The sequence below is a fragment of the Adiantum capillus-veneris genome, chromosome 17 (genome assembly GCF_014529385.1).
Source record: "Adiantum capillus-veneris isolate H3 chromosome 17, ASM1452938v2, whole genome shotgun sequence".
NCBI classification, from domain to species: Eukaryota; Viridiplantae; Streptophyta; class Polypodiopsida; order Polypodiales; family Pteridaceae; genus Adiantum; species Adiantum capillus-veneris.
Window position 1 is genome coordinate 94074813 of NC_140947.1, and position 72089 is coordinate 94146901.

Genomic DNA, 72089 nt, shown 5'->3' on the forward strand with positions numbered 1-72089 from the left:
GGAAGCTTGAAAAGAGAGGAATTCATCTTAGAAAGAGCTATTCAAGACGAGGATTATATTCCAGAACCTTTTCCCGAAGATACATTAGAACCTTTGGAATGGGAACACATACTAGCAACATTGGACGTTTGTACCATTTCAGATAGCCCTTTTTATCGATGGCTATGATGTGCTACCATATTACATGGTAGCACTTATACCAGTAGGAGATGAAAATGTAGACTCACCAGAACAAGAAGAGTTTTATAACTCCTCTGAGTATCTGGAAGTAAGTAACGATGCAGATAATGAGTATTTAGACAGCTCAAGCGAGTGTGGGGAGACAATCGCCGCAGATATCAAGTTTTATGATTTTGCAAATCGACACCCTAGACGCCAGGAGCGCTACATGAAAAAAAGAGCAAAAAACAAGATTAGAGAAAACGTGATGCCCAGCATAAAAGATAAAACTCACTATCTAATGCTAGTCAAGGCAGAGGATTGTGTAAAAGACAAAATATCAAGGAGATTCTCAAGAGTTCGAAGAGAAATGACACATGAGGACATAAGACAAGCATGGTAAACTAAAATGGAAACAAAATCAAGAAAATCTCAACAATTGAAACGAGAAAAGACCAAAGATCCATAGTGGAGCAAAAGGGAGCGTAAAAATAAATACCAAAAACTTAAACGGACGTTACGAGAGGTATGGACTACTAAGGTAGAAAGTGAAGGTAAGGAGGATTCAGAAAAAGAAAATATGAATGTACCACTCCACTATCGAAAATTCACCATCCAAGACATCAAAATCAGAATGACACCACCAATAAGGGAAAGAATAAACCAGGAATCTTAGGATGGGCTGGAAAATGCAAAACAAATTGACCTCGATGCGCGCCAGGCGATGAGCCTCAGCTTGTCTATATAGCAAGTGATTTAGGTCCTGAGGAAGAAGAAATGCTAACGCAGCTTCTCCGAAAGTATAAAGATGTATTTGCATGGTCTTACAAAGACCTCAAGGGAGTTGATCCATCGATATGCCAACATACAATCCAGTTAAAATCACTTGCCAAACCAAGAAAACAACATCCTTACACATAAATATATATGTATGATCTCTGTGTCCACTCTCTTATTTCGGAAGAACACATTGACCATTTACAAAAGGTATTTGAGAAGTGCAAAACATATCGAATCTGTCTCAACCCGGAAAAGTGTATTTTTAAGGTAAAGCAAGGCCGCATCTTAGGACATATTGTCTCAAGAAATGGCATAACCACTCACTTAGACAAAATTAGAGTCATAGCAAACTTGCCCAGGCCTACTAATGCCAAACAAGTACAATCTTTCATGGGACATTGCGGATATTATCGAAGATTCATATATATGTATGTGGTCATTGCACAACCACTATATCACTTATTAGTCAATTTCGACTGGACTGAGGAGTGTGAAACTTCATTCTAAAAGCTTAAGGAAAACCTTGTATCAGCACCTGTACTTAAAGCACCATATTGGAAAAAGATATTCCATGTTCACATTGATGCCTCTGCATACGTAATTGGGAGTATTCTGGCTCAACCTGGAGACGGAACAATGGATTTCCTAGTTTTTTATGCGAGCTGACAGCTAAATAGTGAGGAAAAGAACTACACCACCACTCAAAGAGAGGGATTAGGAATGATATATGTTGTAAAGAAATTTTGGCATTATCTTCTTGCAAACAAATTTGTATTCTTCACAGATCATCAAGCTCTTGTTTAACTTTACAGTGGCAGTAAAAAAAGGTAAAACTCATCTTCGAGCGGATCATCTTTCAAGGCTACAAAACGAGGAAGCTCCCGAAGGAGTAGATGATGACATACCTAATGCTTATCTTTTCAATATTGAAATGATACCCAAATGGTCTCAGGAAATTGTTACCATTCTTTCCTCTGGAGTTAGATTTGATAAAGAGAATGAGGGATCCAAACAACAAACATTTTGACAAACAAAAAACTTTTAGTTGATTGTGGGACGAATGTACCATCTAGGCTCGGACCAAATTCTACAATTATGTATAAATCTAGAAGAATCCGAGTGTTATCTTGAGGAAGCACATATCCAAGACTGCGCATTTCATTGTTCAACAATGAAAACACACCAAAGATTGAAACACTTAGGAGTTTATTGGCCAACTATGTATGCTGACACACATGCTTATGTTAACAATTGTACTATATGTAGTGCCAAACGATCGGTGGATCACGCGACATTGTTTCAGGTAACCATTGTACCTGCACGGAGTCAATATATCATTGATTTCTTAACATCAAGAACATTTCCTAAAAACATAACAAAAGCGCAACAAAAGGCTGTAGAGTTGGAAGCTTGAGACTTTAATTTAATTGAAAATCAACTCTACAAGCGAGGAAAGGACAATCAACTTAGAATCTGTGCAAGTGAAAGTCAATACCTGCTGATTCTAGAACACACACGTGTAGGAATAAGTGGAGGCCATTTTTCAAACGATAAGACAACAAAAATTGTCTTAACCGCAGGGATATGGTGGCCTACATTGCACATGGATGCTGAAGAATTTGTAAAGCGTTGTGACGCATGTCAGCGCACTAAAGTGCCGATAAAAAGAGATGAGATGCCATTACGGCCAATGATGGGAGCACGAGCATTTGCAAAATGGGGAATTGATTTTGTGGGGCCTATTTCACCCCTTGCGTATCGCAACCATATCCAATATATCAGTGGCTACGGACTATCTCACAAAATGGGTTGAAGCCAAAGCGACACAAAAAGAAGATGCAAGGACCACTGCACAATTTTTGTATGAGAATATATTTGTATGGTACCGACTACCAATAGAAATTTTCAGTGATCAAGGAACACATTTTCTTAATGAAGTCATTGAATATTTGCTAGAGGAATTCATGGTCATCCATAAAAAATCTGCTCCATATCATCCACAAGCAAATGGACAAGCCGAGGCCACAAATAAAACCCTATGCACTGTTTTGACTAAAATTGTATCAGAATCAAGGGCAGAGTGGGATCAACAATCACACTCAACACTATGGGCATACAGGGTAGCTTATAAAACATCGATTGGAACAACACCGTATAACATGGTGTTTGGTCTAAAGGCTATATTACCCATAGAGTTTTTAATTCTAACTCTACGAGTGACGAAATGCTTAGAATGGACAGGCCATGAACTCTCTTCAAGAATAGATGATCTTGAAAAGCTAGATGAACTTTGACTGAGAGCTGTAGGTTCGATATATGCTCAGAAGAGAAGACAAAAGGATTTTTTTGACAAGCATGTGTGCACAAAAGATTTTAAAATAGGTGATTATATAATTGTTTACACTTTGAAGCAACATGCCAAAAATTTTAAAAAGCGAGGGATGGGACCCTTTGTGATTAGTGACTTATCACAAAGCGGAGCCGTCAAACTTGCGGTGAAGAAATGCCAAATTGGATTAGTGGGTGCCGGTTAAAAAAGTATCATTTACCACTAACACAGGATATGCTTCAACAAATCCGTCAAGAAAAACAACGAACAAAGGAGAGAGAAGAAGCACAAGTAGAAGAAAAAGAACGCATTGCAAAAATAATACTTCTACGACACCAACAACAAATTGGATCACCGTTGCGAATAAATACTATTCAATTAACAAATTTTAAAGAAGACACACACAGTGGATCCAATAATTGCAGTCAAAGTGGGTAGCAATCAAGTTGAATCGATGGCATTGCTTGATTCAGAAGCTCAAGCAAATCTGATTTCTTGCAAATTATATAAACAGCTCAAGCTTGAAGAACAACTACATCCTACTCAACAAGCGCTAGAAAGTAGTACATCACATTCATTAAACACATTGGGCTGGATGATATTGCATGTAAGAATACATCAATATGTTTATCCCCACAAGTTTTATGTGGTTGAGGATTCAAGCACACTACATCCAATAATGTTGGGACAACCATGGCAGAAGGAGTCTAATGTGTAGATAGATTGGAGTTCGAATACGATCAAAATTCAACAAGCACAAGAACACTAGGTGGTAGCATTTTCTCAGAAAACCCAGAAGAACCAAATAATGGTGCCACGATCACTTGATAAAGAGCAAAAAAGATGGGTGAAACTTAACCAGCAAAAGATACCTACGAAGGATAACCAGGAAACCGCCCCCCGTACTCAATCAAAAAATGAGACACCATAGGCGATAATGAATAGATCAAGGTCAACGATACACAACCAACAGGTATGGGTATGAAAGGATGGAAGTGAATGAGCCTACAAACCACAGTGCAATAGCAGACGACCTCCGATTAACAATGTTAAACAAACACCGAACAGGGTCATAAAATAGATATGGATACCGAAAAACATGTTCAATTTCCAACTACATGAGACACGCATTTGAATCCCCAAAGCGATGCTACAGGAACTCCCTTTAGTACAAGCAACAAAAGCAGCCAAACAATCACTAAATCGGACATCGGAAAATCAATCTATGTGGGCACCAATCAAAAGAACCGTAAACAAAGAAGAGGCCATAAACCTACAAACACCTCCAAATCAAAGCTACAAAGCAAAAGAGAAACAAATTATGGCCACATTGGACAATACACTCCCATCCAAGGAGACCTTAACGGCCATATCTACAGTAGCGGCCAATCAAGCCACTTTCCCAAAGAAGACGATCAAACAATGAGCGGTAGAATTACAACTTTTAATTGCAAAGAAAATCTGCCAACCAAACCAACAAAAAACAGGAAACCTCAACGTCGAATGCCAATAAGCATCTTTCTTATATCCTCCTCTCGCACCGCATTAATTTTAACATGCACTGACCAAGTATGCATCAGGTAGGGCCACATTACAAGGCCGCGCATTAGCATGATTTTTAACCCATGCACTGTCCATACACCGAGGTGATACCTTGTCGTTTGGGAGGACTCCGATTAGGAGGGGGGGAGGCATTCTCAATGCGAACTCGATGATCGTAAAAAGCAGCAAAAAGGGCATGTTTTGACTACTTTTTTAGGGGTTTATGTTTGATTGCAAATTTTTTTGGACTGACCTAAGTACATATGACCTTATACAGCATTAATCTATAGATATATAAGGCCAAATGCCACAGTGAGGTCTATAGGTGTGTGTATATATGTAAAAATAGCCATTTTTCAGACCAAATATTGATAAAACCGAGAAATCCGGCCATAAAAATTACCTATGAGTGTACATAGTGTGTTGGGGTGAAGTTTTTGATTTATTTTGATCTTTGGGTTTTTTTCAGGTTGATTTTGCTATTTTTCTTTTAATTTTACTAACTATTGATAGAAAAACTTCAAAAATACAAAAAGCAGGTGAAATGCGAATGTAATGAAAAACAAAAAAGATGGGGATGATCAGTGACTATAAGACAACCCAGGGTACAGTGGGGGTGCAATTATGAGAACGAAGCGGGAGGCGTGTTGTGGCCAGATTTTGACCGAATCGTCAAAATTCTCAGAAACTGGGCAAAAGGAGTCCAAATGGGGAACTTTTTTAGTCTAAACCGCGTTTCACAAAAAGTTAGGAGCACATGTCAAATTTCATGCAAAGTGGTTCTGGGACCCCCATTATAAGATTTTTGCACTCCACTTAGAGCTCATTTCTACTATTCGCTTATGAGAGAGAGCTCTAGCCACCTAGAGCGCGCAGGACTTCCAGCAGAGCTGATACGCCACGCACAGTCATCCGATGGACACCAGATATGAGAGGTAGGCTCAGCACCTTATGCTCTTCGTGTATATGTGATGTTTTGTCGCCAAGACTAGCATAGAACTCCAACGGGGTTTGCAGGGTAGAGACCTGTGAGCATAGGTAACCACCTAACGGCTAACCCAATACCAACAAGACTTCATAGGAGGTTTACGCTAGCCTAGGAGACCAATCTTGGATGCCCAAAGGAGACAAGATAGCAACAGAAAAAACCCTGACATCTCAAGCCCTGCAAGAGGCCACAAAGAGGGAAATCCGGCTAAAGTGACCCGAATGATACCAAAACTCATTGGTAGGAGCTTCTCGGCAAGCTCTACAAGGCTACATGGGCCACATGGCCAAAATGCGACCCAAAGTAGGCCTAAGCTTCAGAAACGGCATTGGAAACACAAAGCATCACTTGGCTCTCACAGCCAAGCGGGACGTCCGTTTGCCACCAAACTTCACGAGCGGCTTACCAAGGCCTTCAACAACCAAGTCCTATGGTGGTAGACCACTACAAATCATTGGAGGCATGCAAACGAAATCATGGGTGCTTTCAGAGAGACAAATCGCCAAACGAAGCTCAAGTGAAGCCAAAGCCAACAAGAATCACATGGCAAAGTTCCCCAAGGGTTTATGAAGCTATGCTAGTCATCATCTAGAAATTTCATCGCGGAAAAGCGCTCCAAGAGTCAGAAATCACCTCTAAGGCTCCAAAAGCCAAGAAGGGAGTTTCTAACTAACCATTTGATTTTTTAAATTGAAATAAAGCACAAAGGGACTTAGGGAGGTCATATGCACATGGTAGTAGGACTTGTTCCAAAAAAAAACACAGGAGACATCCTACATGTAGGATGTCTCAAGGCCACTTTTGGGCACCCAACTCATCATTCAGCCATACACACAGCCTCAACCTGTCAATTACATCTAATCCCTCAAGTTTCACTCCATTTGGACCAAGTTTGACCTCTTATGCATCAAAAACACAAAGTCAGAGCATAGAGGCGATAAATGGCCATAGACCTATCAAAAATGATCCAAATCAAGTGAAACTTGAACCACACACTCTTCCCACCATGTCAAAGCTAACTGTGAGGTCACATCTTCAAAATCATGAAAAATACATCCTACACGTAGTATGTCTCTAAGCTTGGAATGGCCTCCAGATGGATTTTTTTATCTTCATACTTCTTTATCACATTCATACAAGCCCACCCACCAAGTTTCCAGCCAATCAAATCACTTTTTGGCCTCAGAGCTCCATAGATGGACTTTTCAGATTCCCAAACACCAGAAGTGGTCTTCCTACCCTCAAAACTTATCCAAATTCAAATCTAAGACCATGGTGATGATCCATAGGCTATGCCCTATCATACTGACAAGTTTCATGCAATTCTGAGCAACAATACATCCTACGTGTAGTATGTCTCCAGAGTCATATTGACCTACTGAGCAAAGTTTGACATCAATGGGATCAACATGCTGCAAGAAGCCTACCTACCAATTTTCAAGTCATTTGGATATCATTTTCTCATTACTACAGGACATCCTACTCATTTGTGCCCCAAAAGCCTAAAACAGTACAAAAATTTCACTTTTTTGTGTCTAAATCAAAATCCAAGCACATAGCTGTGATGCACAGGTCATAGGCTATCATCATGACAAGTTTCAAGTCATTCTAAGGAAAAAGACATCCTATGTGTAGGATGTCTTTAGGATTATTTTGAAGCACAATTCCCACTGTTTTCATTTGCAGGGCATCCTTAGTCCCTCTTGAGCTCATGTTTCAACTTTCAATTCAATTGGATAGTTAAAACTCAGTTTATCACAGCTAATCTGTAAAGAATGCTAACTTTGGACTACTGAGTGCAACAGGATCCATGGCAGCCGCTAAGTCTCCAGAAAAGAAGAAAAGAATGACCAAGAAGGATTACCTGGATGAGGTGGAGCCATTTATAATACCAACAGGAACCATAAAGCACACTACCACTTGGTTACAAATCAACTTACTGGAAGCAAACGACCTCAGGATATACCAAGGCCTATTCAAGGACCCAGAAGGCAATGCCATAGAGCTGCCAATGATACCACAGGAACTCAATGAGTTCACGAGAAAGCCAGAAATAGTGTCTATCTTGGAAAAGTTGGACTTACACAAATATTTTAAGGCTTTTCCAACAGGAATTGACACTCAAAGAGTCTAGGAATTCGTCACCACAATCAAGGAAAATGGCATAGCCAAAGTGAAAGATCTGCAAGGAAAGAACAGAGTGATTTTCATCAGCCAGAGGTGGTCGCAAATGGCTCAAACCTCTCTAATGTAGGAGACAGTGTCAACAAGAGGCGAGAAGAGGTGAAGGTATACAAAGAAACTAAAAAGAGCTACACCTTCGAGCATATTGCAGATCCAATGGTGGCAACCATGTGCCAACTTTACAAACAATATTTCCATATTTGCACCAAGAGGCCTCAAAAGTACATTGTGTCACCTGCAGCAATTGGAACAACATTCACATTGGCAATGAAGACAAGCAGCCCAGGAGAGATAGATTATGCGGCATACCTGCAGTACAACATTGTGAGGATGGGAACATAGAACCCTACATATATTGTAGCAGGGGAGATGCTCACAAAGGTGATATATGAAGCTCTACATGCTAAAGGCCAGTGGCCTCTTCCTCCATCATAGAATGAGTGGTTGAAGCTGACAGAGGACAAGGAAGAGGAGCAACCTATAGCTCTCAGGGTAACCACCGTACTGAAGAGAAGGCTAGAGATAGTAGAAGAAGAGCCAACTCAGCCAAAGAAAGGAAAGAAAGCTTCTATTCAGATACCAGCAAAAGAGAGCCAGATCAATGGCCAAAGAAATGGAGTATGAAGGGCTGAGGTTGAGTGAAGAAAATGTGAAAGTTGAAGTGGAAACACTTCATAAGCAAAACCAGGAGCAGATGCATGGCCAAGCACAGATGCAAGCTAAATTAGAAGCAGCACTGCAGAAATGCCAAGAGTTAGAAAATCAAAGCCGGGAAATCAATCAGAAGCTGCTAAACTCTGAAGAAGAATATCAAAAAGTCAGCATTGCTCTTTCTGAAGCCGAGTAGCAAAGTGATGAGCTAACCCTATAGTTGGTAGAAGAGTCAACACAAGTGGAGAGCTTGAAAGAGGCTAAGGACAAGGCTGAAATATCATATGAAGCTATCCAAGATGAGGTAATTGAACTCAAGGATCAAATCAAAGTAAAAGAGCAAACAATTCAGAGGTTGAGAGCATCTCCAGGCAGACCAAGGGCTGCAACTGCAACTAGCACTAGCCAAGATAGAGATGTGTTTGAAGAACAAATGATAGAACTTCAAAAAGAGCTGACTCTTGAAAAGAGGAAAAGAGTGATGTTGGCAAAGGGATCAATGGTAATACAAAGAAAATTGGAAGATGAGAACAAATCGTTGAAAGCAGAATTGATGAAGCTTCAGAAAAGACTAGAAGATAATACACAGACACTACAAACAGAGAAGGATGAGGTAAAACAGAAGCTTGAAGAAGCTGATAGAGTCAATGCAGAACTCAATGACCTATTAGTATCCATGATAGAACAAGCTCAAATAGCAAAAGACAATTTACAGAAGCAGTTGGACGAACTTCAAAACCAAACAAGTGAACAACATCAACCAAGTCATGGGCCGGCTACTATGGAAGGAATTGATATAGAGAATGTGTCAAATCCGGTGGACACGACAATACAAGAGGACATTCTTGAGGGATCATTACAAGAGCCCCGGGATCTGACACAAGAAGAAGAAGACAACCTACAAAAAGCAATAGAAGCAGCCGTAAAGGACACCGCAAAGGAAGTAATGCAGTGGGAGAAAGAGGATATTGAAGTCAAAGACCATTCACAAATTAGATGCAAATGCCGTTCGACATGAATCGCTACAACCCTCTCTCCCCTATCCTCTTCTAAAATACGAGGCTTCTACAATCAACAAGAGGGTTAAAGAGGAGCCCATAGTGCCGCTATACAATGAAGATGTCACCAAACCAGAAGGGGTTAAACTCTCAACCAAGATGGAGGAAGGCATGGCTCACTAAGTACCCACAGTATTTAGTACATTTGGTAGAGGCACCTAAAATGATCAGAGACGACCTTAGATTTTGCCCTCTACCAAGGATGCATACATGGAAGGAGCATGAATTGCTAAAGAGAAGCCACCCTACGTGGCTCAACTACCCGAAGCTGCTAGGCTTGAAGGCAGGCAAGAGAATGAGAGAGCAATACATGGTGAAAACCCTAATGGGCACCATTAAATTGTTCACCCGCTGGCTTGACTGACCTCTCTTGCATTATGCTCAAGAAGATATGTAAAACATTTATGGAAGTCTTTGAGGTCTTCAAAACTAGACAAGCCACAAACAACATATTCATCTTCCAAGATACTTACAGATGTGCTTATGAACTGTCTGCTCAACCTTCCCATGAGGTGATACATGCCCTCTACCAAAGAATAATGTTCTTGCCCTCATATCACCTCCAGGCCTTTGAAGAAGCCTTCTACACCGGCTTCTTTACCATCAACACAGATATATTTGTCCCTACATTAGTGGCCCAGCATGCACGGTATGAGTCTGTTTTGAAGATGCATGGCAGCCTCCACTGAAGCAACAGCTATACTGTCGTGTCAGGGACAACATGAACTAGGAGGGGGGGAGTGTTAGCTGAAGACTGGCGGCTACACTCAACTGAAGACTGACGAAATGAGAAAAGAAAGAAATCCTATGTAGTCATTCTCTGATTAGAAAAACCTGTAATTTCATTTGTAAATACTTGGGGCTTGCAGAAGTTTCCAATTTTGTATATTATTTTTGCCATTAGACTGAGTAGGATTTTATTTTGGAACATGAGGTTTTGTATTTGGAAGGTATATATACCAAATTTTGACCTTAATAGAAAAACCCTTTGTTCATTGTTATGAAGTGTTTGTGAGAAGCATATTCTATGTACGAGAGAGTGAGAGTTTATCTTGACACTACGAGCACATTGGTGGTCAGAATCAAGTGCCGAGAAGTGCAGCATGTTGCCCTTGGAGAGAGTTACGCGCCAACACCTACATTGCACGTGTACAGCCCGGCATCGCGAGATTGACCTGCAAGCTATTTCTAGTGATTCGATAAGCATACGGTGTCTGTTTTCGCATTTCAACATATCCACGCGTTCGTATTGAGTAGAGCTACACATTAGGCATCTTAGTTTTCAGAAATGTCGACCTGCAAAAACCTGCCAGACATCCTACGTGATTCTGCACTAGGTGTTTTTGGGTAGGGTTTTGGGTCGTGGACCTTAGGGAGAGTGGCCTATTGGTGTTAATAGGATATCCCTCGACTTTCATAGCGTTTCGAGAACGTCTGATGGGTATTTGGCTCATGGAAGCGTTGTAGGAAATCTTCTCCTGTGCCTGTTGTAGGCTGTAACTTAGACATTGGGTAGAGACCTCTGTAGGAAGTAGTCAATAGTCGGTCGAGTGTAGGTTGACACCCTATGCTTGCTTCCACGCGCCTGCGGGTCAAGCTTCATCCTTAGCTAACAATTCTTCTTAGTTGAGTTCTCGCTGTGCTGACGTTCATCGCGGCGTATCCGCCGACTCTCTCTCTCTCTCTCTCTCTCTCTCTCACACACACACACACACACACACACACACACACACACACACACACACACACACACACATACAACACAATTTTTTGTATGATTGATATTGGTAGCCCTTTCACCTTTCACTGTGGGTACCACTTTAGACGGTACTACATGCAAACTCAAGTCCATGTGAGCAATATTAGAAAACCACGATCATCAAGTGCTTTCTGTGTGTGTGTGTGTGTGTGTGTGTGTGTGTGTGTGTGTGTGTGTGTGTGTGTGTGTGTGTGTGTGTGTGTGTGTGTGTGTGTGTGTGTGTGTGTGTGTGTGTGTTCCAATAACAATATAACATATACACCAAAGAATCCTTTCAAATTACAAAAGACACTAGAAACTATGTCAGTGAAAAGGTGGTATAATTCCCATTCATAGTACAAAACAGTCTTTATACACAAGTGTTGAAATCAAGAGCCAGAAGATATAATAGTCCCCCATCTTCAAGCCAAGGAACTTTGAAAACCATAGTGAAGGTAGCCCTCACCTGCACCCACGGAAACAACACAACTTTTAGTTAGCATTGGCACTGTATGCAGGTGATGCATGGGTATCCCACATGTCATAGATGCCACCCAACTTAATTTCTTTCAAAGATAAATAATAAGAAAAGTAAATCTAATCATATATCCAGAGATGGTTTCATTTACAAGGGAAAAAAACCATCTAGAGCCCCTTGTGCTTTACAAGCTCTCATTAGATAAGGTCGGAGACAAGTTTTATGAGGCAATGTAGTCTCAAAGTGGGCCACATATACCTGTTTCTTGCATTAATTGCCTTTTTTTTTAATGGGTCATTGATAATACTCATTCTTGTAGTCAATCTATACTTTGGAATGCCATGTAACCTAAACAGACATTAGTACATAAGTCCTACACCCCTTTAGTCAGAGTCGAAGACCAAATGTGAGGTAGTAAGTATAAGTGTTAATCCCCAAAAACATAATACATATAGATGGGATATACCATACTTCCTCATTTCTTCAAAAAGCCATAACATTGATGCAATAAGCAACCACTTATGGCCTCATGAGCAGCCCATCTACACCATATTTACCATATTCCACAACCCATCATAACCATATTCAGTCATAATCCATCATAACCTTGTTCACAACCAGCCATTTAATCGGCCCATAGCAGTATTGCCTAAGATCCATATACACAAAAACATGGACCGTAACTGAACAAGAATGGCAAGCTCGCTAGCCAACCCAGAGGTACATCAACCGTAGTATAACTGCCACGATAGCCATACCAGAATATGCAGACCTCTTGTCTTACACCCCACCAATAGGGCAATCCCGCTATGTAGGATCATTCACCAAAAAATTAAGAAGAACTTATATCATTACATTTAAAATCAATCCCTAACTCGCAAGGTCAATAAAAAAACCAATGCCAAAAATACAGAATGGTGTTGCAGAAGTTTCCCTTCATGCACCTTTATTGGCATATGCATGATGAATATTACCATATCAACAAGTGAATTTCAACCCATCCAATAGTTCGGTCAACAGTCCATTTCAAAATCATAAGCACCTAAGATTGAGTCGGAGCCGCCAGCTCCACAATAGCCTGCTTATCCTTACCCTTTGCCATAGATCCGACACTTACACTGCCCCTTTGCAGGTAAACCCCTCACAGTTCTAATGTATAGACAACTACTCACAAGTACTTGCACATACCCATGAATGCTAATTGAGCATGTAAAGCTCACCTATTTATGGGGTTTGAAGCAGGTAGCCATATTCCTTCATAGTCATATGGCGGTCCCAGCTTCAAGAGGGGGATGGTGCAACAGCGCCACCTTGTACAGAGAGATATGTGAGGGGGAGAGAGAGAGAGAGAGAGAGAGAGAGAGAGAGAGAGAGAGAGAGAGAGAGAGAGAGAGAGAGAGAGAGAGAGAGAGAGATTGGACTATACATGCAAAGAGAAATAGGAGAAAAAGAGAGAGAGAGAGAGAGAGAGAGAGAGAGAGAGAGAGAGAGATAATCTACTTTGATTCTCTAGTCATTTTTCTAAAACAAAATTATTGATAATTGACCATGTTCTTGACAATTTTCTAGCATGATCTTGTGTGTGAAACAAACAAGACCTTCCCCTTCATTTCAAACAATGCACGGAAAGCAAAGTGCTCTCTTCTTCTCATCAACCTTTCTCTGTAGCTGTTCCTGAAAGGAAATCCCTCTCTCTCTCTCTCTCTCTCTCTCTCTCTCTCTCTCTCTCTCTCTCTCTCTCTCTCTCTCTCTCTCTCTCTCTCTCTCTCTCTCTCTCTCTCTCTCTCTCTATCTTTCCCTTGCCACATCTCTCCTAGGATCAAATCAAAGTTCTAGTCGTGGTGGGAGCGTAGACACCTCTTTGCCTTGTAGGAGGAAAGACATTTGCTATGGCAATATTGCAGCAACATCAAATGAAGCATTCTCAAGTATGGGAGCAAGAATAGGTCATGCAAATATTGGAGCACTCTTAGGTATTCAATGAGTGGGACAAGGTAATGTGCAATTAATGTAGACCCCTCAAGTATTGGAGTAGCACTGTTAGGTTTTGGAGTAGCATCATTTGGGGATCCCTCAAGTTTTGGAGTAGGGCTAGGATATCCAAGTATTCAAGCAGGATGTAGACATGTAGGTGTTGGAGTTAGAACAAGTGGAGCACCATGTATTGCCGCACGAGGAATTTATGTGACAAGTCAATGTGTGCAAATGTATAAGCCTTTGCTGGCTAGGGGACCAATGCATTCTTCAAGCTCAAAGGAATCCATCTTCAAGTAGACAGACTAAAAACTGCAAGCAAGGGGCCAAGAAACAACATCCCCAAGCTCAAAAATTCTCCTTTAAACAGCCCACCTATCATCAAATCTAGGTATGAAAGAGGTTATTTAAAGCACAAGAAGGACAAGGGAATATGTGGATTCCAAAATCAAGTCAAGCACCACAAAACAAGCTCATAATCCACCACCAAAGGTTTCTCCCAGCACCACAAAGCCGGTAGCCAAGTACCCACAGTTGAAGCAAGTTTTCCAACCCAAACAAACTGCCAAAAGAGCTCTGATCTTGATTCAAGAATGAGTATCCAATCCACTACCCATCCAAGCTCCAAATGCATCTAAAGAAGCAACTCCAAAGATCACTTTCACCCCACACTGTTCTAAATTCCAAAGGTGTGCATCAAGCCAATCACATCTCAACCACTGGACCCCAACCAAGCTTACCTCTAAAGCTATCTTGGAAACCAAAGAGTCAAACCATTGAGATAGGCTATGAAGCTATAGTCATAACCAAGGAGGATGAATGAACCAACTCTTACAAATCCCACATCAAAGATACACAACTCTTCCTCTTCCTTGAACCACTTGAATATATTCCTTGACATCCAAATCATAAAGCACTCATAAAACCCCTAGCTCGCACATCATGCTATTTTCCATGCATAAGATCTATGAATCATGTTGTATGGCCACACTATACGGCCATGCATAGGCACATTGCTCTAGCCCCATGCACATGCACTTAACTTCTCATTCACTAGTTGCCTGTGAAGGCTCATACTAGGTAGGGGGGAGGCATACATATACGAACCCATTAAAATTTGGGGGTATAAGGCTCATATCATATTAAGGGCATAATTATTTTTCTAGGATTACATTTTAATGCCCTTATGTATCACCTGGATAGAGGCAACACCAAATCTCGACCTTAATATGCTTAATATGTATATATACTCATTGTTTTGGTGGAAAGTGTCAATGTACTTCTAGACATCTCACATGCACACTTCAAAAAAAGGCCAATACCATACGAGATGACACCGGGAAAACCGACTCTATATCAGGATGAAATGGCATGCAAAGCAAGCTGTACTAAGTATGTGGTCACCCAAAGCTTAGCTATCACTTATTTGAATTGATAACTAAGCTTGTCTTTTTTTCACCATCAGTGCAGGGAAGGTTGTAGGGATAAACTATACACATATCATGTATTTACAAATGTACATTCTTGCGTTGGTCACACACAAAAAGATCATTAATTGAATAGTTATGCCTACCCTTTTTAGCTATGCTTGTTTTTAAGTTCAAGGCGTAGTTGGGAGGTTGAATAAATAACTAAGCCTTGCGTGACCATGCAACATGCTTACTTATTCATTTAGAGCTTTGTTTGGGCATAGTTGGCATAGTTATCTTTAAGTGGTAAGGGCATGGCCATGTGGGCTTAGTTCTATGTTAGAATTAACCAAAATCTATGACACGCTATAGTTTTTCACTGGCATTGTTTTGTAGCTATGCCTTTTTAGGCCTAGTTACAAAACTATGCGGTTCCATTATCGATCACCTCCCTGTTTCACTCTCTTGTCACGCCCGATTCTTCCATGCTCTGCCTATTCCTCGCGATTCTCGCTTTGAGCTCCTGGTAGAAGTTTTTGATAACTAAGCTTTGTGTGACCATAGCCTAACTAAACTTGGCATAACTATAGCCTAACTCACAAGTCACACAAGTCACGAGCACTTGAATATTTAGGCTATGGTCACGCGAGGCTTAGTTAGTAGTTATAGTTCACTAAGACAGGTAGAGCATTAAATGCATAACTAAGCCTCTTGAATGGTCACATGAGGCTTGGTTATTCATTCATCCTCCCAACAACTAATCCTTGAGCTTCACAACTATCCCAAAATCGGCATAGTTATAGATGGTGGGCATAGTTATTCATTTAATGCTCCCTTTTACGTGTAACCAAAAATGAGGCTTAATGATTTTTTCAATTAACTGACAACTAATCCTTGAATGACAATAGCCTTAAACATGTCTTGTGTATTGTCTCTTATAGGATGGCCACCTCCTCTCATAAGAGAAAAGAACCAGCATTAAAGCACGGTTTAGACAGTGTGACGGGACAATCTCCTTGTTGCAGACCCATTTCCACCTTCTAATATTCACATTGCATGGAGGCAACACAAAGTAGATTCTCCAACAAAGCCTACTAGATGAGAGCAAAAGTTACAACCCAGTCAGAATCCCACACAATGGAGTGTCTCTCCAAAATAGGCAAGCCCATGATAACCAAGAGCATGCTCAGTAGGGAACGCAAGCCACAAGCATCAACCGACCAAGAGGACTTAAATTTTTCCGCCATCTACAAGAAATTGGCATAGAAAGAGAGAGGAAGACTAAATTAGGTGTGTGGGAAGGTTTTCTCACTACAGGAAAATTAGTTTTTTGTGGAGGCCTCACACATGTACTAATAAATTTTCTCTTGTGGTTAGCACATTGCAACAAAAATTTCAGTCAAGAGGATGTAGAGTCGAGTAATCCTCCCCACCATTCATCATCCACCACTTCCATGCAGGTTGCTCTTTTGCCATCGATTGGAAAAATTCATTCCCAAAAGGTCCTACATTTATTCTGAATGCAATTATCCCTTTAATGCAATTAATCACATCTTGAATATTGGAGTAGAACATATTGACTGACTAATAGAAATCATTAACCACCTCTGTATTTGACATCAATTCTAAATTCCAATACTCAAGTTCCAGCATGTAAGCCACACTATAGAGTGGACTATGAACACTCTTCCACCTTATATGAAAGTACTTAGACAAAACTTTTTGCACCACTGGTCCATAAAGGGGCTGAAGTTGGTGTTGGAAGATGAACATATTAAAAAAATGAGTCCTTAGTCAAGGGTTGGATGCCCTGTATTAGTGTAATAAGTATGTAAAGATCCTTGAACTTTTGCATTTCACACCATCATAGGTTTTAATTGATGTACACTGTTTGTTGTCACTACACAATATGATAGTTACAATCCTTAATTGGGTGAAAATAGTTTTTATATATTCAATTGAATGTATAAGGGGACTAAAATCCTTGATTGGATAGCACTAGTCCTCAAGTGTATAATTGTATTCAAAATTTTATAGTTTTGTTTGATGCATAATGTTAGATAGAGAGTGCATTGTGTGTTGCAGAAGATATTCGTGCATGGGGATGAAATTATATATATTGTTACTTTTTTTGGTGTTTTTCAAATGATTATCATTGTTTCAATGTCTAGGTTGATTATTCTATTTTGTATGTAACAAATTACGGTAAGTGAGGAAAAAAACCCTAAACCACTTCATATAGACAATGTGATGTTTTAAATGTGTTTTTATTGTCTACAAATCATAGAGTGCATAAAAGTAGTCCTCAAGTGTGTGATTGCATTGAAAAATTCATAGGTTTCTTTTATGCATAATGTCATTGTTGACCGCTGGGTCAACACAACATAACTCAAGTTTTGTACCAAAGTCTTATCTTTTGCAAGTTATGAAATGCTGCGGATTATGGCTATAAACGTCATTTGTAATGAGTAGTTATTTTAGTTTCAAAAGCCGGGGTGCAATGGCACTTCCAGATTGTAAATACAAAGCCATTTGACCCTTTCAACCCCATTTTTGGTTAAACCTAAGGTAGCCTTAGTATATAAGGTACCTAGGTCATCTTGTAAGGGAGACTTTTTAATCATAATCAAAACTTTAGCGCTTCCGTCTACTATATGTGAGAGAGAAAGAGAGTGAGAGTGAGCTTTATCCTCTAGCTACGGCCGGCTCGCTCAACACATTGGAGATCCGACTGCACCATTGTTGTAGGCTCGAGGAGAGCTATGCGACAACGCCAAGCATTCCATGTGAGACGAAGCGCACATGCCGATAGAATCTATAGAATCGTGGCAACATAAGCTACGCATAGGTACTCATAAATTTCAATTTCGGGCACTTTCAAAATTCTGCTCTGTCATCCTACGCGTTTTCCAGAGATGTGTTTAGAGTGAGGGTTTTGAGTGTAGAAGCTTAGGGACAGGTGTATCCTAGTGAGGGGATGGTGTTCCTTAAGTTTCGTACGAATCTGGCATGATTAGGTGAGCTACCTTCCGTATGCGTGTATGTGGCTAGGTGGTGTAGTTACATTGAAACTAGACTTTTGACCAACTCTTGACACCCAAAAGACCAAAGACGGAGTGTCAAAAAGGCGAAAACAAGAAACTTAAGATTCTGAGCACAATTTTGCATAAAAACTGGTATGAATGCTTGAAAAGTAGTGCTCAACACTTGGGGATGCCTGTGGATGAATTCTGCCAAAATTTTCATCAGTAGACATCCTACCCGTAGGATGTCTCTAGGGCACTTTTGGCAGGAGATTTGGGAAAACTAAGGTTACCAACCACATCTGACTTCGTCTCGTACTCTCCCATGTAGGACGGTAGTGTTCTTAGAGAATGGGGTTGACTATCCATAGATTGTACAGATCCTTTGTCGCCCTTGTCTAGATTCATTTGATATCCAGTCTCAAATTCCTCTATTGGTGGTAGAAACACTCCTCGTTCATCACCAGTCTTGTCTACTCGTCTTCTTAGGTCATCGGCTTCATTGTCCTCTCTGACTTGTTTCCACAATTCATCAAGACCATCTATCTCTTTACAATCCTGAGGTACAGCTTGGTGAAATCCCTCGGAAGAGTTATCCGTGGTATTCAGTACTATCCTTGGTTCTAATGCTGGATCTTTGAGGTTTGTTCTGTGCTCATGACTAGAATCTGGCTCTTTTAGTTCCTGGTTTGGTTGGATTACTTGTTTAGGCATGACACAGATCACATCCTCAGGTTTTGCAACTAGTGGTTCTATTAAAGCTTGGGCTGTTTGAATCATTTTCTAGAACATTTCAAACCTTTGCTTTTCTAGTTCCGCATAGGGATATGTCATCCACATGTCTTCTTGGGTTTGGTTGTTTTTGAGCCTCACATCATAGGCTTTCTAGAGGGCATCTAATGTCTCATGAACCTTCTCTGCCAACACAGATCCTCCTGAACTAGCACTTCTCGGTTTCTCATCCATGGATGGTTCTTCTAGAGGTTAAAACATCTGTGTAAGAGAAGGTGCCTTGTTTTCCTCATGGTGTTTTATCTTCTCCTCAGCTTCAGTAAGCTTCTCACTAGGGATTTTTTCTCTCGTTCCCTGTGTGCTTTCATCCTAGTCTTTCTAGCTTTCCAACTATTTCATTAGCTCTTAGTTTTTTGACTAGCTGCGTCTGTCTTTGTTCCATCATCTGTCTTTGGACTCGTGTCACTTTTTGTGTTCTTTGTCTCTAGATTTTCATCAGCTTTCTTTTGAGCTTGTGCTCTCGTAACTACTTGAACTGGTATAACATTTTCATTTTCTGAGCTCCTAGGGAGCTGAACAATCCCTAATACATTTGTCGTGATTTTCTTTATTTGGTTTGGGTTTTTCGGGCAATCGGGGATCCAGTGAGTGATGCCACACTCAAGACAATAGGCATTTACTTCAGTGATCTCTGTATGAGGACATTGTTTGACCAAGTGGTTGTCACGACTTTTGTGACAATCTGTCTCTGGTTGAGGAGATTCTTTTATCATTTCCTCTTGGCTATAAGCAAGATTTGACCTAGATAAGCCGTTATTTGCAATGAATCTCAATGTCCTTTCGTCCATTTCATACCTTCTTTCTTTCGACTGAAACCCAGGAGGTGGAGGTTGTACCAGCCTCACCACTCCATGTGTTTCTCTCACATTTTGTTGCTCCGAAGGGTAGTACTCACTTTGGTTGCTATACCACATTGTAGCTGGTACTGGCGTTGGTTTATTTGATGCTTCCATCATTGGCATGTATCTCATGTCTACCGGCATTCTAGCACCTGGCAGTGGAGGTTGTTGTCCTAAGACAAGCTGTGGCCTTAAAACTCCTACTGGTCCTACCGCATTCCCCATAATGTATCTAGGTGGAGTAGGTGCTTCTAGAACAGGTTGTACATACCTCTCCATAGCATTTTCCATGCTATAATAGCACTCTTTCCCCGTATGGTTCGTCCATTTTCTCTCAATTTCACACCAGTTCGGCTCTCTCAAATCAGACCTTACAAGGAATCAACCTCTTGACCAAGTTGTCGATAAGCTTTTCTTGATCAATAGGTGTCTTTGGATTGGCAATGGACTCACGTATCTGTGAAACACTGTGCTGAGAGGATGTGTCATCTCCTTGACTCTTTAAGTCCTTTTCTTTGTATGCCTCACAGTTATCCACTAGATAAAGAGCTTCTTTGATCAACTCGTTTAGCGTCATCCTCCTTATCATGTGCAGATCCTTCTGAAGGCCCGCATGTCTCATTCCCTGGATAAAGATCAGCATCAGTCGTGCTTGCGTAGGTAATTCCGCTCTCGGACAGAGCTTAACATATCTCTTGAGCCGTAATGATGCTTTGCGTACTGATTCATCCTCTTTCTGCTTGAATCTATGGATTTGCGAGACCGTGTTGTGAGCAATGCCTTTTGGCGATAATTCTTCAATAAACTCCTCAAACAACTCATCTAGGGTCTCAAAATCCCATTTTTCCACCGAGTCGAACCATGTAGCTGCATCGTCTTCTAGAGTCAATCCAAATCTCGCAAACTGTGTCGCAAAATCTGAAACTTCCTCTGCTCTAATCACTCTTCTAAAAGCCGTTACGTGATCTCTCGGATCTTTATCTCCGGAGTATTTTATGTTTACCCATTTCTGGACTTGGGATGGTCTAACTCGTCGATTGTCTACAAGTCTAACCAGAGACTCTCCCAATCCTTCTCTCATTATCGCTCTTGAAGGGAATCCTGGTGGCTCTCTTCTTGGAATTCCTATAGGAATTCTCATGTTTGGTGGAGGCATTCGTGGTCCTTCATTGACCAAATATCCACCTCTTTCTAGTACAGTCTGTGGATTTGTGCTTTCTACAACTCTGTATTCTCGTCCATACTTGTCGACAACTATAGATCTCCATTGACAGTCGACTCCGTATGTGTAGACATATAAGAGCTTGTAATCCGTTATATCTTCTAGGTATGGATCTGCGCACCTATGAAGATTGACCTCATTGTCGTCAATGTATCTATATAGTCCTTCAATGTCATGACCAATCATCCAAACTCTCTCAACAAGATGGATCTTTATCAATTGCAAGTTTGGAAGATCCATTGTGGGAGGACATTCCTCTATCGTCGGGATCTCCAAGCTTGTGTAAGCTGCGTTTGAATCTAGGGTAGACATGATTTCTGGGCTTAAGAGATTTTTCAAGTGCTGTGGTTAGGTAAAATTCAAAACTATGTCCAAAACCGCAACCGTTTCGTCACAATTCTCGCAAATTGTCGCTTTTAGACACCCCTAACTTGCGGATGTATTTTGAGGCCTCAAACGACGGTTTTTTTTTTCAAAGTTGAACTAAATGGTTGCTGTCGGCGTGCATTTAGTTCAAGATTTGCTCTAAGATCTGTAGAGTCGCTCTCAGGCTACGTTTTGATATAAAAACTTTTCCAATCCAATACCGTTTGTGAAAGTTATGGCCAAAATAGTGAAATGCAGTTTAGACTGGTCAAAATGAGTCCAAATTCAATTTTAAAAGAAGATTTGGGATCTCTGTGACACTGTGAACACTCCTGTATGGTCAAAAGTATAGTTGGACCCTAAAACTGGCCTAGAGACATCCTACGCGTAGGATGTCTATATGCTCAAAATTTAACAAAATCTGGTCCAGAGACTCCCCTTAAGTCCAACAATACAATGGTATGCTCAGAATTTCATTTGGACCTAAAAATGACCTTGAGACATCCTACACGTAGGATGTCTTTTTGCTCAGAATGACTTGAAATTTTCACCCGAGCTTCTCCTTGATGTGTTGATCATAGTGGTGTGCTCATAGGTTGGTTTGGAGTCCTAAATCAAGCTGGAGACATCCTACGCGTAGGATGTCTAACTGCTCAGATTTGGTCCAAACTTGATCCCAAGATTCTCCTAGTGCTCAACAACCTAATGGTATTCTCAATATTGAATTTGGATGCCAATAGGTCAAGATTTAGACTGCAAGAGCTTCTAGTGCACTCCAAGAGTAGGATGTCTGACAATTCTTGTCTTTGCTTGGTAAATAGGCCAAACAAGGTCCAAATTCTAGTGCACTCCAAGAGTAGGATGTCTAACAATTCTTGTCTTTGCTTGGTAAATAGGCCAAACAAGGTCCAAATTCACTTTTGAAAAAAGTTTTGGAATCCTTGAGACACTTAGAACCTCCCTTTATGGCTACAATAGAATTTTGACCAGTTTGGATGTCTTTTTGCTTGTTTTTAGCTCAAACTTGCACTGTAGCTTCCCCTTGATGTGCTAAACTCACAGCTATTTTTTCTTTTTGATTATGACACCTATAGGTTGGTCAAATGATCAAGAATCTGTTCCAAAAGCCGGATGTCCATTCTGATGAATTAATCACTAGTCAAATCAACTCTAAATTGGACCAAAATTGACTAGGAGGCTTGCCTAAGGCTATACAACACCCTGCTATCTCCACAGTTTGAATTTGGCCTCTAAATCATGCCTTAGACATCCTACGCGTAGGATATCTAACTGCTCAGAATTGCCCCAAATTTGAATCACAGACTCTCCTTAAGGTGCTGATCACTGTGGTATGCTCAGAGTGTTAAATCATGGTGAAGACATCGTACGCGTAGGATGTCTACGTGCTTAGAATTGCCCCAAACTTGAGCCACAGCTTCCCCTTGATGTCAGCAACCCAATGCTATGCTTAGATTTGAGTTTGGATGTCAAAAGACCCCAAAACTAGCTGTTCTAGCCTTTTTCAGTCAAAAATGCTAAAGTATGTTCAATCTTCCTTTCACTGACCCAAATGAGATGAAATTTATCACATGCACTCAATAAAACATTTAGAACATGCCTATGGAGTCATCCTATTGTTTGGTCTCAAAATTAGGTCTTGGGCACAATTTGGGTAGGATGTTTGGCAATTTTCTTCTTTTGGATTTGATCTGTCAAAATTTGGTCAAATTTCCACTTTCCATGTGAAAATAGGGTAAAACCTACCTTCTAAACACACTGGTAACCTCAGATTTTCAAAAAGTGCCCAAATCACCCTGTAGACATCCTACGCGTAGGATGTCTACTGCTTATTTTTTCAGGCTGAAGTGTCCCTGATGCTTCCTTATGCTCTCATCAAGTGCAAGTATGCTTCACAATTGCAAAAACATGCAAAAATCACTCAATTCAAGCCTTTTCTGAAATTTTACGTTTTCTGACTCCACCTTTTGGCTTTTGGTCAACAAAAATAGGGAAAAGCACCCAAGTCAATATGTTACTAGGGTAAAACCTACCCTCTGATCCCACTGGTAACCTCAGTTTTCCCAAATTCCCTGCCAAAAGTGCCCTGGAGACATCCTATGCGTAGGATGTATTTTTTCTCTGAATGGACTTCTGTTTCTACCCAAGGTGCTTCTTGATGCATATAACAAGAATATGTGATCACAACAAATTTTGGATGTCAAAATTGCTCAGAATTACCACTTTTGGGAAAATATTTCTCTAAAAGAGTAACATCCCCTTAACTCTCAGTCTATATGTCCAAATGACATGAGCTTTGATGTGTGTGTCCAACACAACATGCAGAATATGGGTATGATGTCAAAACTTGATTCTTGCTTCTAGAATCACTCTCTAGACATCCTACGAGTAGGATGTCTACTGATGAAATTTTTGGCAGAATTCATCCACAGGCATCCCCAAGTCTTGAGCACTACTTTTCAAGCATTCCTACCAGTTTTTATGCAAAATTGTGCCCAGAATCTTAAGTTTCTTGTTTTCGCGTTTTTGACACTCCATCTTTGGTCTTTTGGGTGTCAAGAGTTGGTCAAAACTCTAGTTTCAATGTATACTGAGGGTAAACCCCCCCTTCTAAACACACTGGTGTAGTCAGAATTTTCAAATTTGGTCTCCAGAACCCCCTTGAGACATCCTACGCGTAGGATGTCTATGTTTACAGAATTGCAGGTTTTCTTCACAGAGCCCTTGCAAATGCTCTTTTATATGCACAACATCAGTCAGTCATACAAAAATATCCACAAAAGCTTGTTTAATGCATTTTTACCCTGAAAAGCACACTTTTCCGTGATTTCAAATGCAATCAAGCACTTTAGCAAATAATTCAGTGCTGAATAGCTCTAGATCAGAATCGGATGACTTACCTAAAGCTACTCCTACAAATCATATGGGGTTTTGCATCTATGAGTAGAAAAACGCTTCACTGCCACACACGGACTAGTAAAGGCTTTTATCACCTCACAAATCACTCGACCACCAACAACTACTCTAATCCACAGATCCTAACTAAACCTATCTAGTTGCAAACCCTCGACAAGACACACGGTTCCTGGCTATCCACTTGATCGCGGAATATCCTCTTCCGGATCCACTTAAGAAAAACGCTTTCTTTAGCCGAAACTAAATCAAGCAACCATCACACGATTGTTAGTAGGAAACCTACTTAGGTCCTTTCGTCCCCGGCAGCGGCGCCAATGTTGCGGGAGCGACTCACACACCCATGAAGTGCATGCAAACACTACCTAGATCAACATAATGTCAATCGAGGACACAGATGACACGATAGGCACACAGAGGAAATCTCTTTAGCTTGTCAGGCTGAGACCATCCTACACATACAACACTCTGGAAGGCCAACTATACCACAATCAAGAACCTCACTGCTCTCAACTACACCACCTAGCCACATACACACATACGGAAGGTAACTCACCTAATCATGACAGATTCGTACGAAACTTAAGGAACACCATCCCCTCACTAGGATACACCTGTCCCTAAGCTTCTACACTCAAAACCCTCACTCTAAACCCATCTGCGGAAAACGTGTAGGATGACAAAGCAGAATTTTGAAAGTGCCCGAAACTGAAATTATGAGTACATATGCGTAGCTTATGTCGCCACTATTCTATAGACTACTAGCACACAGAAAACAGACATCGGTTGATACACTTACGGCCACAAATAGCTCGTAGATGCGTTGGCGTGTGCGCTTCGTCTCGCGTGGAATGCTTGGCGTTGTCGCGTAGCTCTCCTCGAGCCTACAGCAATGGTGCAGTCGGATCTCCAATGTGTTGAGCGAGCCGGGCGTAGCTAGAGGATAAAGCTCACGCTCACTCTCTTTTTCTCTCACACACAGTAGACGGCAGCGCTCTAGTTTTGATTATGATTAAAAGTCTCCCCCTTTTACAAAATGACCTAGGTACCTTATATACTAAGGCTACCTTAGGTTTAACCAAAAATGGGGTTGAAAGGGTCAAATGGCTTTGTATTTAGAATCTGGAAGTGCCATTGCACCCCGGCTTCTTAAACTAGAATAACTACTCATTACAAATGACGCTTATAGCCATAATCTGTAGCATTTCATAACTCGCAAAAGATAAGACTTTGGTGCGAAACTTGAGTTATGTTGTGTTGTTGACCCAGCGGTCAACAACGACAAGTCCCTTGCTTTGGCACGTGCGACAAATGCGCACATTTTTGGCGCCGTGCACTAAGCTCAAATAGCACTCTATGCTGCTTTGTGGTGCAATGTGAGATGTAGGAAATGTAAAGAAAGAAGGAGTGTGGCTATTGAGAAGGATTTGTGAACTTTGTTTTTGGTGCAGTGTGTTACTTTTTGTTAATAAAGTGTTAGATTTCTTTTGCTGCAATATACTATTTTTTGTTGATAAGGTGTTAGATTTAAGGTATTACATCTATAATGTTAGATCTATAAGGTGCATTAAGTAGATCTGTTAGGTAATTAATTGCTATAGTACTGTGTTAAACAATGTGTAACAGTAGCTCTGTTAGTTGCAAGTAGGTAGGTTAGGTGTTGTGTGTGCGCATGTACGCGGCAACCTTATCCTCAAAAAAAAATTAAAAAATATATACATATATATATATATTTATTTATTTATTTATTTATTTACAAGGAAGGATCAGGATTGGGAACATTCCCCAAACCCAAGCCCAGGCTCACGCTGTCAGGATGTGTGCGGTCTAGCTGGGAAGGTGCGGAACCTATAGCTGTGAGAGTTTGTGATGAGAGTCATAAACACTTTTTGAAAAAGCGTTTATGGAGAATCACCAACCCTCTTCCTAATGATGGTTTTAACTCTAAGAGTGTTCGTGACAAAAATGTCACAAACCCTCTTTGCTATTGTGCTTGGAACGTGCTTGTTTTGATAGTCGAGATTATGATGAAAGGACCATCAAATCACATCCAATTTTACTTTAAAAGAGAAATTAGGAACACTAAATGTTCATCCATAAAACCTCAATGCTCATACAAGCACAATTCTCAATCAAAACCCAAACCTCTTTGGTGGTATCATGTAGCCTCGCCCCCAATTACATAGTCATAGCATCAAACAGTTAAAACGAATACACAAGCTTCCACCTTCACCGCAACCATTTTCTGAGTTTGCAGAGATTTAAGAGCTTCTAAATTGAAGCACACACACCATTTTGATAAGGGGAAACCCTAATTCACTCCCTCACAAGCTCAGATACAAGATTGCCAAGAGGCGGGACTGCAGCACACATAGATTGGGCAACCATGGAAGCAATTACATAGTAGAGAAAAATTGATGTTTTTTCCTATAAAAAGCCCCCTTCTCTCTCTTCCCCACGGAAATATGAGCCGATGTGTCAATTTTTGGGCCATTTTGCCACTTTGGACCAAAACTAGGCCATTTGCAGCTCATTTTTGACCCAAATGGAGTCAGGAAAATCCCTAAATTTGTGGGATCACTCGCATAAGCATAAAAATCATAGATAAGCATCATTTTTCATCAATATACCATTTTGGGTCACTTTCCATACAATTTTGCAACGGCGCCTGTTAGCTGCTATTTATGGCAGTTTTTGCCCGCATCAGTCTTTGTAGGCGAGATGAGTGTGCCACCATGAAACACTTGGACTATGTACATTTTCAAACAAAATTAGGCATATTATCAAGTGAAAAAGAACGCAAATGAGCCACATCCAGGGCCACAACTCCCCGGATAGGTATGTACATGATAGCGACCGCAGTAGCCCCTTTAGCATATATCGTGATATGTACATTATTGCTTTTCTTTCCATGCATTGAGAAGTGTCAAAAGTGAGGTGATTTTTTTTATTTCACACTATGTACATGCCACGGTAGGACATCCAGCCCCTCTGAACCTGCACATCCTCCGGCATGTGCCAACATTTTCCCTATATAGGTTTAATCTTCATTAAGATCCACAAATATTTGTATGTCATTTTCATCTTTTGCAAAGTCTAGAAAATCATCCTCCGCTTCTTTATCCTCATCTGTAGCAATGTCATTAGGTTCTTCATCACCATCTTGTTGTGAATCAAAAGGATCATTATCATGTCTCCTCTTGAACATCTTGATTCTTTTGCCCGTTATGGGAATTTTAAACTCTGTTCCATCGAGCTCCCTCAAAGTATATGTAGCATTACATGTTTGACAACGTAGGGACCAAACCACCTTTTTGCAAGTTTTCTTTGTGTGGTGTGTTGGTTGTCAAGGCTACTTTCATACATTAGGACCCAATCACCCTCTTCAATAGGATTTGGTCGAAGCCTATGTCTTTTATCAAACCTATCTTTATTCTTTAGTCTTGCATCCTTCAATCGAGCTTTAGCAATGTCTATGTCTTCTTGTCTTCTTTCTAATTGCCTTATGTGCAAAGCAAGTAGATTTTACCTACTTACACCATCTTCCCAAGGTAACATGTTCCAAGTAGGAACTACATCCTCAATTGGCATGACTGGCTTCTGACCATACATCAATTGAGTAGGCATGTAGCCAGTCCTTACTGAGCTATGAGTTGTACAATCATCCCACAAAGCATATGGTAGCAACCTTGGCCACTCACGCATTCTACCTTTGCATGCCTTAGCCAAAGCTTTGACAATAGGAGGATGCCCTCTTTCACTTTCCCCATTTACCTCTGGATTATAAGCACAAGTCAGGGCTAGCTTGATACCGATTCTCGTAAATAAATCCCTTGCTTCATCTGCATCTAACTCACCTCTATCAGCAACAACTATCTTTCCCACACACCATAGCGGCAAATTAAATCTTCAAGAAAAAATTTACAAATAGCTTCTATAGTTTTTGTCCTCAATGCACGCCCTTCCACTTGGTTTGTCAAGTCTTCTCGTGCAAGTACCAAGTATCTCATATGCCAAAGCCCTAAAGGCATTGTGACTAGATCAACAACCCATTTATAGTGCATGGCTAATGCGTATGTAGGATGCAATCCATCACGGTGACATACATTGGAATACATTTGGCATGTGACACAAGACTCCACAAAATCCGCTACATCCTTATACATGCCTTTCCACCAATATCTCTGTTTTACTTTGAAAAAAGTAGCCCATACACCTCAATGTCCAGCATATAGTCTTTCATGAAGCTCTTTGATAACTTTGAGCTGAGTAGGCTTATCACATACTATTCGTAATGGAGTCCCATCTCTTCTTTTAGGATGTTTCCATAAGTAGCCATCCCTCAAGAAGAATCCATATGCTTTCTTTCTGATCCTTTTGAATGATTCACTCCAATCATCTTGCTTTTGTAAAGTACTCAGGTAGCGACCTATGAGCAACCATTCATCCTCATAGAACTCCTCTGAAAAGGACTCAAGTGAAGATACAATGCATGTATCATCACACTTTTCATGAGAAACTGTGTAGAATTTTGTGCCCACATCGTCTTCCTCATCAATCATAGCATCCTCATCTTCATACCTTGCCCTTGAAAGCATGTCTGCCATTGCATTATCTTTTCCTGCAATGTGATTCAATTCTGGGTTCAAGGACTTTATATAAGCAATCCACCTAGGCATAGCAATATCAGGAGTAGAGCAACTTGAAATCATTCCTAGAAGTGGTAAGCAATCAGTCTCCACAACTACAGATGCTCCAATGAAGTACTCTTTGTCACACTTTAATGCTATAACCAGCCCCCATAACTCCCTTTTTACCTGTGGCTATGCTCTTTGGCAAGAGCTTAGAACCTTGGCCCTAAACCTCACCACATACATGTGTTTCTCTTCATCGTCTTGTCCTACTGCCCATCCAATTCCCGTTGGACTAGTGTCCACTGTCACAATCACCGGTCTTCCACACTCATAGTCAATCTTCCTCAAAGTTGATGAATGCAGCAACAATTGCTTCAACTTCCTCATAGCTTTTACATGTACATCATTCCATTGAAATCTTTGATTCTTCCTTAGAAATTGATAAAGAGGATCTGCAACATGTGCATAATGTGGAATCCATATGAGATAGAAGACACATGCACCTAGAAACCTTCTCACCTCCGTGATATTTACGCATACTTCTTTCATCCTCTGTATTTCATCCACTTTAGTTGGACAAGGTCGGCGGCCATGAGGATTACAAAGATGTCCAACTATCAATATTTCTTCAACCCCAAACACTGACTTTTGCCCAGATAATGTAAGGTTCACTTCTTCTAGCCTTGTTAAAATTCTATCACAATCATTGATGTGGTTTGCTACATATTTACGGCAAGTCACATCCTTTGATTGGAACATCATCAAGAAAAGGCATTGTAATTTGATGTATGAGGTCACGAAGGACTTTGTTCATACCATTCATCATGTGCGCAACCGAGTTGGTTGCTCCCTGCGGTAAGGTGCACATCCTTACCAAACCCAAGGGTGTTCTCATGGTAGTCAAGTCCCTGCTTTCCATTGCTAATTGGAATTGATCATACCCTGAGTACAAATCCCCCATAGAATATATTGCCGTTCTTGCAAATGCTTCTGCAAACTCATCTACAATTAGCCCTGTACCCGTATTCCTGATTGTGACTTTGTTGACAGGCTGCATGTCTTGAATGAAATGTAGAGCTCCATTTTTCTTTGGTACTATGAACCATCTGCTTGATTAGGGGGCACATGAAGGTTCCAAAATCCCCACATTTACCTTTTCATTGAGTAAATCTATAAGCTTTGGCAAGAGTGCTTTTGGCACTGGAATCGGTCGTAGATTCCAAGGAACATGAGATATAGTGAATATTACCATTGGTTTGACTATAGATGGATCCACACACCCTATCTCATGCGGCTCAAATGCAAAAGATTTTCCATGTTTGGAGAGTGTTTGTTCAAAGAATTTTCTTTCAATCTCTGTCAAGGAGTCATTGCCTCCAACTTTTAACATCTTCAATGACTCTTGCGTAAACTTATGTTCAATTCTTTTTGGATCTCGGAGACTAGGTTGCAAAGAAGCTTGATCCATCGTTTCCTTGCAATCTATAGGCAAAGGCAATGCCACTAGTTTCACCTTCTTTGCTATAGTTTTGTACTTTGTCTCCACTTGCACTTCTTCATCTTTTTGCACATTGAAGAACTCCTCATCTTTGAAAGACTCAATGATTCTATACATGTCCATAGAAGCTACTTTTACCAGGTCATTTCCTTGTTGGAAACTAGAACTTGTTATAGCATTGAGATCACCCATAGTATCTGCAGAACAAACCTCCTCAAAAACACCTAAAATGTACTTATCTTCATCTAGCAAATTATGGTTTTTGTATTTTCTTTGTACATTATTTACATATTGTTTTTGTCCTTTCTTGAAATCTCCAAACTTTGTGAAAGATACTGATCCATCCTTTGCTACTAGGGCACCTGTAGAAAAAACTTCATCTCCCTTCTGATCAGGCAAGAACCTTTTTCTTTCGGTACCACTGCACTCCCGCTTCACAATGGTACTCGGCCAAAACCCCTCATCTCCCTTTGATCTCGAAACTCCTTGCTTGATTTTGGTAGAGAATGGTCCCTTAAGCTATCATGATTTTGCTCATGGTCAACGCAAACTGTCAAGAATTGAATAGCTCATTTTCCATCTCTGCTTTTGACCCTAGCATAGGCAGATCCACCATCCAATACTTTTGTCTCCATTCGCACTACGGTGACGTATGGTTGTCCAAGGATTAGAGGATAGCTTGACATCTCTTGAACAAATAAATTTTTCTCACCTTTCACATCCCCTATGGTTACATTAACATTTGGACAAGCACCATAGAGATCCTTGGATGAGTTGTTTGCAGCCGTAATCATCCACCCATGGTCAGTATCGATTGGCCACTTTCCCTTCATATAGAGACTCTTGGACATGAGGTTAATCTCTGAACCATGGTCTATCAAGGCCACATAAGGCTCCTCAAGATCTCCCACCTTAACCAAGGTTTCTGTTGTAGCCCTTGCCCAATGGTTTCTAGAATAGTGGCTCTTATGGGTGGCTTCGTCTTCATCTTCATCTTCAAATTTAACATGCCTATTTTTGCTGCACGAATACTGGTAGTAGATTACAAAATTCTCATCTTCATCTATTTGTTGTACTTGTATCACATGTGTCTTTGAAGCACTCTCTTCAACCTCTGATTGGATAGACTCCATTAAATCTTGTCGCTTTCTTCTTATGATATCAATGATTTCCTCGTGGAACTGTCTTTTTGCAATGCCAAGGACTTCTTCCAATGTAAACTTCACCTTGTTATTTAAGATCCTTTCCTCTAAAACTTTCTTTAAATCTGTGTGGAAGCTTCAATATCTGATTGTAGCTTGAATGATGGGCTTTTTCCCTTGCTCTTTTCTTTATCTTGCTTCTCCTTTGATGCAACATCTCTCATTGGTACTTCTTCTGATGGAGGCTCCCTTGCCATGGTCTCTTGAGAGGGACTCAGATCCGTTCTCCCTCCACCTCTAGTAGCCCTCTTTGAGGGGCCTTCATCCCCATTTTCTCTCTTGCATTTTTCTTCAACAAGTGCCTTGTTTCCTCGACACTTTGCAATGTAGGCATGCACTGACAAGTCATCTACAGGTTCATTCCACCCAGTCTCAAGACGGATACAATCTCCTGATTCATGTATCACTTCTTTAGTCAACTTTCCCTTCATAGCTAACTCCATCGCTGATGGCCAGACATCTTCACCATCCTCACTCACGTCTTCAATATATTTTGACCCTTTGAGCATGACTTGACCAGCCTTTAAGCCAAATGCTGCTCCTTTAACCATTGAGATAGCATGACTGGTTTCCATTTCCTCAACTAGATTTTTCATCCCTCCTTTGCCAAAGTTGGTCGGCAAGGGCTTCCCTGTTTCACTAAGATGTATCTTCCCTTCTTTGAAGAAGACAAGATCTTTATCCAAGGAATCTTTGAAGCTTTCACAGTCCCTTCTTGGATGGCCTGGGCTGTCACACTAGATGCACCTATTTACAAATCCCTCTTTGTTTTTGAGGTCTTTGACTTGATGACTGTCCAGACGTTTGCCCCTTTTCTTCAAGCCTTGCTAGCTTTGATTTCAGATCACGTATTCCCTTCACAAGTTCTTCAAGCATAGACCCATCATCCTTAGAAGCTACAATAGAAGGTTTTGGCTGCTTCTCAGTAATAGCAGGAACTGGAGCACCATTGTTCACCATCATCTTGTCTCTTCTGCATTGTCTTTTTTCCAATAGGGAGACTACATCTTGTACATCATTCCACCTTGTCTTCAAACCTTGCTCTGCATCTTTGTCTTCCAAGAGAAGCTCTAACTTTTCTTCAATTTCTTTGCTTGCTGCTTGTAGGAAAAGTTCTACCTTCCAAGGAAGCTTGTTCAGTTTGTGATAGTTGAGCATAGCGTTGCTCAAACTCTCTGAGAAGCTCTGTAGCAGAAATCCCTTCTTTAGGCTTTGCAACCCAATCTAAGAAATTTCTTTTGGTCACCCTTTCAGAGTCCTCCATAAATAGTCTTCTTTTAGGGCAAGCTAGAATTCCTCCCAATTTCTTCGATGAGCATTTTGAATTTCCCTACAGGGAGACTACATCTTGTACATCATTCCACCTTGTCTTCAAACCTTGCTCTGCATCTTTGTCTTCCAAGAGAAGCTCTAACTTTTCTTCAATTTCTTTGCTTGCTGCTTGTAGGAAAAGTTCTACCTTCCAAGGAAGCTTGTTCAGTTTGTGATAGTTGAGCATAGCGTTGCTCAAACTCTCTGAGAAGCTCTGTAGCAGAAATCCCTTCTTTAGGCTTTGCAACCCAATCTAAGAAAGTTCTTTTGGTCACCCTCTCAGAGTCCTCCATAAATAGTCTTCTTTTAGGGCAAGCTAGAATTCCTCCCAATTTCTTCGATGAGCATTTTGAATTTCCCTAATACGGTCTCTGATCTCTGGGACACAAACTAGCTCAAAACTCCGAACCATGTCTTCCTCACACACTCGGTTCAACTCCATTTCCTTCATATAATCTCGTAGATACTTTTTGATGTCCTTGCCATCAAACTGGTCAATTCTCTTCACAATGGACTGTAGTGCTTTTGTGGTTGAAATCTGGCTTCTTTCCGCTGCTTGTTGTTGCTGCATGTACATGACAAATTCTTGAAACATCTACATGAATGCAGGATCAAAGTGGATCCCATGTGTCTCTTGATTTTCATCCATGTCTAACAAATTTTCTAGATCAATTCACAAACTCCCAACCCAGCAACTTCGCATCGGGTTCACCAGGAATGTCGGGATGTGTGCGGTCTAGCTGGGAAGGTGCGGAACCTGTGGCTGTGAGAGTTCGTGATGAGAGTCACAAACACTTTCTGAAAAAGATTTTATGGAGAATCACTAACCCTCTTCCTAAATATGGTTTTAACTCTAAGAGCGTTCGTGACAAAAATGTCACAAACCCTCTTTGCTATTGTGCTTGGAGCGTGCTTGTTTTGGTAGTCGAGATTATGATGAAAGGACCATCAAATCACATCCAATTTTACTTTAAAAGAGAAATTAGGAACACTAAATGTTCAGACATAAAACCTCAATGCTCATACAAGCACAATTCTCAATCAAAACCCAAACCTCTTTGGTGGTATCATGTAGCCTCACCCCCAATTACATAGTCGTAGCATCAAACAATTGAAACGAATACACATGCTTCCACCTTCATGGAGAACATTTTCTGAGTTTTCAGAGATTTAAGATCTTATAAATTGAAGCCCACACACCATTTTGATAAGGGGAAACCCAAATTCACTCCCTCACAAGCTCAGATACAAGACTGCGAAGAGGCGGGACTGCAGCACACATAGATTGGGCAACCATGGAAGCAATTACATAGTAGAGAAAAATTGCTGGTTTTTCCTGTAAAATTCCCCTTCTCTCTCTTTCCCACGGAAATATGAGCTGATGTGTCAATTTTTGGGCCATTTTGTCACTTTAGACCAAAACTAGGCCATTTTCAGGTCATTTTTAACCCAAAAAATGTCATTTTTGATGCGAAAAATCCCAAATAGAGTCAAGAAGATCCCTAGATTTGTGGGATCACTTGCATAAGCATAAAAATCATATATAAGCATCATTTTTCATCAATATACCATTTTGGGTCACTTTCCATGTAATTTTGCAACGGCGCCTGTTAACTGCTATTTATGGCAGTTTTTGCCCGCATCAGTCTTTGTAGGCGAGATGAGTGTGCCCCCATGAAACACTTGGACTATGTACATTGTCAAACCAAATTACACATCTTATCAAGTGAAAAAGCATGCAAATGAGCCACATCAAGGCCCACGACTCCTAGGATAGGTATGTACATGATAGCGACCCCGCAGTAGCCGCTTTAGCATATATCATGATATATACATTATTGCTTTTCTTTCCATGCATTGAGAAGTGTCAAAAGTGAGGTGAATGTTTTTATTTCACACTATGTATGTGCCACGACACGACAACGCCTCAGTCACCCTTTGGACTTACTTATTTCAGCCTCACGCCTAAGTAAAAGTCGATCCTTTTGAGGACCATCGAAGCTTCGGGTAACCAAACATTCTACTATTAAATCACACCACAATCCCCTAAGTGATATGCTTGTTTTGAGCTATCACACACTCTAATCCAAAAACCGATCATAAAAAGACATTAAAAAACATGAAAAAACTAGTGAAAACGGGGTGCAAAACGCCCAAAAAATCAAGCGGTTAACCTTTGAGAGTATTTGCTGACGCTTGTAGGATGCCAAAGGCACATGCATCTATGCTCTGCTTGTGTGCAGACAACAGGCATGGCAATCGAGCTATCGAGTGCTGTTGAGTTAGTAGGCAATGTGGGTCAAACTGTGGGGAACAACAATGCTTCCACCTCAAGGGAAATCTCTAATGCACTGGGCCTAGAAGGGTTATTTCTCAAGAAAATTTGGGAATATGACCTACAAGCTGAAACCTTGACTCACCTGTATACGGGTTACACATACCATATAGGTTGGTTAGAAGCTGTACAATCTACTTCTAGCGCCACAAGTCTAGAGGAGCGGCAACAGATGGTCTGCAATGTCATCCATAGCATCATCCAATCGGAGAGGCAAAACCGAGGGATTAACATTCCTTCAATGGGCCTTATGAGATCCTTGGATACGGGCAAGGCCAGACAACCAACACTATGACATACGAAAACTCCTTCAGTGAGTCCAATAGACCCTTCATATATTGTGTTGCCTGCAGTTTGGGTACAATCTGAACCCACAAGTAGTAGTTTTATTTTTCCAAATCCAGCTCATTTGTCTCTCGGAGACACTATGGCTACAATAACTACTCCAATGATGAGTAAAAAAGTACACCTTGGACCTCGTTTGTTAGCACTACACCACTACCTAGTAGCACAATGCCCCCAAGAATACCTACAGGTGTGCATCAAGCCTATGTACCTGTCGGACCTCGTGCCCACATAGCTCCCACAACCCCAATTATGCAAGGGGTTTACACTCCACAATGGCATTATCCGAGCTCTTATTCAAGTGGGGCCATACCATTTAGCAATAACATGTCGTATCCAGTACCAGCTATGCCTAGGGCCACACCTATGAACTTTCGACCACCACGTGGTACACCACCATATAAAGTATGGGACTCGAGGGCCGCGTGTATGCCAAGGCCAAGGCCAACTCCCATCCCACATGTAGTTCCAAGAGCACCTGCACTTATGACCACTATACCTGCTTATTTAGGAGATTTGGTAGTATTTTCTCAAACCATCGGTCCATCTATTACGGATAATATGTGCCATGCACCTGAGAGAGAGATCTAGGAGTAAAGCGGTGCAAGTGGCTAAGCACACACATAAATTCAATGGTGACGGGGATGCTAGAAAGCATATGGAGGTATTTGAAAACGTGTGTGATTCCATGGAAGAGCATAATGAGCTACATAAGTGTAAGGCCTTAAGCTTGACTCTAAGCAGGATTGCTGGGGATTGGTATAGAACCTTAGGGGTGAAGAGCGCACACATTACCCAACTCCGAGGAGATTATTCTTAAAAGAGTACATACGAGAGGGTGTATTGTGGGGCGTAGCATCTCAACTCCAAAAAGCTAAAAGGGAAGAAGGGGAGTCAATGAGAGATTTTATTAGTCGCTTGAAGCATTTGAACTCTTGTTGTACCCAAATGAGCATTTCAACAATAACCAATTGCTGCATAGATTAATTAGAGGATTACAACATGAGGGTATCTATAATGGCTTGGTCATTAGAGGTATCACTACTTGGGAAGCAGTGACTACCAACGCAATCCAACTAGAAGACAATTTAATGATCGCAAGAGAGAAGGTGTCCTGTGAATCCAAGTCTACTAGCTCACAAGCATCTGAGCGTGAGCCGATGACAATAAAGCCAATTGTGAAAGAACAAACGATATATAAGATGGCTTTGGCAGGTCTCACCAAGGCTATTAAAGAAATCCTCAGGGGTAATCGTCCCCCCCAAAACAATCATATGTATCCAAGAAGGGAGCAATAGTGGTGTTCAATTTGCTTGGGCCCACATAGTACCAGTGAATGCCCTACCTTCAGAGTAAACTTTAACGGAACTTGTAACACATGTGGTAGGTATGGTCATCAAGCTAAAGATTGCCTAATTCTTAAATGCGTAATGGAAAAAAGACCACCTTTAGCTTGGACAGATTTTCCTCGAGTTCCTGCATTGATGCCAAGCCAACCTATTGATCAACCATTATCGCACATGATCCCCAGGATCCAAAATGTGGTCCAAACCACACCATTACCCCCTCCAGTGTGCTAGGACCGTAGATTCCTCATCCACAAGTTACCCCCATGAAGCAAGTAGGTTGCGAGCCATCTAGTACTTATTTGGACTGTGAAGAAGACATAGACACTAGTATCACCTATGTTGATATGCTTGAGGAGTGCCCCCAATACTACATGGAGGACCAGTGGGGACAAGTCAAGCCTATATATCCAGCCATTGCTCTTGCATCAAGAGGCCAAAACATGAATAGCTTTGCCAAGAGACCACCTCTTCAGTTCTACAAATGTGGTGGACCACATCGACCGAGTGTCCTATTATAATGCAAAATAATGCTACTCTAGTGCAAGCAAGTCAAGGAGCCACGTCGATGATGCCGATACTCACTTGTAATCGTTGTGGCATAGATCATTTGATTGCACAATGTCCTAACAATCCAAATGCACCAAATATTACACCATTGAACTTAATTGAAATTTCCGATGGGACACCACAAACTACACCCATAGAACCAGTAATTGCAACTCACACGGTCAATGCTCCAATACCAAAATTACATCCTTGAAGAGAGAGATGCTGCATCCATTGGCCGAGCAAACAAAAAGAAAACACAAAGGAAGAGATCCCATAATGCTTCAAGCTCAAAACCTAGTTCAAAAACTAACATAGGGACATGGGAGGATCCTATGTATATGAATGACTCCAACGATGACTCAGGTTTGATAAACACCATGGAAATCAAAATCGTTACTATAAAGGAAAAATCTAGTGAGGAGCATCAGGGGAGGGGATCGAGTGAAAATATTGTTAAGGAAAGACTGAGGGGATTGCAAAGGACACCAAAAGAGTTTTCAAAGTTAACCCACCCAATTGAAAACCCCCAAGATAAGACACAAGGGCTGAAAAGTAAAAATCACAAGAAAAAGATCGAAACCTATCCAAACCCAACAGAGGAAATTGAACAAGTCCAACATTTGAGGGGTTTGGTGGAGGAGACTCAACGAGAGTTAGAGCCAAAAACCAAGCATATCAAGATTTTAGACACAGTGCTTCCCACACAGGTTCAACCTCACAAGAACCACATGCCGTTAGCCATACCCAATATCATTCGGGAAGAGAGTGAAGGTGGGACATCTGAAAGTGGACATACACCATTCCTGCTAGAAAGAACTTTTAGTGAGGGAATGCCCAACCGCCTTGAGGAAGTGGAGATCCCATCTTCATTATTCTCTTGTCAAGGTCCTGTGTCCCACAAGATGCCGTTAAATGTTGCCAATCTGATGGATTGCATGTCCTCAAAAATCTGCACCACTATCATATCCAAGTTATACGGAGATCCAGAGTTATTCCTAGCACTTCGAGCATTTCTCAATGGAGAGTTATAGGTTGGATTACCGCAGTTTACACAAATGAATAGGCCTGACTTGGTAATGAATGATGAGGAGAAATTAGCACTGCCACCCGACCGAGTCCTACCATAGCCCGATCAAGATTTTGCGAGCAAAGAAAAACTCGAGCGAAGATCTATAGTTGTGGTATTGGCACCTATCTAGAAAAAATGGCCATGATCATTATGACACTTCTCACCAAAAACTACGCAGGACATATATAGTACTTTTGAAAAAAATAGACAGTTTCCCTTGCATATGAAGCAATATTTCAAAAATAACCATAAACCTTCACGGCACCTTAACCAAATCCATCAATAGAGTACATAGTATCTGTCCATGATCCAGAATATTAGAACATCTATAGTTGTGGTATTATCACCACTCGAAAGAATAATAAAAACGGTCATAACCATTATGCCTCCTCTCACGAAAAACAAAGCAAAACAAACATAGTACTTTTAAAAAAAATTGGACATAGTTTCCCTTGTACATGAAGCAATATTTCGAAAATAATCATAAGCCTTCATGGCACCTCACATGAGGATTTTAAACCTTAACCAAATCCATCAAAACAGTACATACTACTTATCCACAATCCAAAATATTAGAACATCTGTAGTTGTGGTATTATCACCGCTCGAAAAAATAATAAAAATGGCCATAACCATTATATCTCCTCTCACGAAAAACAAAGCAAAACAAACATAGTACTTTTCAAAAAATTTGGACATAGTTTCCCTTGTATATGAAGCACTATTTCAAAAATAACCATAAACCTTCGTGGCACCTCACATGAGGATTTTAAATCTTAAACAAATCCATCAAAACAATACATACTACTTATCCACGATCCAAAATATTAGAACATCAGTATTTGTGGTATTATCACCGCTTGAAAAAATAATAAAAATGGCCATAACCATTATGCATCCTCTCATGAAAAAGAAAGCAAAACAAACAAAGTACTTTTTAAAAAAATTGGACATAGTTTCCCTTGTACATGAAGCAATATTTCAAAAATAATCATAAGCCTTCACGGCACCTCACATGTGGATTTTAAACCTTAACCAAATCCATCAAAACAGTACATTCTACTTATCCACAATCCAAGATATTAGAACATCAACTGTTAAAAGTTTCCATCGTGATATAACGAGATTCTTAAGAACACAACAAGACATGAATTTGAATTTTAACATCCACCAATGTTATAAATCCATTGTTCTTATGATGACTCGCACTCATTATCGATGAATACGTTATGTCTCTGATACCTCTCAGGGATGCAAGAATTGTACCGCATATCTGTTGCTGCTGCCATGGTTCTAGCCATCTGCTCTGCGTAGATCGGCAATGCACTTCCATTTTAAAAAAAAAGATTGTGAAGTTAAACACCAAACAAGTAATATAGGCAGTATCGATGATCAATAAATACCAACGCTAATACAAAAATAGTGGCAAAAAAGATGAGAGCAATGTCAATGTCAAAAGTAAGAGGGGCCCTCACTAGTCGTCAAAGGGATTGACACGCGATGGCATGTCACTCTCATCATCAATATCTAAAGAGGTGGACACCTCCTCTCTACCCCGCTTTCTAGGGCGAAGCAACGGTAACACATATCCTGAAATCAGTGGCTCATCAATGTCGACTGCAACACATGCTCGTCCTGAAGCCAAGCAAGCTGCTAGTACAGGGGTTGTGCCACATCCAAGATCCAGACAAATACCTCCTCGTCAGCAAAGCAGCTCCACAAAACATGCAATGAAAGAATGGCTCCGTTGCAATCCTCCTCACAATGGCTCGCCTGATAATGATCTAGCCTGAGAGAGCTCCGGAAGGTAATGCACCATAAAAGAATCCGAAGAGTGCATACCAAGACGGGAGAACAAGGCAGCTCTTTCTAATACAAAGCAAGGTGGACGCATACCCACTCTGTGAATCATAAATAACATAGAGCAATTACACTGCAAAACAAGACACACGATTAGAGCAAACAACAAGACAAAGTGCTGAAATATTGATGTAAAAAAAAATGTATCACCTCCACACGACCACCAAAACTCTCCACATAACCATATGCTCCATGATGGAGCACTACAATGCGTCGATGAACTACCATCTCCGAAGCACGAGAAAATCTCTCCACCCAGCCAACGGCCTCTCCTGTTATTTTAACTAAATATCAATAATAAATACCACAAATATTACAATTTTTTTGCATGACTATAAACAAGATAGACCTACCAAAGAAACCATGATCAACATCCATCCAAAATCCGCCAATGTCAAGAATGCCAAATGAACGCCAGCACGTACATGATCCTCAGTGAAAATGTCCCAACGAGGTGAAGTAGAGGAGCCTAAGAGGGACCCACCAAATGGAAGATCTAAGAAAATCAAATCTGCAGCCCATGAAACTGATTTCGTGCCGCGGGTATACAAGATAGAGTCAGAGCGTGCCCGCACGAGATACTTGTGTACAGGTACCCATGCAAGATTACGGATCCCTGCCCTATAGTCTGCAGCAATGGCAATGTAGTCCCAAACAATAGCCATGCATCGAGTATCCATAGAACTAGAGAGACAATGAGATGGAGACTCCATAATATAAACAAAAGAGATACTCCTTCGAGCCACGATCGTGCCAGGAGCAACTGAGACATTACAATGAGGTTTAATAAGTCATGCATCAACCACGTGGAAGGAAAGCAGACAAATGTTTTTGTAGTTTATCTAGAGGTGGCTCCACCTCCTCGTCAATGATCTGCTCCACAACCCTCTCCTTTTCCTTTTGTGAGTTGCGCATTGCTAAAATAGATAACTTCAAATCAGAGCACTGTAACTCTTATATAGGTAAATATGAGCATGGTCAAACATACCTACATGACTCTCTTCTACTATGTCTACTGGAGGAACCTTCATCCTCGCAGCATCCTTCAATATCATCTCTTGTAGCTCTCTTTCACGTCCAAGAACATGGCCCTTCTCCATATCTATCCACCATGGACAATTGTCTATCTCCCAAGGAGTCAATGTGTGCATAGTAGAGGGAAACATGCTTGTGTCTTGGATCACTAGTTGAGTCCATTGTCTAGCCAGAAAGGGCATGGCAGGCAAGACACTATTGGTAACCAAGAACATGAAGAATCTACAAAGGTCAATTAGGTGACTCGAATGTAAGAAACAATAACAACGAATATTATATATCTAAGTCAGCTAGTGATTCACCTGAAAGCCAAACGTTGTGCTGCCATTCTCAATGTATCCACCTTCTTTAATGCCTGCTTATCGATATCCTTAGTCTTCACTCCAAGAGACACCTCTATTGTAAATAGATAGGGCCTCGTCTCAAATTTAATTTCTTCAAAGTAGAATGCAAGAGTGCAATCATGCTGCAAAGGCACCCCGCCTGGCACATCCAAAAGATCTGACACAATCTGAAATGCCCTCTCAAAAACCCGAGCCAAAAAAACCCTCTCTACGAAGCCAGCTACAATCCCAAATAAAAAGAGGAGACAAAGTTAGACTTATATATAAAGGCATGATATATTTAGTACTTTTAATCTTAGCTATACTTACATGCGAAAGACGTGATCCCCCTTTTTCAGACCATATGCACTCCTTGTAATCTTGTCTGCTTCCAATAATGAAACCCAATGAATCTTGTTTTGCGCAGGGGCGTCTTGAAGTGCTATTAAGTTCAGCTTCTCCAATGTGGCCCAACTATCAAGGCCCCATTCCAAAGACAAAACTCTTGCTAGCCAATCCGTCCCAAGATTGGGATCAACAATGTTAAGAAACTGAAAATTTTAATATTGCATATGACAAGTACTTAAGTAACTTTTTGCACGTTTTTCTCAAGAGAATGCTATGAATTCATGTTATCTACATACCTTTCCAATGCGATCCTGATATTTTTGAGTAATCTCCTCACAAATTCTCTCTTCTTATTTCTGATGCTCTTCCGTAACAAGCTTTGTTTGATAAGAGCAACTCGCTTTTCTTTTTCTTTTGTCATTTGAATCTAAAATTAAATATACGTTAACAAGCTTTGAAATCATGCATTTAAATGAGAGTAAAAATCATTTAGTCTGACACATACGTCATAGACCAATCTGCCAAGGTACCGTCGCGTAAGTGGATACCAAGGCTCTGTACCTTTGGCATTCTTCTTCCGTACAGCGGCAATAAGTTTTTGATCTCTATCTGGCAAACCCTTTAGATACATTTCCTGGTCCGCTGTACAAATATGTGTCGTATTGACAATCTCATCACACGAAGATGAGTGACAACAAGAGCATGAGTGTTCATGTTGCATTGAAAGACCAAAAAACCATTTGATACTCACATTCAAGTGTTAGCAAAGATAGAAGAAACATCAACACTTACAAGTTCATTCGTTGTAAACTGCTTAGCAAGGCAATCTCTAGCACCTTAGTGGGATCTATAATGGTGCATAGGACTCGACAGTGTTTCTCCTTTGAAGTGGAGAACTTCTCTTTTATCACTTCCCTCCAAGCCACGGTGCGATGATTCCCTTCCCAAACATAGAACATGTGATTTGTGAGATCTTGAAACTTTCTTTGTTTTTTTAACTCGGCTTCAAATTCTTCATTGATTTCATTCCAAAGAGGATCCCATGTAGCCTTTATCTCATCTAGAACATTCACAAAGTCAAACTTCAAACAACATTCACAGCACGTGGACATCAATACAAAAATGAAAAATGTGAACACATACCATTCACAAAACTCTCCTCTCTTTTGCATGTTACCAAAGAGACAATGAATGCTCCTTTCTCTGGCATATAACCTTCTTTTGCAAAGGCCGCCTTCAATCCACTGAGATCATCTCTCAAACCTCTCACTCTCGCATATGGAATCAATCTACATAAAGGAATGGAGGGCATCGAAGCAACTAAAAACAGGTGTGATTTCAAGAATGTCTGCACCTCTATGCATAAAGATATTCTGCTCATCTTCCATCTCAGACGCTGCGGTAACCTCATCCATTATATCCCATGGAATAATCTGTAAACCATTCTCCTCGGGGGCTAAAGTATCATCAACTTCATGTAGAGAGCTCTGTCCCATTTCCATGGAAAGAACCTCCTCACCTTGTGTCTCAGTTTCCTCTATCATGTCAGTAGCTGAGACTGAAGATACTTGATCACTAACATCTACCTGGCCATAAAGAGAAGCATTGTTACTCCTTCCCCTTCGTGATCTTCCACGTGGTTTCGGGCTATTTCAACCTCAACAAAAAACATGGAGACAATAATTTTACAAAAGAGTCAAATTATACATGGCACCATATTGAAATAAAACACAATAGAAATCTTTTAAAAAATTGGATAGAGCTACCTTTGAACATAGAGCATTATTTCAAAAAATACTATAGCCCATAATGACTTCTCACTTGAAAAATTTTGGTCTTTAAAATTCTTTCATAAACATAATTTATGAAGCAACACATTAAGCAACAAATTTAGTACAAATATCATAAGACAATGCATATGTACATAAAGTAAATGGTTTATATGTGTGTTGGCTATTGTTTTATTTGTTAGAAAGATAGTACTCACGCACATATACTAGTAGTCATCATAGTGTATACACCCTCTTCACATTTGTGAGACAAGTACTAGTTATAGTAAAAGATCAACTATTGTTTCTATGCCAAGTAGAGTGTTTCTATGCCATCAAAAAGATGTAATTATTCAAGTGCTTAAATATGCAAACAAGGCCTTGAGAGTTTGTGATGATCCATGCCCTAGCATTTTCCAAACATCACAAACCAACGAAGATCCATGACAAAGCTGTTTACAATGGACTGTTTAGAGTGTCTAGGCCCCTCGTAATGCATAGAAAACGTGGTATTTAAAATGGGTAGCATTTGAACAAATGTATCACAAAAACGTGCTAACAAAATACCTAATTAGCCGGAGTCTCCATACATCAAATGCATGTAGAGGTCATACTACATGCTGTAGAACCAACTGATATTAAATTGAGCAATATCCCCATTCAAAGCCAAGCTAATATAGAAGGGAAATGTTAAGCTAAGTTGAGGATGCATTAAGCTCGGAGTTTACTCATCACTTTCAAAGCAAAGAATCACATAATTTTAAAGACCAAAGTTTGCATTGAGCATCATTGAGTACCTTGTAGGTGGACGACCCCTTCGAGTCAACGCGGAGTTTCGACCAACCATTGTCAATCCGTGTTCTCAATCACACCTCTCAAAGCCCTTTCTAAAGCCGGAAACCACACTCTTTTGAAACCAAAATCCACGGACCTGCTGAGCCTCTAGATTTTGAACCGGATTTGCTTAACGTTTCGGTGATCATGTTTTATGAATGCAAGCCGTCTGCACCGCTTTTTGGAGAATGACGCCCAAAATAACGACTACCATCTATAGCTGATGTTATTTTTCAATCTAGACTCTGCACTCACTTTCATTTGAAACTTAATTATTAACCTTAACTTCTCTAAGACGATTGCTTCCAATGTCTAGGCACATTACATTATTTGGGCCACAAGTTGGTCAAAAGCTTGTCCTTATTTTTGAAGGCAGCACATATGCGCTTTCTGTCTCTTCTGTGAAACAAAATTTTGAGCTAACTAATGTGTTTACTTTACATCCACTTACACTAAGTGGAGGACAGGTAAAAATGGAAGTTACTGAGTCTATTAGTGGTGAAGAGGTCTTCCTTCTGAATCATGATGTCTGTCAGTTCTTCAAGGTTCGCTTGACAATTCTTGAACATGACAATGGAATTAAGACTCCTCCAGTAATTGTCGATTTAGAATCAGATGCCGAGTCACATGGCTGCTCTAGCGTACTTGATATTATACGCTCAATGCCTTTGTAGAGCAACTTGTACTTGGCCCTGAAACAAGCTAAAGATATCATTCAAGTTCAAGAGCTTCCTATGTTTTATGATGGATATGTTGCATTTGAGTTGCCCTCTCTAGGTCACGCTAATGGATTGATTGGGATGGAATAGAGACATGATAGCCACATGTGGACTGAATATGTCACATGTAGCAGTGATACCTTTCCAGGGGTCGTTAGGTTCAGTCGATGCTCGGGTCACTTATGTTGTGTCAACATTGATTGTCCATATTACTCGAGGACAGGACTCTACAATGAGGTTCATTGGCGAGGCCGGCTTTCAAAGTCATCTCCAAAAGGCATGCTAACACCTGAATATGGCACCTTGACATGCAATCATTGCTTTGAAATTCCAGAGTGTGTGGCAACTTGTCCTGCAGTTATTTATTATTGTATGCCAAGGGAGAAACAAAAGTGGACCCGTTGTGTGTTGCATCTAGGTGAGCATCAACATCCTTGTGCGGAAGGGAGGTCAAGAGTAAATGAGAAAAAAGTAGCATCAGTGCTTCAAGCTCGTGCTACTCAAGAACCATTCAGTACAGCCAAACAACTCGAGCGCATGACTGCTCAGGATATGATCATGGGAAAGCTTGTAATGGAAAATGCAGACAACATCGAATATATTGAAGATTGTGAGTTTGTTGAATTTCTGGACACAATCACACCTTTGTCAAGTAGACGAAGGATTGAACAAAGCTTGGAATGCACCAAAAGATCAAAAAATATAAGTGCAAAAGGCTTAGAAGCAATGCTTGACTTGAAGAGTAAGAGTAGGTATCCATATATACATGATGTTCTCTTCCCTGGTCAACTTGGAAATGCCCAGCAACCACATGTGTTCAAGATGTCAATAATTGGGCCAGGAAGTGGAGTTGATCTGGTTAATCAAATGCGTCCGGGTGGAAATCTTGAGCAGATGTGGATACACTTTGATCATGTGCATCGTGTGCAAGGATGGCCCACAATGTCTGCACATGTTTATGATCCGTTTGTTCGTGAACTTATGACAATCGCAACATGTGAGTTTACTGTGGAGAATAAGTTTGCACAGATAGAGTTTTGGAAGATGCTCAATAAGGTGGTTCAAGATCAAGGATTTGATAAGCCTGAGTTCAAAGGTTTCATGTCTGATGAGTCTAATGCAAATTGGATAGCAATCAAAACAGTTTACTTTGGGGGTCCCAACAAGGTTGTACCATCTAAGGAAAGGTCTTGCGTGTTTCATTGGGAGCAATCCATGATCCGACATACTACTAAGTGTATCAAACCTTACTCACAAGAGGAACACAAAATTAAATGCCGAAAATGGTGAAATGCACCATCAGAGAATCAAGTAGATATTTTTAAAGGAGAGCTTCGTCGCTTTTGGAGAGTAGGGCATGCTGTTGATGGTGAAGTTTCATGTTTGGAGACATGGTTGGCTTGGTGGGATATCAGAGTTTCACATTGGGGAGGAAGATTTGTTATGCAAGATGAGTCTGGCATTTTTGTGCCAAACACTAACTTGTCTGAGAGTAAACATGCTAGCATGCGGGCATGCTTTGGTTTCAAAGAGAAAATTAGTTTATATGAAGCCGCACAGGCAGATATGGCAATGGATGTACTACAAAGTGTTAAGTACAATGCATACCTTAAAGGTGCAAAGACATGTAGTGGTCCAAGAATACAAGACCTTGCACAAAGATTTTTACATCATTCATACACTACCTCAGCTGCAACGAAGTTGTCAATCTTACACACTGCTCAATGGACGAAATGGGTTTGCAAAGTCCAGAGATGAATAGGTCAAATATAAGGGAGAAGAGTGTAAAGAAAAAGAGACCAATCTTTGTGGATGCTAGTGTTGTGCTAGAGGATGATAGCCACAGGCCCGAGTATGTCAGAGTCATTGAACCCATTGGTAGAACAAAGTATGCACGTGCACATGGGGAAACAAAGTATTGGCTTGAGGTGATTGTTGCAAAAACGGTATGGGAAATTAGGAGAACTGAACCTGGACGTAAAATGATATGTTTTGGAATTTTGCAAGATCAAATAGATAGATGTGGATGATTCATTAATCAAGGCTCAACTAATATTAATTTTGGGGTAGCTGCAACGTGCTTTTGGGGTCGAAGAAAATATCCCTCGCCGTCAGGATCAAAGCTTGGGTGGATTGTTGGGGGTTATGTATGGTTCTGCAATGCTAGTAACATGCACACATGGAAGATTCATAACATGGTGGTGGGGCCACCTGGACCTGGACCAGGGGTTTGGAGGGTCGCAGAAGGTACAAATCTACTACCACATGAGGCAGAACAACTCCAAGCAAATGGATTTGTACTTCAACAAGAACATGGTCTAGAATGTGCAACTGTGAATGGGGGCATTCGAGCAGCAAATAGAGTTACAAGTGCCTTTCAGCCCAAATACAGGGATGGCAAGGTTATTAAATGGCACTCAAAGCTGACAAAAGAATTTCAGACCAGAATTGATATTGTAAAATGCATGGTAGCAACATTAGTTAAAGAGGTTATTGTTGTGTGCAATGAAACACATGTTTTCTACATTAGCACAGAGGGGTCAAGGGCAAAGGGAGTTTCATACTCTGTGACATTGTCTGATTTTCCAAGATGTACATGTGAGGACTTCCAAAAGAGAGAGTCCAAGAGGTTGACATATGTGCCATGCAAGCATATTTACTATGTGTTTCTCCAAATTTTGGGTTTGGACTCTCATGCCCATGAGTTCATGCACCAAGCAGCCCTAACGAAGGTGGAGCTGTTTCAAGCTTTGGGAGGATTGCGGCCAAATGTGCAGCAATAGTTAAAGTGCCTCTAGATGTAAAGGCTTTGTGTGGTATGTAGTTTGAAATGCAGCGGTGTTTTGTCTACTTATGATAAGCCCTAGTTTGTGAGAGATCAGCCCTATGATAAGCCCTAGCGGTATTTTGTCTACTTATGATAAGCCCTAGTTTGTGAGAGATCGGCACAAGTTTTGAGAGTGCATTCTATTAATGGTTTCTTGTGAATTTCATATGTATTTGTAAAAAAATGAACACTATTTTGTTTTAAACAATGTAAGATGCAACAGGTTTGCTACATAATCTTATTGAAGATTGGGGTTATGTTATTCATTCAATTTCTTTTGTTAGTTTTTTGGTGGCTAGGTTAGTTCAAGTGCCTCTCTTAAATTTTCCATTACGTTTGCGAACAAATTAACATTATGGATATTTTGTTATAAACAAAGTAAGATACAACAAGTTCGCTTATCTAACCTATCTCGCTCGGTTTTTTGCTTGCTCGGAAGTACTTGCTCGGGGATGGGGATTCCCCCACCCGACCTAGAGGAACACGAGTTTGTAGTGGAAATACCCATTAACAAGTTGGGGCGATACTTTGAAGGTGATGAATCTAATGCAGCCCTACCAATGCTACTAAAAGAATAATTGTGAAGGGAATCCTTGATGGTGGTGCGGCAGTCAGCATTGTTACAAAAAGATATTGGGAGTCTATGAGGAGACCTCATCTTGAAGTCACCAATGTAGTGGTAAAAATGGCCAATGGATCTATCATTACACCTATTGGAATGTTGAAAGATCTTAAGATCCAGGCCTTGGGACACAAGGTAAGGCACACATTCATTGTTATGGATTTCTCTAAGCATCCTATGTTGTTTGAGATGATCTTAGGACGTCCTTTCATAATGGATGCAAACATGGTGCATGATTGGTCTGAAAACCACGTTTACTTACAGTTCAAGGACTCTATCATTCAAGTTGATCTTCTAAGCGATTGAGCGCATCCTTGAGGGATTAAAATTATAATTGACAATCAATCGAACACCACAATTCACTCAGCTTCATTGAAGTATTGTTACACATGTAAAAAGAACACGGATATCGAGAAAAACTCTCCTTATATGGATGTCCTACCTAGAATGGACGAGTCATACAATGTAGATTGGGTACATCTAGCAGCAACTTTAGATACTTGGGGAATTAGAGGAACAACTTGGGTAACACCAGAGGGGGAGGAGATCCCAAAAATTTTACCACTAAACATGCTAGGTGTAGCACATATAAGCTCTGATGATATAAGAGAGGCATACCTACCTAAGAGTGAAACTGATGATACCTCAGGGGATTCTAACCAACACACCTCAAAAACGGAATCTTAGGGAGAGATTGTTTCAGGTCTAGAAAAAATGACCAATGAATCAAGTCAAGAAACTAAACACTCAAGGCCTAATACAACCATGCCTATGGTGACTTATCCGAGAGTAGAGAGGGTACAAGCAAAGACATAGCAAGAAAGTTTAATTCAAACATAACCCAAAATCAAAACCTTAGCAAGAAAAGAAGGTCATACAAGAGACAAAATATTGAGGAAATATGAGAGCCAAGATAAACAAAGAAATATCTACTGCAAAATGGCTAATTGTAGGGGCATGTGATTCTCATCGAAAATTGGTAGATAATTGGGGTGAACACCTACAAAATCTCATATGATGTAGTCCACAACCCCTTGACCTCGCCCAACTAGAGATTGCGAAAAAGCCAAAAGTAAATCGCACTGCTCAAAGACGACAAAACCAAGAGTTACAAGCCATCCATCAAAAGAAACCAGCCAAAGATCAGGCCGAGCTTAAAAAGATCCAAGCAAGAGTTGAGTCTCAAGAAAGACAACAACTTCTTAGACACCAATGAGAGGCTATTTTGGGAATCATGGAAGCATTTTTTGAAGACAATGATGATGACTCATTGGAATTTGAGCCACCTCTACAATATCCAATTGAACTAAAAAATCTCTATGGGAGAGTACTATATATCGCATTATTGGATACACGATCTCAACATAATTTGTTATCCTATGGAGTTTGGTGTCAGATAGGAAAACCACTCCTAGCCACAAGCACCATCCAAGTCAAGGGTGTCAATAAGAAGAAGACCACTGTTTTTGGAATCCTACACACTTCTGTTATTTGTGACAATGGAATTGTGGTTCAAGTATTTTTGGTTATGCATGTTGGTACTATGGAGGGTAATATAAACCTGGGGTGCAAATGGATGTGTGCAGTCAAATATAATATCGATTGGCACAATCACCTACCATGCTAATCAACAACTGAAGGACACCTATTTAATTTTATTACTATTACTATTATTTATATTTCTAGCTCTTATATCATAAAATCCTAACACAAGTCAATGCACTAGTTGTTTGTTCTTCCCTCTTGTACATACTTTATTTCATCAAAACCTCTCATCCATACATGTGTAAAGGGCATCTCAATTATCAATTTCATGCCATGCTACATGGAAGGAGACACTCTTGGAGACATGGTGTCTAAGAAGTTGAAGTCTTAGTTGAAGTCTAATCATGGTTTGAGTGATTGATAGAGAGGAATAAGTGTGTGGAAGGTTGAAGGAATGTGAGAGAAGACGTGGGTGATTTGTGAGAAAAAGTGGGCAGATTGAGGTCCACCATAAAAGCAATATCTCACCAATGGTATCTCAATAAATTATGAAAAAATGAAGGAGATTATTCAGCTTGTGAGCTACCTTTTGTCTTTTCATGACTTCTTCAAATTTGGATGGGAGATGGACGTAAAAAATCACACCAAAAGACTCTATGATTTAAGACTGCAAGAAGTCTTCTTGTGGTCCCTTTTTTGTTGATCCATGTGATTCAAGAAAGAAAAGAGTCCCACTCTCATAAGAACATATAAAAATTTTCATAAAGATGGTTTTCTATGTAAATGTTGATCATGAGATAATCCTAATAAGGGCTCTCCTCACCTATAAATAGAGCCCTTTTCCCTTTGTAAATTGTATGATCTCTACACTATTGCTCACTTCATCGAGAGTATCATTCTCCATTTTAGTTGTAGGGAGAGAGAGTGATCCTTTATACACCATTACTTGTGGTGTATAGGAAATCTTCTTGAGCTAGTTGTAGCATTGCAAGGGAGAAAGTCATTCATAACTTCCAATCAAAGTTGTACCTAATTTTGCACATCAATTGAATCAATAATTTGGGTGCAACCGCGGTTCAAAACTTTCTTGAGTCTCTCCGATTTATGGTTGGAAACCTCATCTCGTTTTTTTTAAGGTGAAGTGTTCTCATTTTAAGATTCTTTTGTAGTTTCTGCTTGTATGTGACTCAAGAGCTCTTGTCTTTGTTTTTTTGCTTGCAAAAACATTATAAGAGGGTTATATGGTGAGAGGGTTCCCATAACCCTAAGATAATGTGTAGATTGTAGCATCATCAAACTTAATTGTGTCTCTTACTCTCCTCCAAACTATTTATACACATGCGCCAGTCATTAAAATTAAAGCTAAATTCTTGCACAAAAATTTCTCACTCACTCTCTCTCTCTCTCTCTCTCTCTCTCTCTCTCTCTCTCTCTCTCTCTCTCTCTCTCTCTCTCTCTCTCTCTCGGTGTTTGGTGTGTGTATTTGTACCATTGATTTTAGTGATAGTGTAATCTTTGTTCTTGATTGTATTGCTAAGGGATTCTCCTCTTTTGCATCCTATTTCGTTCTCTAACTAGGTGGTTCCCCTTCACTTGTTGTTGGTTGTGGGTTTGTTGTTGTTTTTCTTGTTTTTGTTTGCCCCAAGCAGCACAGGAGCCTTGAGGGGTGTTTAGAGGTTGCCTTTCTTCTTGCCCACCCTGAACCGCCTCAATTTTTGTGCCCCACTGAGGACGTCTTGTGTATGTTTTTGTGTAGGCTCAACATTTAAAATAGTCAAGTAGTTTACATGAATCAGAGGATCCATACGAAGGGCTAAGAAATTTGCTTCTTGATGACGAATCTCCTTCTAAAAGGAGAACTCAAGAGCCTCCACCAAAGGAACGAGAAAGAAGTGAGTCTCCTACCACCTCACCAGAGATGGATCCACGAAGACAACAGGCTAAACGCTCTCCATCACCTCCAAAATGGAGAAGACCATCACACACTTCTCCACACCATAATTCAAAGAGGAATGACAAAAAGCAAAAGAAGAAAAAAGCAAGAAAGAGGACACCCTCTTCTCCATATTCTTCGTCCTGTTACTCTTATGAAAGTGATGGTGAAGACAAAGAAGATCAAGGCAAGAAAAAGGCGATAAAGAGGTGACCCTCCTCTCCATCTTCCTCAAATTCTTCATCTTCTGAAGAAAGTGATGGTGCAACTTTTGAACCATCAAAAATAAGAGGCCATAGGAAATCCTATGCCGCGTGGAAGAGGTCGTCCAGGATTAAGAAATTCAAAGAGGGAGGGAAGAGAAACTCTTTCCTTACCTACGATGTCACCTTTGATGCGACAGACAAATTCCTGGCCTTTATCCAACAATTTGATGCGGTGTTTGGAGATGAGGGCTTCAAGGAGTCCTCTAAGCTACGCCATGTAGCTATGCACTTTCAAAAGTCTGCCAGGCAGAGGTGTTCTAGCCTATGGGCCAAAAATGAAGCTCCAAGAACATGAAAAGCTTTAAGAGCTTCCATTATGAAGCAGTTTTTGGCCACCAATGCCAAAGACAAAGTACTCACCGAATGGCAAAGGTTGAAGCTCTCTCCCTACAAATCCATTCACAAATATGTAGACAAGTTTTGGGACCTACAACTCAAAGCCACTATCTTCAAAAAGTTGGATTTTGGAGAGCAAAAGAAACAATTTTGTGCGGGCTTAACTGAAGAAATGGCGGAGTATGTCAACTCCCAAAGGCCACACACCATATCGGCGGTTATACACCATACTATGGTGGCTTCTCAAATCACTTTCCAAACAGAGGCTAAAAGAAATTCTAAGCCCACGGAAAACAAGGGTTCCAATGAGCCTAAGGGAAAGGACAATGCCCAAAAGTCTCCTAAGGGCAATTCCAACAAAGCTAAAGAGAAGGGAGTTTACAAAGGCAAAAATAAACTCTCTCTTGAGGAGCTTGATCATTATCACAAGGATAACCGATGTTTCAAGTGCGGCGAGAAAGGGCATGCGTACCATGCTTGTCCCCAAAAGAACACCCACCATGAAACTCCTAGAGCTACCTTGGTCGAAATCCAAGAGGAGGAAACTCACCACAAAGGGTCTCCTCTATGCCATGCTTGGGAAAAGGTAAGAGAACATGATGCTTTTATTCTCTTTGACCATAGTTCTACTCACAATTTCATATCCACAAAGTTGGCCACCAAGCTAGGCATACAAGCTTACGAGATGGGAGATGTCCTACCTGCAGACGGTGCTTTCAAGGGGCAAGAAGCTTCAGTCACTCCCTTAATCGGGAAATTGAGGCTCCATGTCCAAAGCTATGTGGACAAAGAGGACTTCTTTATCTCTCCTCTCAAGCATGAGGAGGTAATCCTAGGGGCACCATGGTTCGATCGCATGACTACCAATGCTAAATTACCTGAAAGGAAAATCTACTTTACGTTCATATAAAAAGATCTGTAAATATATACTAAGCAAATGCGTAACACCATACCCATTGTACATACGCAAGATTTCAATAAGTCAATAAAGATCTCTATTTCAATGTACATGATTTTTGTTAAAGATTCTCAAAATGAACCTAATGCTTTAGCAAAAGAAAATATAAACAATCACAAGGAATTAGAGTTATCCAATTTTCTCAAGGGGTTTCAAGATGTCTTTAGTGACAAATTCCCTTGTGAGCTACCAGGCTAAACGAGGCAATGATGACCATGCAATTGAACTTCTTCCAGGAAGTTCACCACCTAATAAACCTCCTTATAGAGTTTCTCAAGCTCAACAAGAGGAGATAATGCGGCAAGTGCATGAGTTAGTTGAGAAGGGCATGGTTACGCCTAGCTCATCTACATTTTTCTCACCCGTGTTATTAGTGCAAAAGAAAGACAACACATATTGTATGTGTGTTGACTATAGAGCACTAAATAGGATCACTATCAACAATAGGTTTCCCGTTCCATGGGTAGAAGACCTATTTGATAAGCTACAAGGGTCCACCTACTTCAGTAGGATTGACCTCAAAAGTGACTACCATCCAATAAGAATAATTGATTAAGACATTGTAAAGACTACATTTCACACTACGTTTGGTCTTTACGAATATATTGTCATGCCTTTTGGCTTGATCAATGCACCCGCCACATTCAACCGCTTGATGGAGAAGCTATTCAAGCCTCATTGAAACTTTACTGGAGTGTTCTTTTGTTAGCAGCAGCTAACACATGCTACACCTAATATGCATCAAGCGAGAGATATGCTATGGATGTCAAAATTTTTCCCACTCACTTTGTATAAGTCTTGGGCTCACTTGGAGTTCCAAAGTTGTATATGTTAGTTAGAGGGCTCAAGCTTAAACCCATAGTAGAAGGTATTGTGGTGAAAGCCCTTAAAAGGAAGCCTTTATGCAAGGATACTTCATTCTAGAGTATCCACTCTTGAGAATCCACTTTTGAGAGCTCCCTCTCTCTTGAGTGTTCACTCTTTGGCCTAGCCTTGAGCTTAATGCCCATGCTTAAGAGGCTAGTGCTAACCATTGTAATTAGAGTAAGCTCTTCTTGATTAATCTAATTCCTATTTTCTCATTAGTCTACTTCTTCTCTACATTTCATCTTGTCATGAAGTAGTATTACACTCTCATTATTCTATATTTGAGAGAGGTATGTACTTCTTGCTATTAACCACTTCTATTCTTCCATAAGCATTTGATTTGTGATATTTAGCATCACTCATGAGGTTGATTAAGTTGGGTCTTAATCTTGTAATTAGTGTGTGAGCCCTATTGTTTGCTTGTGTGTGTAGATAGGTTTTATGAAGCTCTAGCACCATTCACATCATGTGTGTAGCTATTGATGAAGTGCCGTGATTGACATGTGGTAATTAGTGTGTGCTTATCATTAGTGTGCTTGGGGTTTCTAGTCTATGGTAAGTTGGACTTCGGTGACTTGATGTGTGAAAGATTTGATTGATTAGTGATTAGAGTAGGTTTAGAGTTAGTCTTGCCATGGCTAATCTCTACTTGCATTGAAGAGGTGATCTCTTGAATTTTCTATTTCTATTCATTTGATGCTCGTGCTTCCATGCTCTAACCAGGTTGCCGATCCACGGGTTTGATAACTTTGTGTGGGTTGCAATTAGGTCATTCTACAATGCTTCCCAACATTTGGCGCCGTTGTTGGGGATCGATAACCTAAGCTAGTGAGTTTAGGATGTGTAGAATAGAGTAATTTCACTACTAATTTCTCGGTTTTGGAGTGTGTGTAAGTCAATTTTGGTTTGACTTTATGGTGTTTGTGCAAGAAATTGATGCTAATGTTGAGTTATGCATACCCCAAACCCCAATTTTACTAATTTCATACTAACCCTTGCTAATTTCGCTTCGTTTCCATGCTAGTTTCTACTAATTTTGACTAACTTTTCTAGCCTAACCACTAACTTTTTAAGTGTAAAGTATGTTAAATCCCCTTTTTAGAGGAGGAATCATAATTCTATTCAAGTTAATTGTACCAATTTATGCTTAGTTTGATGATTTGAGTGTTTGAATTTTGCCCTAGAATGGTCAATTTTGGAGCCGATTTGATGGTGCACACATGTGTGTGCAATGATGCACCTTCGCATGGAGCAAAGAAATAGCTTGAAGTATAATTATGATGTAAGTTCACTCACTTGCTCATGTCAATTCTTGATCGATTAATGTGGTTCAATGTTGCTAATTATTTGCTAAAATTACGTGTGTAATTCAATTGACCTACACTTTGCACCTAATTTGACACACTTGGAATGAAATTAATGGGGTCAAATTTTGACTAATAAACTTTGTGTATCAAAATAAAGCTTAATTCTCATCAAGAGTTCATGTGTGTGCATAAAAATCATTGTGTGTGTGCATGCACCAAAGAGGAAAGAAACTGCCAAATTTTTCAAGTGTGTGCACCTAATATCTTGAATGTGTGCATGCATATAAAGTGATGGAATTGATGATACATGATTATGCAATCATGTAAATGATGTGTATGCTAGGCTAATTCAATCATTGGATAAGCGTAATTGCCAAAAATTTGGGCAAAAATTGAGTGTGTGTGCCTATCCAAGACCACTTGATTTTCTATGATTGATGGTCAATTAGGGCACCTAAATGATTTTTGATTGAGAAAATTTCATAAAAGGTGTGTGAAATCATTAGGTGTAATCTTAAATGATTTCCAAATGAGCCAAATTTGATCATTTGTGCTTAATTTTTGAGTGTGTGCATTGCTTGATTGGGTAAAAATAGTGCTAAGTTTTTAGAAATTAAGCATGCATGCATTCACTTATTCTTGATTGAGTTTGCAATTTGGGCTTTGCAGAAATAAGGAATTGATGTATTGGTTGCATATAATTTTGGTCTAAATTTGGGTGTGTGTGCCTACTCAATGGCATTCAAAGTCCAAATTCAAGATGAATGATTGGCCTTGGTTTTCAATTGTGATGATTAAAAGACCTAAAATGGTTGGTGTTCTATGTGTATAATTGATTTGGGATGATTCGATTGATACACATTTGAAAATGATTTTACGTATTACCATTGTCATGTATGCCAATTTGATTGGATATGGTAAGAATTTCGATGATTTGTGCATTTGGAGATGCCATAATTATATGTGTGTAACCTCACACATCAAGATGACAAATCCGAGTGAGTTTGGGTAATACGAGCAATTAATCTTATGATGGTTGGTAGTCGGGTTTGCAGTAGACAAGGACAATTAGAACACTCATCTTGTAAGCATACAATGCTAGACCATATTAGGTAAAGTGGGAAAATCCCAAATCCCAGATTGGACAGCTTTCAATATATCATGTACAAGGTATTGACATTTTGTACTAGACTAAACATTGGCCAAAAGAAATTATGGTTTTGGGTGGTTGCACCATCAAGAGACTAGTACATTGATTCCACTTCAATTGTTTATACTCTATTGTCCTATATTGTTTATACTCTATTGTCCTACCTACAACTTATCTTAACATGGAGACATTGGTTTGAACGCCCACAACCTAAGGTCAAATGGAGTACCTGAATTTTTAATTCAAGGTTCACCACTTGTCCAAGCTAGCACACATTGAGAAATAAACCCACTTGTGCATGACATCAAAGCAACACACACATCTAATCTAGAAATTCTTCACTTAAGGTACGAGCCATTTATAAAATGTGTAGCATATGTCAATTGCAACATAGGAGGGCTAGTTTCAAGGTGCATTTGTCTAAGATAAGCTATGGAAGAATGTAAAGTCCACTTCTTATCTAAGCTACAATTAGTGAAAGGGTAAGCAAACGTGTTTACATAAAAATTTCTCTAAGTACTTCTCCATTGCAACATAGAAGGTTTTATTTGAAGTTCAAGAAAGTATCCTAAAAACATATATAGTGAAATAAATACTACCCACAAGAAAACATTAAATATGTTATTTTATAACAAATTGGAGAAGTTAATGTCCAAAAGCATCCAATTATGTATAAACCCTAATAAAGATATGCATGCATACATTGACATCTCAATACATGTACTTAGACTCCATGGTTTTCCTCTCAGCATATTTTAGTTTCCAAAAACTGTCTTATATGGAGGATGTAAAATAACCATTCTTGATTCAAACATTTTTCTCCACAAACAAGGTCTCTCACACAATTCAAAGTCCATGATTTCTTTTCTCCCAATGAAAACAATTAGACTTTATATTTCTCCTTTCAAAGACTTGTAGGTTCTAAAACTCTTTTATATGAAGGACACAAAAATAAATGTTTTAGGCAAACATGCGTGCCAAGACCAAGATATTTCTTGCACATCCATGAATTCTCCATTCCATACTTGTAAGGTTTACTTTGATATCAAGCATACGTTTCTCTTAGTTACAAATGGATGCAACCTTGATATGGAATGATATAGAAATGCTAAAGAACAAAAATAAATATTTTTAAATATATCATGATGAAACACAACCATAATCTAGTAAAATGAGTCCCCAAAAACAAGGTGCAATCTAGAACTACATTGAAGTCTCCTTAGACTTGAATACACTCTAGTAATATAGTGAAGTCCCCTTAGACTAGGGTACACTTGACCAACACATTTTTGTTCTAAAGCAGGATGCTTTGTCATTTAATTGGATTCTCCTTGTAATTGGATACACTCTAGTAATACATGGAAGTCCTCTTAGAGTAAAGTGCACTCCATTACAAGTACCTTATAATAGAGCACGATCCATCACATGGGATTCTCCTTATAATAGTATACATTGGAGTAATATGTGGAAGTCCCCTTAGAGAAGGGTGCACTCCGTGTACAAATAATCTTCTTTACAATAGGATACCCTGTAGAATACATGCAAGTCCCCTTAGAGTAGGGTTCACTCCATGCAAGCGTTCATCATTGACATCTTTGTTTTAAAATAACCTTTGAATTATATAGTAATACAAATACACATCATACTAAAAGGACATCATCTTGCCATAAAAAGGATCATTGTCAATCTTCTTTAATATTATCACCTTGACACATACACATGAAGGACATGATTTGTCTTAAGATCACTATACTGATTTACAATTGTGTTACGGGTATAATCTCTCTTGTCTCTTGCATACAACAATCCAAGTAACCATGAAATAATTGTTTCTTGCAAGAATCTTCGAGGCTGATCAGGTTTTTGCCTCCACATCTTTGGAAATATAAGATATGTTCTTGGTATATTCCACATCATCCTATATGGACTACCATAAAAAATCAAGGTATTCTTTGCATCCAAGTCCTCAAACATCTTCCAAATATTGCTCAAGTTTTTATGATAAACCCTTCTAAATCCTAACATGATGTTTGGATTTTGGCAGCACTTGTTACTCATAAAGATCTTGAACTTGCTAAAATTCTTTGGGAAACATTTTTGTGTGATGTGTTGCACTCTTGTTAGGTTATAGCAACTCCATATCCATAGCTCAAAGTGTTCAACACAAAAATCCAAAAACATTTCTGCATCTAGGTGCACCGCACGATAAACTTCATCGTTGTCCTCCACAAGACGCATGTGTTGAGCCCAAGATGGCATAGAATCTCCATATTTTGTTTCAATTGTCTTCAAAAGCAGTCCTTCAAGGTCCAAAACAAGCACTCTTTTGATATTCTTGATAGGAAGTGGCAGGTGACAAGGAGGTGATTGATATATACGACAAGGCCTTGGATGAGGTTCATCAGGTGCCTTCCTTCAAATCATGCCTATAGATAGTCGACCCACTTTCTTGTAGTGATGACTCTCCAATTGAAAAACAAGAAATTTATTATTTTTCAAAGAATACAAACAGTTTCTACATTTTCTACATTGTGGTGTTATTGGATGCCAAAGTCCATCTTCAACTTCCTGATTGCTATAAACAAGTCCCAATTGAAACCTTACAAACCTTCACCATTTCTCCAAGCTATGCTTCTTTGAAGCATGGAGAAAAGTAAGGTCTACCACCTGGCTAGGCTAGGATCCACTATGAATGAGAAAAAAAGGTAAGATCTACCATAGGTCCAAACTAGGATTGATGATGAGGGGTCTCTTGTTTCAAGGTCTACCACTTGTCCAAGCTACACTTCATACAATATAGTGGTGGATAGCTAGACTGGATTGGGAATGGGAGAAAAGGTGGAAGTTCCACCACCTATCCAACCTCTTAGGCTCTTTGTTAAGTGTTTTCCTTCTCACTACATGGAGGACTTGTGATATGTGTCCCATGAGAGGCTTTACCAAAAGGTCCACCATGTGTCCAAGCTTGCTCCATGGAATATCTAGAGATTTTTTTTTTGAGACTTGCAAGAAGAAACAAAAAGAAAATTTGATACCATGTACATGTATATTCAAGTATGTGAAACAAGGTTCAAGTCATAAAAGGTACCTTAGGGGTGTGTTTTATTTAGCCTTAGAAGATTGTTCTCAGCTTTGACCTTGTTTATATAAAGCCTTTGTAGTGGTTTCCTTCAATGGTCCCTTTGTAGTACATTCCAATTGCCTAGCTAGATTGATCAACTGTGGTGCCTTCATGCTTTCAACTGTTGTACCTTCCTTTTCTAATATCTCTTGTATTTGGGCTCGTCTGATGTCATTGTTGTCGGTTTTGTCACTTGCTCAATCCTGTTTGCCTTCAAGGATAGCTTCACCTTTGTCATATTTTGCAGGAGTTATCCTTCTTGTAAAGAACACCTTGGCTGACCAAGCATCAATTTTTTGCTTCCAATTATCTTTGATTTCTTTCTATTCACTCTCATTTGTCAATGATGGCTGCTCATAACAATTAGAATCAATGAAATTCGACACATCCCTTGTCTCATCCAGCTCAAACAAGTAGGGAAGCAACTCCTCCAAGAGCATATTGTCAACCAATTTTTCACCAGCAAATTGGGATGGAAAATTACAATTGTTTGCAGGGGAAATGCATCCCTTGTAAGGAGAGTCATCAATAATCATTGTTCTTCGTGGGTCACATTCATACCCCATGGCAATTTTAGCTAGAGGCTTGAACATTGCCTCAACGGTTGGATTGTCGGGTCTAAATAATTTATTGCTTTGACAAGTGTACCAACCTTCTTGATTCTGAATTGCAAAGAAAGGCAATGTACCTTTTGCTAAGCTCTCTAGTGCTTTAAGAATTTGAAACACATTGTTCCTAGTAGCCGTCGACCAAATTGAAACATTAAACCTCTATAATATAATCTTCAAGAATTGGATGCAACCTGGCCTAAGTATAATATATCTTTTTGGATCTAATTGCACTGGCTAGTGGTGTGAGAATGGCTGAGGGGAACATTTCAATAGCAGACCATTTAAGTCCAAAATAATTGTGAGTATGGATTTCTCAACATCTGCACTAGATGAAGTAGCAACAAATGGAAATGTCTCTTGAGCAGATGTTTTAGTCTCTTTTGAAGTAGGTTGTATTGTTGGAGTAGGCATTTCTTTATCCTCACTGTTGCAAGCTTGCTCAAGGCGCACATCACCAGACTTTGGTATAGACATATCATCCACCTTAGGCATGTCAGAAATAATAGAATCAAGGGGTTCAACAATTGCGGACTCACCCACAGGGGCTTTATCTATCCCAATTTGCGAATCTTAAAAACACAAACATTGGTTTCTCAAAAATCACTAGAATTTAAATCACTAGTTTTAAGCATGTGGAAGTCGAACTTAGGAGTTTATTCAAGGTAAAATCAATATTATAATCCTTGCAACTATTGGTACACAAGGCAACACTAGTCTATACTACAATCTTTTGTGCCAAACTTGTACACCCTAAACTTTAATGAATATTAGTACTTAAGTGAATACTGAAGGCCACATAAAGTTAACAACAACCATGATTTACTTGATTGAGATTTGATCCATTAAAATTCATATTAACACATGTAATTAAGACTTATATCCATATAAATAGTTGAAAACATCAAATAAAGTCATAGTCAACAAACTATGCATCTCCTCATTCAAGTCGACCAATAGTCTCAACACATGCATAGCCATAACCTCTTGATTTATGTCTAACGTTAAGCCTTTATGCAAAGGTTTTAATTTTGGATGTTTTGGACATTCGTAAATGAGAGGTATTTTTGTAATCCAACACGTTTCCCATTTCTACAAAATTACAATTCTATGCCTAGTTAATCTCTCTCTTCTTCTATATTCAATTCTTCTCTCAATAGAGACCTTAATAGAAGCAAGGGCTACCACTTGTTAAAGCCAATGCAACGAAGTGGCTATTGTTTTAAGTCTACCACAATTAGACTCCATAGAAGGTTCACCCCCACACTTGTTTGAATTAGCCTCCATGGAAAGTCCACCACTTGTCCAAGCTATATGGGGTTGTTTGAAGGTCTAACGTACTTCTTGAGATTGGGATCTATGTATGGTTCACCTACCCATGCTAGCCTTGAAAGTATAGAATAAAGGGGATAGTACGAGTTCTAAAACTCATCAATTCAAGCTCTTAAGTCTAGGCTAGTGTTTTTTTTAAATCTAAGGATTCATCACTCAAAAATTATAAGATTATTCTCTACATTCAAACCTTTAATTCTTAAAGATGAAAAAGATGGACTCAAAAAGAATCAACAAGAATAGATGTTAACATATACAAGAAGTTCAAACATACGTCCTTCCATTTTCAAGTAGGCCTCCATTGACAAAGGAGGTTGTTCTTCTTCTCCTTCTTCTTCTTGCGGAGAAATCTCTTCTCTGATGGGCACATTGTCAGCTAATTGCAAAGTAGGTTGTTGATCTTGAAGGCCAGCCACTTTTCTATATCAACATGGGCCTTAGCAAATTTGAGAAGCCTGGTTGCTAAGGTTACTTGCTCTTGCACGCTCTCAACTAAGCAAATGACATCTTTTTTTTGTTGTATTCCTTCTTGTGCAACCAGAGAGCCATCACTAAAGAGATCTACAAGCTTGCGATCTTCAAAACAGTATGTATGAATGTAGTTCTTGACGAAAACTCTTTTTTTGGCTTCCAAATATTTCAAATCTGACATGCCTTCATTTTCTACTTGAAGCAAAGAACAATCAATTGGCAGGGGTTGTGTTCTGATCTCCTTCTCAGGTCCTCAAATGTATTACCTTGTCCCATGAAGGAAATAACCACAAGGAATCTAATTGCTTTTTTGCAAGGTGCTAATGGAAAGAGATGCAAGACACCACAACAATGCTATCTCACATTATCTCCCATACTTTGGAATGCACAGTTGCAATTTTGTGAGTTTAGAGAAATCTATAAACACAAGAAAGATAGATCCGGGATCAATTGAGCCTCCAGAAATAGCCAATATCCCCTCCAAAGCATGCTAAATATCTCCTCACCCCACTGTAAGTTTTCCCTATAGTGTTTTGTCAAGTCTAAAATGCATAAGCCAATAGGAATTTGGTTGTTGAAGTGGCGCTTCAAGTAGATATTTCCTTCCATCTATAGGTTCACCACATAGATAGACCATGGCAAATCAAGAGACTCAATTTTCTCCTTGTGAAGTTGAATTTCCCATTGCATGTATTTTATAGCTTCATCCGAAAATCCATTTTCTTTGTTCCACACTTCAAGCTATTTTGAGCCATTGCTCACATAGCATTAAAATGGTTTTATAAAATGCATCATGATTCATTGATGTTATACATGCTGACTATTTCCTCATAATCTTTACATGGTAATGACTCATTCAAAGCATTGAAGCCTTCAAGAAGTGTGTCTTCAATGAGTTTGTCTTGTTTGAGTTGCTTGATTCAATCATACATATCAATTACCTCACCATCTTTTGCACTCTTTGACAATAAAATCTTCTCATCTTTGATTTTTTCTTGAATGATCTCTACCTCTGATTCCTCAAGACCGCAAAGAAATCTTAATACTGTTGTTGGGGGTTTCTTGTTCTGCTCCTCAAGCCTTTTAATAATTTGTAGCCAACAATCATAAACTCGATCAAAATATGTAACCATGTGTGCAGGAGCAAGTTGGATTGCAGGAGCAATCCAACTTGCTCCTGCACTCATTCTTGCCAATTGAACAAAAGTGTAGAAAGAAATATAACACCAATTATAAGATTGAACTCAAGTGTTCAATTAAAGACAATAAGAAAGAAGAAGAAAGACACTTAATGATCCCATCCAGCATGATATATATGTCCCTCTGCAACTCCAGTTGCTACCCTTGATGGTTGTCCTCAATAGATCCATTGACTTCACAAATGCCGCAATATTGACTGTAAGGTCTCTTGACATACAATGCTTTAGCCTCATCATTTGCAATGGCAGATATAGTAGTTGCAACCATTGGAGGAGCATTTACAACAATACAAGCCCTTTGAAATTTATACACATCAATCAATCTTTGAAATATCTCATTGTTTTTTTGTTCATTGTGAAGCAAAACTTTTGCGGCATAAATTGAATGTTGGCCATCAAGAATCCAATAATGATAATCTTGTAGTTTTCCCTCTTGTACCTCTTTTGCTGCCAAATGTGTACCCTTCTTTGACTTTGAATTTTGAAAAGGCATTAAATATGCACACGCTGCAGGCTTAGTTGTACTCTGGGAAAATCCATATAGCATGCTTTTAGCATGTTTTCCATCAATAGTACGTACATTATAGTGATCAGGATCCAGCCAACACTTTTGAATAGGGATATCAAACTCCTGATATTGGAAAGGGAAATATCTTATATACTTATTCATTCCACCTGTATCTTTTTCTTGTCCTTTCATGGCCTCTGCCTCTAGAGCTTCTGGATCCACGATTCTCATCTTGGACATTGAACCTTGTGTTGAGGATGCCAGAGATGCATTGTCTACATCCAAAATACAACTAGTCTCCTTAGGTGCTACTTTTTGCACTTCAACTTTCTTGTTTATAGGTGGTCATGAAGCTTTCACCTTCTTTTTGTGTAGTGTGTCTATGATGGAGCTTTGAAGTTGATCTACTGTGAGACCTTGAGTGGACTCTTCAATCTTCCATCCTCAATAAAACATTGTCTCATCTTTATTTTGAGACATGTGTGAAAATGCATATGCTCCTAGAGATAATTGGAATTCTTGATTCATTGGGACTACAATATCAATGTATTCTACATGTGGATGACCATCAACTGTAGAGATAGAGGCTTCCACTACTTGGCCAACATCTTTAAATAGACTGTCATTCTCTTTCTTTGCAATAAAAACATTCACCTTATGAAATTGTGCACCCTCCACACCATGTATATCCAGATACCATTTCTTTTGATCATTGCAAGTATAGTCAATTGAGACAGCCACCCTTGTAACATTTCTTTTTGGTTCCATATTTTCCTAGAAAAAAAAAAATTTAGTTGTTACTAAATAATATAGTCCACCACTTGTCCAACCTACTTTCGAGGTGGTTTGTAGGTCCACCACTTGTCCAAGCTAGCTCTACTGAAACAAGCTATCTCTATTGTTTCAAGGTCAATGTGTGAATGGCGTGTAGCTACTATGTCTATTAGCATGAATGGTTTGTGCCACAGGTCCACCACTTGTCCAACCTACTATCCATTGTGTTATGGAGGTTTTAGCCCAAGATTGTTTGAGGGTCCTCCAACTGTCCAAGCTAGCTCTATTGAAACAAGCTATATCTATAGTTTCAAGGTCAACATGTGAATTGAGTGTAGCTACTATGTTTACCACCATGGATGGTTTGGGGCATAGCTCCACCCCTTGTCCAACCTACTATCCATTGTGTTATGGAGGTTTTAGCCCAAGATTTATTGAGGATCCACCACTTGTCTAAGCTAGCTCTATTGTTTGAAGGTCAGTGTGTGAATGGAGTGTAGCTACTTTTTTTACTACCATGGATGGTTTGGGACAAAGGTCCACCACTTGTCCAACCTACTATCTATTGTGTTATGGAGATTTTAGCCCAAGGTTGTTTGAAGGTTCACCACCTATCCAAGCTAGCTCTATTGAATAGTCCTATCTCTAGCCTCATCACATGGATAGTTTGGAGTAGAGGTCCACCACTTGTCCAACCTACAATCCATTGTGTTATAGAGGTTTTATCCCAAGGTTTTTTGAAGGTTCACCACCTGTTCAAGCTAGCTCCATTGAAATAAGTTATCTCTATTGTTTCAAGGTCAATGTGTGAATGGAGTATAGCTACTTTGTTTACTAGGCATGGATGGTTTGGGAAAGAGGTCCACCACTTGTCCAACCTACTATCCACTGTGTGATGGAGCCTTTAGCACAAGGTGGTTTCAAGCTACCTCTATTGAAAGAAGCTATCTCTATTATTTGAAGGTCAATGTGTGAATGGAGTGTAATTACTGTGTTTCTTACCATGGATAGTATGGGATAGATGTCCACCACTTGTCTAACCTACTATCCATTGTGTTATCAAGGTTTTTGCCCAGGGTGGTGTGAAGGTGGCCCATCTGTTTAAGCTATCTATTATTTCAAGGTCAATGTGTGAATGGAGTGTAAATACTATCTCTATTACCATGGATGGTTTGGGACATAGGTCCACTACTTGTCCAACCTACTATCCCTTGTGTTATGGTGGGTTTAGCCCAAGGTGGTTTGAAGGTCCACCACCTGTCCAAGCTAGCACTATTCAATAGTTATATCTCTATTGTTTGAAGATCAATGCGTGAATGGAGTGTAGCTACTATGTTTACTACCATGGATGGTCTAGGGCAGAGGTCTACCACCAATCTAACCTACTATCCCTTGTGTTATAAATCTTTTAGCCCAAGGTGGTTCAAAGGTCCACCACCTGTCCAAGCTATCCCTATTGAAAGAATCCATCTATATTGTTTGAAGGTCAATGTGTGAATGTAATGTATCTACTATGTGTACTACCGTGGATCGTTTGGGGTAGAGGTCCACCGCTTGTCCAACCTACTATCCATTGTGTTATGGAGGTTTTAGCCCTAGGTGGTTTGAAGGTCAATCTATGAATGGAGTGTAACTACTATGTTTACTACCATGGATGGTTTGGGAAAGAGGTCCACAGTTTGTCCAACCTAGTAACCATTTTTTTATGGAGGTTTTAGTCCAAGGTGGTTTGAGAGTACACCACCTATCCAAGCTAGCTCTATTGAATAGTCATATCTCTAGTGTTTAAAGGTCAATGTGTAAATGGAGTGTAGCTACTTTGTTTACTACCATGGATGGTTTAGGACAGAGGTCCACCACTTGTCCAATCTACTATCCATTGTGCTATGGAGGTTTTAGCCCAAGGTTGTTTTAAGGTCCACCACCTCTTCAAGCTAGCTTTATTGAAAGAAGCTATCTCTATTATTCGAAGGTCAAAGTGTGAATGGAGTGTTACTACTATTATGTTTATCACCATGGATAGTATGGGATAGAGGTCCACTACTTGTCCACCCTACTATCCATTATGTTATGGAGGGTTTAGCCTAGGGTGCTTGCAAGGTGCACCACTTATTTAAGTTATCTCTAATGTTTCAAGGTCAATGTGTGAATGGAGTGGAGCGAGTATCTCTATCACCATGGATGGTTTGGGGCATAGGTCCACAACTTGTACAACCTACTATCCCTTGTATTATGAAGGTTTTAGCCCAAGGTGGTTTGAATGTCCACCACCTATCCAAGCTAGCTCTATTCACAATAGTCGTATCTCTATTTTTTCAAGGTCAATGTGGGAATGCAGTGTAGCTAGTATGTTTACTACCGTGGATGGTCTGGGACAGACATCCAACACTTTTCCACCGCTTGTTATAAAGTTTTTAGCCCAAGGTGGTTTGAAGGTCCCCCACATGTTTAAGCCAGATCTATTGAAAGAAGCTATCTCTATTCTTTGAAGGTGAATGTGAAAATGGAGTGTAACTACTATGTTTACTACCATGGATGGTTTGGGGTAGAGGTCTACCACTTGTCCAAACTACTATCCATTGTGTTAGGGAGGTTTTAGCCCTATGTGGTTTGAAGGTCAATCTGTAAATGGAGCGTGGCTACTATGTTTACTACCATGGATGGTTTGGGGCAGAGGCCTAGCACTTGTCCAACCTACGAACCATTGTGTAATGAAAGTTTTTGTCCAAGGTGGTTTGAAGGTCCACCACCTGTCCAAGCTAGTTCTATTAAATAGTCCTATCTCTAGTCTGATCACGTGGATGGTTTGGGGTAGAGGTCCAACACTTTTCGAACCTACTATCCATTGTGTTGTTGAGGTTTTAGCCCAAGATGGTTTGAAGTTCCACCACCTGTCCAAGTTAGATCTATTGAAAAAAGCTATCTCTATTGTTTGAAGGTCAATGTGTGAATGGAGTAGAGTTACTATGTTGACTACCATTGATGGTTTGGGGCAGAGGTCCAAAACCTCTCCAACCTACTAAACATTGAGTTATGGAGGTTTTGGCCCAAGGTTGATTGAAGATCTACCACCTATCCAAGCTAGCTCTATTCAAAGAATCTATCACTATTGCCTGAAGGTTAAAGTGTGAAGAAAGTGTAGCTACTTTGTCTACTACTATGGAGTGTTTGGGACAGAGGTCCATCACTTGTACAACCTACTAACCATTGTGTTATAGAGGTTCTAGCCCAAGGTGGTTTGAAATTCCACCACCTTTCCAAGCTAGCTCTATTGAATAATCATTTCTCTACTCTGATAGCGTGGATGGTTTGGGATAGCGATCTAACACTTGTCCAACCTACTATACATTGTGTTATTGAGGTTTTAGCCGAAGGTGGTTTGAAGGTCCACCACCTGTCCAAGCTAACTCTATTGAAAGAAGCTATCTCTATTGTTTGAAGGTCAATGTGTGAATGCAGTGTAACTACCACGTTTACTACCATGGATGGTTTGGGCAAAGGACCATCACTTGTCCAACCTACTAGCCATTATGTTATGAAGGTTTAAGTCCAAGGTGGTTTGAAGGTCCACCACCTGTCCAAGCTAGCTATATTGAAAAAGGCTATCTCTATTGTTTGAAGGTCAATTTGTGAATGGAGTGTAGCTATTGTGTTTACTACCATGGATAGTTTGGGACAAAGGTCCACCACTTGTCCAATGTACTTTCCATTGTGTTCTAGAGGTTTTAGCCAAGGTTAGTTTGAAGGTCCACCACCTATCCAAAGTAGATCTATTAAACAAATCTATCTCTATTGTTTTAAATTTAGTGTGTGAATGGAGTTTAGCTAGTTTGTTTACTACCATGGATGGTTTGGGGTAAAGGTCCACCACATGTCCAACCTACTATCCATTGTGTTATGGAGGTTTTCGCCCAAGATTTTTTGAAGTTCCACCACATGTCCAAGCTAGCTCCTTTGAAAGAAGCTATCTCTATTGTTTCAAGTTTGGTATGTGAATGGAGTGTAGCTACTTTTTTTACTACCATGGATGGTTTGGGGCAGCATTCCACCACTTGTCCAACCTACTATCTATTGTGTTATTGATGTTTTAACCAAAGGTTGTTTGTAGGTCCACCAACCCTCCAAGCAAGCTCTATTTAATAGTCCTATCTCTAGTTTGATCACTTGGATGGTTAGGGATAATTGTCCAACCTACTAACCATTGTGTTATGGAGGTTTTAGCCCAAGGTGGTTTGAAGGTCCACCTATCTCTAGTCAGATGACGTCAATGGTTTGGTGGTAGGCTATGGTTTTAGCCCATCACCTGTACAAGGTATCTCTATTCAATACTCCTATCTCTAGTCAGATGACGTCGATGGTTTGGGGTAGAGGTCCAATACTTTTCAACCTACTATCCATTGTGTTATTGAGTTTTTAGCCCAAGGTGGTTTGAAGGTCCACCATCTGTGCAAGCTAGATCCATTAAAAGAAGCTATCTCTATTGTTTGAAGGTCAATGTGTGAATGGAGTAGAGCTACTATGTTTAATACCATTGATGGTTTGGGATAGAGATCTACCACTTGTCCAACCTACTAACCATTGTGTTATGGAGGTTTTAGCCCAAGGTTGTTTGAAGATCCACCACCTATCCAAGCTATCTCTATTGAAAGAATCTATCACTATTTTTTGAGGGTTAGAGTGTGAATGGAGTCTACCTACTTTGTTTACTACCATGGAGGGTTTGGTACAAAGGTCCATTACTTGTCCAACCTACTAATCATTATGTTATGGAGGTTTAAGCCAAAGGTAGTTTGAAGGTCCACCACCTGTCCAGTCTAGCTCTATTGAATAGTCCTATCTCTACTCTAATAGCATGGATGGTTTCGGTTAGAGGTCCAATAGTTTTCCAACCTACTATCCATTGTGTTATGGAGGTTTTAGGCCAAGGCGGTTTGAAGGTCCACCACCTATCCAAGCTAGATCTATTCAAAGAAGCTATCTCTATTGTTTGAATGGCAATGTGACAATGGAGTGTACCTACTATGTTTACTACCATGGATGGTTTGGGGTAGAGATCCACAACTTGTCCAACCTACTATCCATTCTATTATGGAGGTTTAAGTCCAAGGTGGTTTGAAGATCCACCACCAGTCTAAGCTAGCGCTATTTTAAAAATCTATCTCTATTGTTTAAGGGTCAATTTGTGAATGGAGTGTAGCTACTATGTTTACTACCATGGATGGTTTGGGACAAAGGTCCACCACTTGGCCTACTTTCCATTGTGTTCTACATGTTTTATCCCCAGTTAGTTTGAAGGTCCACACCTATCCAAGCTAGATCTATTGAACAAACCTATCTCTATTGTTTCAAAGTCAGTGTGTGAATGGAGTGTAGCTACTTTGTTTACGACCACGGATGGTTTGGGGCGAAGGTTCAATACTTGTCCAACCTAATATCCATTGTGTTATGGAGGTTTTAGCCCAAGATTGTTTGAAGGTCCACCAACTGTCCAAGCTAGATTATTTGAAAGAATCTATCTTTATTGTTTGAAGCTCAATGTGTGAATGGAGTGTAGCTACTTTTTTTACTACCATGGATGGTTTGGGCCAGAGGTCCACCACTTGTCCAACCTACTATCTATTGTGTTATGGAGGTTTTAACCCAAGGTTGTTTAAAGGTTCACAACCTATCCAAGCTAGCTCTATTGAATAGTCCTATCTCTAGTCTCATCACATGGATGGTTTCAGATAGAGGTCCACCACTTGTCCAAGCTACTATCCATTGTGTTATGGAGGTTTTAGCCCAAGGTTGTTTGAAGGTCCAGCACTTGTTCAAGCTAGCTCCATTGAACTAAGTTAGCTCCATTTTTTCAAGGTCAATGTGTGAACGGAGTGTAGCTATTTTTTTTAGTAACCCTGGATGGTTTGGGGAAGAGGTCTACCACTTGTCCAACCTACTATCCACTGTGTGATGGAGGCTTTAGCATAAGGTGGTTTCAAGCTAGCTCTATTGAAAGAATCTATCTCTATTATATGAAGGTCAGTGTGTGAATGGAGTGTAACTACTATGTTTATTACCATGGATAGTATGGGGCAGAGGTCCACCACTTGTCCAAACTACTATCCATTGTGTTATAGAGGTTTTAGCCCAGGGTGGTGTGAAGGTGGCTCACCTGTTCAAGCTATCTCTATTATTTCACGGTCAATGTGTGAATGGAGTGTAAATACTATCTCTATTACCATGGATGTTTGGGACATAGGTCCATCACTTGTCCAACCTACTATCCCTTGTGTTATGGTGGGTTTAGCCCAAGGTGGTTTGATGGTCCACCACTTGTCCAAGATAGCCCTATTCAATAGTCCTATGTCTATTGTTTGAAGATCAATGCGTGAATGGAGTGTAGCTACTATATTTACTACCATGGCTGGTCTTTGGAAGAGGTCCACCACTTATCGAACCTACTATCCCTTGTGTTATAAAGTTTTTAGCCTAAGGTGGTTTGAAGGTCCACCACCTGTCCATATTGAAATAAGCTATCTCTATTGTTTGAAGGTCATGTCCAAGCTAGTGAGGCGGTCCGGGGCGGGCAACAAGAGATGCGACCTCTAAACACCCCTCAAGGCTCCCTTGCTGCTCAATTGGGACTGGGGCAACCACAAGCACAACACAATAACAAACCCACAGCCAAACCCAAACAAGATAG

At 40.0% G+C, this 72089-nt stretch overlaps 1 pseudogene; it reads right to left on the reverse strand.

The window, feature by feature from the left end:
* Nucleotides 1-40457: 40457 nt before the first annotated feature.
* LOC147437726 (uncharacterized) lies at nucleotides 40458-41978 on the reverse strand (annotated as a pseudogene).
* Between the last annotated feature and the right edge of the window lie 30111 nt (nucleotides 41979-72089).